The sequence below is a fragment of the Apium graveolens genome, chromosome 7 (assembly GCF_009905375.1).
Source record: "Apium graveolens cultivar Ventura chromosome 7, ASM990537v1, whole genome shotgun sequence".
NCBI classification, from domain to species: Eukaryota; Viridiplantae; Streptophyta; class Magnoliopsida; order Apiales; family Apiaceae; genus Apium; species Apium graveolens.
In genome coordinates, this window is record NC_133653.1 from 246,664,303 (window position 1) to 246,736,391 (window position 72,089).

At 36.9% G+C, this 72,089-nt stretch overlaps 7 protein-coding genes across 7 annotated transcripts; 4 read left to right on the forward strand and 3 right to left on the reverse strand.

Annotated features, from left to right (window-relative positions):
* Nucleotides 1-18,070: 18,070 nt before the first annotated feature.
* LOC141670580 (molybdopterin synthase sulfur carrier subunit) lies at nucleotides 18,071-19,588 on the forward strand. Its single transcript, XM_074476510.1, has 2 exons — nucleotides 18,071-18,205; nucleotides 18,944-19,588. The coding sequence occupies exon 2, from the start codon at nucleotides 18,961-18,963 to the stop codon at nucleotides 19,273-19,275; it is 315 nt and encodes a 104-aa protein (XP_074332611.1). The 5' UTR covers nucleotides 18,071-18,205; nucleotides 18,944-18,960; the 3' UTR covers nucleotides 19,276-19,588.
* A 15,297-nt stretch (nucleotides 19,589-34,885) lies between these two features.
* On the forward strand, nucleotides 34,886-36,286 carry LOC141673876 (uncharacterized). Its single transcript, XM_074480607.1, has 2 exons — nucleotides 34,886-34,981; nucleotides 35,096-36,286. The coding sequence occupies exons 1-2, from the start codon at nucleotides 34,977-34,979 to the stop codon at nucleotides 36,204-36,206; spliced, it is 1,116 nt and encodes a 371-aa protein (XP_074336708.1). The 5' UTR covers nucleotides 34,886-34,976; the 3' UTR covers nucleotides 36,207-36,286.
* A 2,555-nt stretch (nucleotides 36,287-38,841) lies between these two features.
* Nucleotides 38,842-42,449, reverse strand: LOC141670869 (putative disease resistance protein At1g59620). Its single transcript, XM_074476911.1, has 2 exons — nucleotides 41,358-42,449; nucleotides 38,842-40,990 (listed from the first exon to the last, which is right to left on the reverse strand). The coding sequence occupies exons 1-2, from the start codon at nucleotides 42,364-42,366 to the stop codon at nucleotides 39,123-39,125; spliced, it is 2,877 nt and encodes a 958-aa protein (XP_074333012.1). The 5' UTR covers nucleotides 42,367-42,449; the 3' UTR covers nucleotides 38,842-39,122.
* A 1,395-nt stretch (nucleotides 42,450-43,844) lies between these two features.
* On the forward strand, nucleotides 43,845-44,372 carry LOC141674597 (uncharacterized). Its single transcript, XM_074481308.1, has one exon. The coding sequence runs from the start codon at nucleotides 43,845-43,847 to the stop codon at nucleotides 44,370-44,372; it is 528 nt and encodes a 175-aa protein (XP_074337409.1).
* A 6,171-nt stretch (nucleotides 44,373-50,543) lies between these two features.
* On the reverse strand, nucleotides 50,544-51,212 carry LOC141674598 (uncharacterized). Its single transcript, XM_074481309.1, has one exon. It carries the CDS (start codon nucleotides 51,210-51,212, stop codon nucleotides 50,544-50,546), a length of 669 nt encoding a protein of 222 aa, XP_074337410.1.
* Nucleotides 51,213-51,304: 92 nt separating this feature from the next.
* Nucleotides 51,305-51,967, reverse strand: LOC141674600 (uncharacterized). The gene has a single exon (XM_074481310.1). The coding sequence runs from the start codon at nucleotides 51,965-51,967 to the stop codon at nucleotides 51,305-51,307; it is 663 nt and encodes a 220-aa protein (XP_074337411.1).
* A 10,585-nt stretch (nucleotides 51,968-62,552) lies between these two features.
* Nucleotides 62,553-65,860, forward strand: LOC141674601 (uncharacterized). Its single transcript, XM_074481312.1, has 3 exons — nucleotides 62,553-63,703; nucleotides 64,517-64,733; nucleotides 64,838-65,860. The coding sequence occupies exons 1-3, from the start codon at nucleotides 62,553-62,555 to the stop codon at nucleotides 65,858-65,860; spliced, it is 2,391 nt and encodes a 796-aa protein (XP_074337413.1).
* Nucleotides 65,861-72,089: the final 6,229 nt, after the last annotated feature.

Below are 72,089 nucleotides of genomic sequence, written 5' to 3' on the forward strand. Positions count from 1 at the left end.
TTGGGCCACATTTTGGCTCTAATCAAACATGTAAGTGACTTCTCACAATATTAGAGTCACTTTGCACCTTATAAGAGTCACTTGCCATCATATATTGGTACAATTAACATGTTAACATCATGTACATGCATTAGAAATCATTTTACCACCTCTTAGTGCCACATTCATACAAGTCAATTTTGGTCCTTATTTTAGTTATAATTAACCATGTAAGTCACTTTTCACCATATTAGAGTCATTTTGCACCCTATATGAGTCACTTTCCACCAAATATTTGTACAATTAACATGTTAAAATCATATACATCCGATTTGACATCCTTTTACCACCTTCTACTTTCATACAGGTCAATTTTGTTCCACATTTTGGTTCTAATCAACCATGTAAGTCTCTTTTCTCCATATTAGAGTCATTTTGCACCCTATAAGAGTCGCGTGCCACCATATATTGATACAATTAACATGTTAACATCATGTACGTGCAATTAGACATCCTTTAACCACCTCTTGGTACCCCTTTCCTACAAGTCAATTTTGGGCCACATTTTGGCTCTAATCAATCATGTAAGTTACTTCTCACCATATTAGAGTCACTTTGCACCCTATATGAGTCACTTTCCACAACCTATTTGTATAATTAACATGTTAACATCATATACATCCAATTTGACACCGTTATACCACTTCTTAATTCCACTTTCATATAGGTCAATTTTGTACCACATTTTGGTTCTAATCAACCATGGAAGTCACTTTTCAGAATATTAGAGTCACTTTGCAACCTATAAGAGTCACTTTCCACCATATATACAACAATTGATAGGTTAGCATCATATACATCTAATTTCACATCCTTTTACCAGCTATTAATGCCACTTTCATACAAGTTAATTTTGTTCCACATTTTGGCTCTAATCAACCATGTAAGTCACTTTTCACCATATTAGAGTCACTTTGCACCTTATAAGAGTCACTTGCCACCATATATTGATATAATTAACATGTTAACATCATGTACATACAATTAGACATCCTTTAACCACCTCTTGGTACCCCTTTCCTACAAGTCAATTTTGGGCCACATTTTGGCTCTAATCAATCATGTAAGTGACTTCTCACAATATTAGAGTCACTTTGCACCTTATAAGAGTCACTTGCCATCATATGTTGGTATACATAACATGTTAACATCATGTACATGCATTTAGAAATCCTTTTACCACCTCTTAGTGCCACATTCATACAAGTCAATTTTGGTCCACATTTTAGTTCTAATTAACCATGCAAGTCACTTCTCACCATATTAGTGTCATTTTGCACCCTATATGAGTCACTTTCCACCAAATATTTGTACAATTAACATGTTAACGTCATATACATCCGATTTGACATCCTTTTACCACCTCTTAATTCCACTTTCATACAGGTCAATTTTGTTCCACATTTTGGTTCTAAACAACCATGTAAGTCAGTTTTTACCATATTAAACTCATTTTGCACCTAATAAAAGGCACTTTCCACCATATATACAACAATTAACATGTTAAAATCATATACATCCAATTTGACATACTTTTACCACTTATTAATGGCACTTTCATACAAGTTAATTTTGTTCCTCATTTTGGCTCTAATCAACCAAGTCACTTTTCACCATATTAGAGTCACTTTGTACCCTATAAGAGTCACTTGCCACCATATATTGATATAATTAACATGTTAACATCATGTACATGTAATTAGACAACCTTTAACCACCTCTTGGTACCCCTTTCCTACAAGTCAATTTTGGGCCACATTTTGGCTCTAATCAATCATGTAAGTTACTTCTCACCATATTAGAGTCACTTTGCACCCTATATGAGTCACTTTCCACAACCTATTTGTATAATTAACATGTTAACATCATATACATCCAATTTGACACCGTTTTACCACATCTTAGTTCCACTTTCATACAGGTCAATTTTGTTCCACATTTTGGTTCTAATCAACCATGTAAGTCACTTTTCACCATATTAGAGTCACTTTGCACCCTATAAGAGTCACTTTCCACCATATATACAATAATTGATATGTTAACATCATATACATCTAATTTGACATCCTTTTACCACATATTAATGCCACATTCATACAAGTTAATTTAGTTCCATTTTTTGGATCTAATCAACCATGTAAGTCATTTTTCACCATATAAGAGTCACTTTGCACCCTATAAGAGTCACTTGCTACCATACATTGATACAATTAACATGTTAACCTCATGTACATGTAATTAGACATTCTTTAACCACCTCTTGGTACCCCTTTCTTACAGGTCAATTTTGGGCCACATTTTGGCTCTAATCAAACATGTAAGTGACTTCTCACAATATTAGAGTCACTTTGCACCTTATAAGAGTCACTTGCCATCATATATTGGTACAATAAACATGTTAACATCATGTACATGCAATTAGAAATCCTTTTACCACCTTTTAGTGCCACATTCATACAAGTAAATTTTGGTCCACATTTTGGTTCTAATTACCCATGTAAGTCACTTTTCACCATATTAGAGTCATTTTGCACCCTATATGAGTCACTTTCCACCAAATATTTGTACAACTAACATGTTAACATCATATACATCCGATTTGACATCCTTTTACCACCTCTTAATTCCACTTTCATACAGGTCAATGTTGTTCCACATTTTGGTTCTAATTAACCATGTAAGTCACTTTTGACCATATTAGAGTCACTTTGCACCCTATAAGAGTCACTTGCCACCATATATTGATACAATTAACATGTTAACATCATGTATATGCAATTAGACATCCTTTAACCACATCTTGGTACCCCTTTCCTACAAGTCAATTTTGGGCCACATTTTGGCTCTAATGAATCATGTAAGTTACTGCTCAGCATATTAGGGTCACTTTGCACCCTATATGAGTCACTTTCCACAACCTATTTGTATAATTAACATGTTAACATCATATACATCCAATTTGACACCGTTTTACCACATCTTAATTCCACTTTCATACAGGTCAATTTTGTTCCACATTTTGGTTCTAATCAACCATGTAAGTCACTTTTCACCATATTAGAGTCACTTTGCACCCTACAAGAGTCACTTTCCACCATATAAACAACAATTGATATGTTAACATCATATACATCTAATTTTACATCCTTTTACCACCTATTATTGCCACTTTCATACAAGTTAATTTTGGTCCACATTTTGCCTCTAATCAACCATGTAAGTCACTTTTCACCAAATTAGAGTCACTTTGCACCTTATAAGAGTCACTTGCCACCATATATTAATAAAATTAACATGTTAACATCATGTACATGCAATTAGGCATCCTCTAACCACCTCTTGGTACCCCTTTCTTACAAGTCAAATTTGGACCACATTTTGGCTCTAATCAAACATGTAAGGGACTTCTCACAATATTAGAGTCACTTTGCACCTTATAAGAGTCACTTGCCATCATATATTGGTACAATTACCATGTTAACATCATGTACATGAAATTAGAAATCATTTTACCACCTCTTAGTGCCACATTCATACAAGTCAATTTTGGTCCTTATTTTAGTTATAATTAACCATGTAAGTCACTTTTCACCATATTAGAGTCATTTTGCACCCTATATGAGTCATTTTCCACCAAATATTTGTACAATTAACATGTTAAAATCATATACATCCGATTTGACATCCTTTTACCACCTTCTACTTTCATACAGGTTAATTTTGTTCCACATTTTGGTTCTAATCAACAATGTAAGTCTCTTTTCACCATATTAGAGTCATTTTGCACCCTATAAGAGTCACTTGCCACCACATATTGATACAATTAACATGTTAACATCATGTACGTGCAATTAGACATCCTTTAACCACCTCTTGGTACCCCTTTCCTACAAGTGAATTTTGGGCCATATTTTAGCTCTAATCAATCATGTAAGTTACTTCTCACCATATTAGAGTCACTTTGCACCCTATATGAGTCACTTTCCACAACCTATTTGTATAATTAACATGTTAACATCATATACATCCAATTTGACACCGTTTTACCACATCTTAATTCCACTTTCATATAGGTCAATTTTGGTTCTAATCAACCATGGAAGTCACTTTTCACAATATTAGAGTCACTTTGCACCCTATAAGAGTCACTTTCCACCATATATACAATAATTGATAGGTTAACATCATATACATCTAATTTGACATCCTTTTACCAGCTATTAATGCCACTTTGCCACTTTCATACAAGTTAATTTTGTTCCACATTTTGGCTCTAATCAACCATGTAAGTCACTTTTCGCCATATTAGAGTCACTTTGCACCCTATAAGAGTCACTTGCCACCATATATTGTTACAATTAACATGTTAACATCATGTACATGCAATTAGACATCCTTTAACCACTGATTGGTACCCTTTTCTTACAAGTCAATTTTGGGCCACATTTTGGTTCTAATCAAACATTTAAGTGACTTCTCACAATATTAGAGTCACTTTGCACCTTATAAGAGTCGCTTGCCATCATATATTGGTACAATTAACATGTTAACATCATGTACATGCAATTAGAAATCATTTTACCACCTCTTAGTGCCACATTCATACAAGTCAATTTTGGTCCTCATTTTAGTTATAATTAACCATGTAAGTCACTTTTCACCATATTAGAGTCATTTTGCATCCTATATGAGTCAATTTCCACCAAATATTTGTACAATTAACATGTTAACATCATATACATCCGATTTGACATCCTTTTACCACCACTTAATTCCACTTTAATACAGGTTAATTTTGTTCCAAATTTTGGTTCTAATCAACCATGTAAGTCACTTTTCACCATATTAGAGTAATTTTGCACCTTATAAGAGTCACTTTCCACCATATATACAACAATTAACATGTTAAAATCATAGACATCCAATTTGACATACTTTTACCACCTATTATTGGCACCTTCATACAAGTTAATTTTGTTCCACATTTTGGCTCTAATCAACCATGTAAGTCACTTTTCACCATATTAGAGTAACTTTGCACCCAATAAGAGTCACTTGCCACCATATATTGATACAATTAACATGTTAACATCATGTACGTGCAATTAGACATCCTTTAACCACCTCTTCGTACCCCTTTCCTATAAGTCAATTTTGGGCCAAATTTTAGCTCTAATCAATCATGTAAGTTACTTCTCACCATATTAGAGTCACTTTGCACCCTATATGAGTCACTTTCAACAACCTATTTGTATAATTAACATGTTAACATCATACACATCCAATTTGACACCGTTTTACCACATCTTAATTCCACTTTCATATAGGTCAATTTTGTTCCACATTTTGGTTCTAATCAACCATGGAAGTCACTTTTCACAATATTAGAGTCACTTTGCACCCTATAAGAGTCACTTTCCACCATATATACAATAATTGATAGGTTAACATCATATACATCTAATTTGACATCCTTTTACCAACTATTAATGCCACTTTCATACAAGTTAATTTTGTTCCACATTTTGGCTCTAATCAACCATGTAAGTCACTTTTCGCCATATTAGAGTCACTTTGCACCCTATAAGAGTCACTTGCCACCATATATTGTTACAATTAACATGTTAACATCATGTACATGCAATTAGACATCCTTTAACCACCTCTTGGTACCCTTTTCTTACAAGTCAATTTTGGGCTACATTTTGGTTCTAATCAAACATGTAAGTGACTTCTCACAATATTAGAGTCACTTTGCACCATATAAGAGTCACTTGCCATCATATATTGGTACAATTAACATGTTAACATCATGTACATGCAATTAGAAATCATTTTACCACCTCTTAGTGCCACATTCATCAAGTCAATTTTGGTCCTCATTTTAGTTATAATTAACCATGTAAGTCACTTTTCACCATATTAGAGTCATTTTGCATCCTATATGAGTCAATTTCCACAAAATATTTTTACAATTAACATGTTAACATAATATACATCCGATTTGACATCCTTTTACCACCTCTTAATTCCACTTTCATACAGGTCAATTTTGTAACACATTTTGGTTCTAATCAACCATGTAAGTCACTTTTCACCATATTAGAGTCATTTTGCACCTTATAAGAGTCACTTTCCACCATATATACAACAATTAACATGTTAAAATCAAATACATCCAATTTGACATACTTTTACCACCTATTATTGGCACCTTCATACAAGTTAATTTTGTTCCACATTTTGGCTCTAATCAACCATGTAAGTCACTTTTCACCATATTAGAGTCACTTTGCACCCTATAAGAGTCACTTGCCACCATATATTGATACAATTAACATGTTAACATCATGTACATGTAATTAGACATCCTTTAACCACCTCTTGGTACCCCTTTCTTACAAGTCAATTTTGGGCCATATTTTGGCTCTAATCAAACATGTAATTGACTTCTCACAATATTAGAGTCACTTTCCACCTTATAAGAGTCACTTGACATCATATATTGGTCCAATTAACATGTTAACATCATGTACATGCAATTAGAAATCCTTTTACCACCTTTTAGTGCCACATTCATAAAAGTAAATTTTGGTCCACATTTTGGTTCTAATCAACCAAGTCACTTTTCACCATATTAGAGTCATTTTGCACTCTATATGAGTCACTTTCCACCAAATATTTGTAAAATTAACATGTTAATCCGATTTGACATCCTTTTACCACATCTTAATTCCACTTTCATACAGGTCAATTTTGTTCCACATTTTGGTTCTAATCAACCATGTAAGTCACTTTTCACCATATTAGAGTCACTTTGCACCCTATAAGAGTCACTTTCCACCATATATACAACAATTGATATGTTAACATCATATACATCTAATTTGACATCCTTTTACCAGCTATTAATGCCACTTTCATACAAGTTAATGTTGTTCTACATTTTGGCTCTAATCATCCATGTAAGTCACTTTTCACCATATTAGAGTCACTTTGCACCTTATAAGAGTCACTTTCCGCCATATATTGATACAATTAACATGTTAACATCATGTACATGCAATTAAACATCCTTTAACTACCTCTTGGTACCCCTTTATTACAAGTCAATTTTTGGCTACATTTTGGCTCTAATCAAATATGTAAGTGACTTCTCACAATATTAGAGTCACTTTGCACCTTATAAGAGTCACTTGCCATCATATATTAGTACAATTAACATGTTAATATCATGTACATGCAATTAGAAATCCTTTTACGACCTCTTAGTGCCACATTCATACAAGTCAATTTTGGTCCACATTTTGGTTATAATTAACCATGTAAGTCACTTTTCACCATATTAGAGTCATTTTGCACCCTATATGAGTCAATTTCCACCAAATATTTCTACAATTAACATGTTAACATCATATACATCCAATTTGACATCCTTTTATCACCTCTTAGTTCCACTTTAATACAGGTTAATTTTGTTCCAAATTTTTGTTCTAATCAACCATGTAAGTCTCTTTTCACCATACTAGAGTCATGTTGAACCTTATAAGAGTCACATTCCACCATGTATACAACAATTAACATGGTAACATCATATACATCCAATTTGACATGCTTTTACCACCTATTAATGCCACTTTCATACAAGTTAATTTTTTCCCATATTTTGGCTCTAATCAACCATGTAAGTCACTTTTCACCATATTAGAGTCACTTTGCACCCTATAAGAGTCACTTGCCACCATATATTGATACAATTAACATGTTAACATCATGTACATGTAATTAGACATCCTTTAACCACCTCTTGGTACCCCTTTCTTACAAGTCAATTTTGGGCCACATTTTGGTTGGTTCTAATTAACCATGTAAGTCACTTTTCACCATATTAGAGTCATTTTGCACCTTATATGAGTCACTTTCCACCAAATATTTGTACAATTAACATGTTAACATCATATACATCCGATTTGACATCCTTTTACCACCTCTTAATTCCACTTTCATACAGGTCAATTTTGTTCCACATTTTGGTTCTAATCAACCATGTAAGTCTCTTTTCACCATATTAGAGTCATTTTGCACCCTATAGGAGTCACTTCCCACCATATATTGATATAATTAACATGTTAACATCATGTACATGCAGTTAGACATCCTTTAACCACCTCTTGGTACCCCTTTCCTACAAGTCAATTTTGGTCCACATTTTGGCTCTAATCAATCATGTAAGTTACTTCTCACCATATTAGAGTCACTTTGCACCTTATATGAGTCACTTTTCACAACCTATTTGTATAATTAACATGTTAACATCATATACATCCTATTTGACACCGTTTTACCACATCTTAGTTCCACTTTCATACCGGTAATTTTGTTCCACATTTTGGTTCTAATTAACCATGTAAGTCACTTTTCACCATATTAGAGTCACTTTGCACCCTATAAGAGTCACTTTCCACCATATATACAACAATTGATATGTTAACATCATATACATCTAATTTGACATCCTTTTACCACATATTAATGCCACATTCATACAAGTTAATTTAGTTCCACATTTTGAATCTAATCAACCATGTAAGTCACTTTTCACCATATTACAGTCACTTTGCACCCTATAAGAGTCACTTGCCACCATATATTGATACAATTAACATGTTAACCTCATGTACATGTAATTAGACATTCTTTAACCACCTCTTGGTACCCCTTTCTTACAAGTCAATTTTGGGCCACATTTTGGCTCTAATCAAACATGTAAGTGACTTCTCACAATATTAGAGTCACTTTGCACCTTATAAGAGTCATTTGCCATCATATATTGGTACAATAAACATGTTAACATCATGTACATGCAATTAGAAATCCTTTTACCACCTTTTAGTGCCACATTCATACAAGTAAATTTTGGTCCACATTTTGGTTCTAATTACCCATGTAAGTCACTTTTCACCATATTAGAGTCATTTTGCACCCTATATGAGTCACTTTCCACCAAATATTTGTACAATTAATATGTTAACATCATATACATCCGATTTGACATCCTTTTACCACCTCTTAATTCCACTTCCATACAGGTCAATGTTGTTCCACATTTTGGTTCTAATTAACCATGTAAGTCACTTTTCACCATATTAGAGTCACTTTGCACCCTATAAGAGTCACTTGCCCCCATATATTGATACAATTAACATGTTAACATCATGTATATGCAATTAGACATCCTTTAACCACATCTTGGTACCCCTTTCCTACAAGTCAATTTTGGGCCACATTTTGGCTCTAATCAATCATGTAAGTTACTTCTCACCATATTAGAGTCACTTTGTACCCTATATGAGTCACTTTCCACAATCTATTTGTATAATTAACATGTTAACATCATATACATCCAATTTGACACCGTTTTACCACATCTTAATTCCACTTTCATACAGGTCAATTTTGTTCCACATTTTGGTTCTAATCAACCATGTAAGTCACTTTTCACCATATTAGAGTCACTTTGCACCGTACAAGAGTCACTTTCTACCATATAAACAACAATTGATATGTTAACATCATATACATCTAATTTTACATCCTTTACCGACTATTATTGCCACTTTCATACAAGTTAATTTTGGTCCACATTTTGCCTCTAATCAACCATGTAAGTCACTTTTCACCATATTAGAGTCACTTTGCACCTTATAAGAGTCACTTGCCACCATATATTAATAAAATTAACATGTTAACATCATGTACATGCAATTAGACATCCTCTAACCACCTCTTGGTACCCCTTTCCTACAAGTCAAATTTGGACCACATTTTGGCTCTAATCAAACATGTAAGGGACTTCTCACAATATTAGAGTCACTTTGCACCTTATAAGAGTCACTTGCCATCATATATTGGTATAATTACCATGTTAACATCATGTACATGAAATTAGAAATCATATTACCACCTCTTAGTGCCACATTCATACAAGTCAATTTTGGTCCTTATTTTAGTTATAATTAACCATGTAAGTCACTTTTCACCATATTAGAGTCATTTTGCACCCTATATGAGTCATTTTCCACCAAATATTTGTACAATTAACATGTTAAAATCATATACATCCGATTTGACATCCTTTTACCACCTTCTACTTTCATACAGGTTAATTTTGTTCCACATTTTGGTTCTAATCAACAATGTAAGTCTCTTTTCACCATATTAGAGTCATTTTGCACCCTATAAGAGTCACTTGCCACCACATATTGATACAATTAACATGTTAACATCATGTACGTGCAATTAGACATCCTTTAACCACCTCTTGGTACCCCTTTCCTACAAGTCAATTTTGGGCCACATTTTAGCTCTAATCAATCATGTAAGTTACTTCTCACCATATTAGAGTCACTTTGCACCCTATATGAGTCACTTTCCACAACCTATTTGTATAATTAACATGTTAACATCATATACATCCAATTTGACACCGTTTTACCACATCTTAATTCCACTTTCATATAGGTCAATTTTGGTTCTAATCAACCATGGAAGTCACTTTTCACAATATTAGAGTCACTTTGCACCCTATAAGAGTCACTTTCCACCATATATACAATAATTGATAGGTTAACATCATATACATCTAATTTGACATCCTTTTACCATCTATTAATGCCACTTTCATACAAGTTAATTTTGTTCCACATTTTGGCTCTAATCAACCATGTAAGTCACTTTTCGCCATATTAGAGTCACTTTGCACCCTATAAGAGTCACTTGCACCATATATTGTTACAATTAACATGTTAACATCATGTACATGCAATTAGACATCCTTTAACCACTGATTGGTACCCTTTTCTTACAAGTCAATTTTGGGCCACATTTTGGTTCTAATCAAACATTTAAGTGACTTCTCACAATATTAGAGTCACTTTGCACCTTATAAGAGTCACTTGCCATCATATATTGGTACAATTAACATGTTAACATCATGTACATGCAATTAGAAATCATTTTACCACCTCTTAGTGCCACATTCATACAAGTCAATTTTGGTCCTCATTTTAGTTATAATTAACCATGTAAGTCACTTTTCACCATATTAGAGTCATTTTGCATCCTATATGAGTCAATTTCCACCAAATATTTGTACAATTAACATGTTAACATCATATACATCCGATTTGACATCCTTTTACCACCACTTAATTCCACTTTAATACAGGTTAATTTTGTTCCACATTTTGATTCTAATCAACCATGTAAGTCACTTTTCACCATATTAGAGTCATTTTGCACCTTATAAGAGTCACTTTCCACCATATATACAACAATTAACTTTTTAAAATCATAGACATCCAATTTGACATACTTTTACCACCTATTATTGGCACCTTCATACAAGTTAATTTTGTTCCACATTTTGGCTCTAATCAACCATGTAAGTCACTTTTCACCATATTAGAGTAACTTTGCACACAATAAGAGTCACTTGCCACCATATATTGATACAATTAACATGTTAACATCATGTACATGTAATTAGACATCCTTTAACCACCTTTTGGTACCCCTTTCTTACAAGTCAATTTTGGGCCATATTTTGGCTCTAATCAAACATGGAATTGACTTCTCACAATATTAGAGTCAGTTTCCACCTTATAAGAGTCACTTGCCATCATATATTGGTACAATTACCATGTTAACATCATGTACATGCAATTTGAAATCCTTTTACCACCTTTTAGTGCCACATTCATACAAGTAAATTTTGGTCCACATTTTGGTTCTAATCAGCCATGTAAGTCACTTTTCACCATATTAGAGTCATTTTGCACTCTATATGAGTCACTTTCCACCAAATATTTGTAAAAATTAACATGTTAATATCATATACATCCGATTTGACATCCTTTTACCACATCTTAATTCCACTTTCATACAGGTCAATTTTGTTCCACATTTTGGTTCTAATCAACCATGTAAGTCACTTTTCACCATTTTAGAGTCACTTTGCACCCTATAAGAGTCACTTTCCACCATATATACAACAATTGATACGTTAACATCATATACATCTAATTTGACATCCTTATACCAGCTATTAATGCCACTTTCATACAAGTTAATGTTGTTCCACATTTTGGCTCTAATCAACCATGTAAGTTACTTTTCACCATATTAGAGTCACTTTGCACCTTATAAGAGTCACTTGCCACCATATATTGATACAATTAATATGTTAACATCATGTACATGCAATTAAACATCCTTTAACTACCTCTTGGTACCCCTTTTATACAAGTCAATTGTTGGCTACATTTTGGCTCTAATCAAATATGTAAGTGACTTCTCACAATATTAGAGTCACTTTGCACCTTATAAGAGTCACTTGCCATCATATATTAGTACAATTAACATGTTAATATCATGTACATGCAATTAGAAATCCTTTTACGACCTCTTAGTGCCACATTCATACAAGTCAATTTTGGTCCACATTTTGGTTATAATTAACCATGTAAGTCACTTTTCACCATATTAGAGTCATTTTGCACCCTATATGAGTCACTTTCCACCAAATATTTGTACAATTAACATGTTAACATCATATACATCCGATTTGACATCCTTTTACCACCTCTTAGTTCCACTTTAATACAGGTTAATTTTGTTCCAAATTTTTGTTCTAATCAACCATGTAAGTCTCTTTTCACCATACTAGAGTCATTTTGAACCTTATAAGAGTCACATTCCACCATGTATACAATAATTAACATGTTAACATCATATACATCCAATTTGACATACTTTTACCACCTATTAATGCCACTTTCATACAAGATTATTTTTTCCCACATTTTGGCTCTAATCAACCATGTAAGTCACTTTTCACCATATTAGAGTCACTTTGCACCCTATAAGAATCACTTGCCACCATATATTGATACAATTAACATGTTAACATCATGTACATGCAATTAGACATCCTTTAACCACACCTCTTGGTACCCCTTTCCTACAAGTCAATTTTGGGCCATATTTTGGCTCTAATCAATCATGTAAGTTACTTCTCACCATATTAGAGTCACTTTGCACCCTATATGAGTCACATTCCACAACCTATTTGTATAATTAACATGTTAACATCATATACATCCAATTTGACATCCTTTTACCACATCTTAATTCCACTTTCATACAAGTCAATTTTGTTCCACATTTTGGTTCTAATCAACCATGTAAGTCACTTTTCACCATAATAGAGTCACTTTGCACTCTATAAGAGTCACTTTCCACCATTTATACAACAATTGATATGTTAACATCATATACATCTAATTTGATATCCTTTTACCACATATTAATGCCACTTTCATAAAGTTAATTTAGTTCCACAGTTTGAATCAAATCTACCATGTAAGTCACTTTTCACCATATTAGAGTCACTTTGCACCCTATAAGAGTCACTTGCCACCATATATTGATACAATTAACATGTTAACATCATGTACATGTAATTATACATCCTTTAACCACCTCTTGGTACCCCTTTCTTACAAGTCAATTTTGGGCCACATTTTGGCTCTAATCAAACATGTAAGTGACTTCTCACAATATTAGAGTCACTTTGCACCTTATAAGAGTAACTTGCCATCATATATTGGTACAATTAACATGTTAACATCATGTACATGCAATTAGAAATCCTTTTACCACCTTTTAGAGCCACATTCATACAAGTAAATTTTGGTCCACATTTTGGTTCTAATTAACCATGTAAGTCACTTTTCACCATATTAGAGTCATTTTGCACCCTATATGAGTCACTTTCCACCAAATATTTCTACAATTAACATGTTAACATCATATACATCCGATTTGACATCCTTTTACCACCTCTTAATTCAACTTTCATACAGGTCAATTTTGTTCTACATTTTGGTTATAATCAACCATGTAAGTCTCTTTTCACCATATTAGAGTCATTTTGCACCCTATAAGAATCACTTCCCACCATATATTGATATAATTAACATGTTAACATCATGTACGTGCAGTTAGACATCCTTTAAGCACCTCTTGGTACCCCTTTTCTACAAGTCAATTTTGGGCCACATTTTGGCTCTAATCAATCATGTAAGTTACTTCTCACCATATTAGAGTCACTTTGCACCTTATATGAGTCACTTTTCACAACCTATTTGTATAATTAACATGTTAACATCATATACATCCAATTTGACACCGTTTTACCACTTCTTAATTCCACTTTCATACAGGTCAATTTTGTTCCACATTTTGGTTCTAATCAACCATGTAAGTCACTTTTCACCATATTATAGTCATTTTTTACCCTATAAGAGTCACTTTCCACCATATATACAACAATTGATATGTTAACATCATATACATCTAATTTTACATCCTTTTACCAGCTATTAATGCCACTTTCATACAAGTTAATTTTGTTCCACATATTGGCTCTAATCAATCATGTAAGTCACTTTTCACCATATTAGAGTCACTTTGCACTTTATAAGTCACTTGCCACCATATATTGCTAAAATTAACATGTTAACATCATGTACATGCAATTAGATATTCATTAACCACCTCTTGGTACCCCTTTCTTACAAGTCAATTTTGGGCCATATTTTGGCTCTAATCAAACATGGAATTGACTTCTCACAATATTAGAGTCAGTTTCCACCTTATAAGAGTCACTTGCCATCATATATTGGTACAATTACCATGTTAACATCATGTACATGCAATTAGAAATCCTTTTACCACCTTTTAGTGCCACATTCATACAAGTAAATTTTGGTCCACATTTTGGTTCTAATCAACCATGTAAGTCACTTTTCACCATGTTAGAGTCATTTTGCACTCTATATGACACATAATGATATTGATATAAAAATGTTCGTACACATTATCGTAACTTCATGAATATATATCTTTAAAATTTAAAAAAAGATCGTATGTATTTAAACTCCGTGCGGGCAACATAACTACTTATTAATAGAGGTTATGTACTTTAGTCCCTAAATTATGAATTTTGTACCCTTTAATCATTTTTTATATTCTTGTTTTGATGGATTCAAGAAATTATTTAAAATTACTTTATCAACTTACAATCAAATTTTCTTTAAAAAAGAAAATCCTTCTCATAATCTTCAAAATTACATAATTTTTTTTATTCTAACAAAATGTTGGAATTATGACATGTAAATACATACACATTATATTTACTTTGCATAATAAAGTCAACTAATGATTTTTTTCGATTACTAGCAAAATTCAAGGTTCGTTTTTTTAAGAAAATAATGGAACGCTTACCTTATATAATTTTGTTGCCATTTTCTACAATTATTAACATATTAAACTTCTGACGAATGCATTTTTCTATTGATAAAAAAAATATTTTATATCAAAAAGTAACTCATCCAAAAAAAAAGTAAAAAATCATGTAAAAATAATAAAGTTCCTGTTTGAGAAATTTTAAATAACTAACTTATAATTTAAAATAAATAAATGTCTTCAAAATGATAAGTAAATTAATTCTAATACGTTATTCAAGTGTTTATATAAGTTTACTTATAAATTAGATTTTTTAATAAACTAAAATAAATAATTTTTAATATAGTTATCTTAATTTATGAATTTTAAATTTAAATAAGACTTAATTACACTTTGCGTACGCCAAAACTAATTAAATTGCAGCATCATGGCTAAATTATAATTTTAACCACTTACTTTACTAAATTTTTATTTTCTTATAATATGGGCTCCCGCCTAAGAGCATATGCACCCCTCAACTCCATCAATTCATCAATTCATCAATTCAATCAATGGAGTTGATTACTATTCATGTTAGAATCACTTTTTTTCTTAATTTTTATACACCCACGTAACTCCATCAATCCATCAATCCATCAATTACTATTCATCAAATAAATAATTATATTATATATCATAAATTTAATTTCATCTCTATTATTTAATGGTCCCACAAATCATATCCAATAATACATTGCTGGATAATTTTAGATTTTTGATAAGATAGTGGATAAATTTAAATTTTTGATAAGATTTTCGTTCATTCACATTATGACACGTGTCATGATCCAGATTTATAGATAGAAAATTTTGTATAAATAATAGATGCTCTTCATATTATAGTCATATCAAAATCAATACAATCTTTTCAATAATGAATTCATTAAAAAGATTATTGAGTCAGAGACAAAAACACAGTCAAGAAGAGTCTGAAATTATGAATACCATGGTGACCGAAGCGGCAATGATGAAGGAGTTCATCGATAGCCAATTAGTACCCATTATATATTTAAATATGTAATAATATGAATGTGTAAAATTTTTGCAAGGAAATATGAGTGTGTAAAAGTTTGAGTTACAAATAAAATTTTGGGATCAGTTTTTATAAGCAAAAAAAAATTGACCGTTAATTTGACCGTTACTAAAAATAATATGGCTGTTATACAGTGAAAACAACTAAAAAAACAATGACAGCATGCTTTGAAACGGGGGCCCCACGTATTGATGCCCGTTGGAGACTCCATCAAATACTGATGATGACCTGCTTCCTGAATTGATGGGCCGTTGAAAATCAAAGGAGTAATAAACACTGCGCTGCATTATCACATGGCAGGAAAAAATCAAATATGCTCCCGAATTGATGTTTTAACGTGAGCGGTGCATATGCAGAGTTAAAACTCCGTCAATTTGAACATTTATATTATGTATATAACTCCATCCACGCATCAAATTCATTCCTAAACAAAATGAGAAAAAAAAATCTAGTTCGAGTCGAACTTCGTTGTTGCAAGACACATCATCTGCTGCATTTTTATCCAATCTTGAGTTTGATGATGCGGATATAGATGATGGATTGGATCCTGCATTGAAGGAAGAAATTTACAGGTTTTTTAGTAGTAGTCTTAATCATTAGTTTATAATTTAAGAATCACAACCAACATATCTGAATGTAATTTTCAAGTTGCAAGATCTATTTATACAGTACACAGTTGGATAGAGAAGCATGAACATGAGGCTACTTTATTTGTATTGTTTCATCCACCCATCAAATTCATTCGTAACTCCATGCAAGTCTGGTTGCTGTTTGGTCTGGGAGGATTGGGACTCTTTGACAGGTGTTCGATGGATGTGAGAAGTTGAATTGGCTGGTCTTTATAGCTAGTATTTTTTGATTTTCTTGGATGTTTTTTCTAGAATTTCTTTTCTTGATTGATGGTTGGTCTGTGAGACGAAGTGCAAGAAGAGGTAAAATAATATATATAATATGTACATGTATATGTAGAGTAAAGTTCTATGGAGTCCACCTTTAATTGGAGTCCTCGGAGTCCATATATGTTCTGCAAGTAAAATATAGCTTAAAATATTACAAAACATATTATTTTTCGACAAACATCACTATTCTATCAAAAATCTTGTAGATTGCATACATTTTACAAGCAGAACATTGCAAAAATATATATTCTACAAAACATGTTTAGTTTGCAGAACATAAATGTTCATGTTGCAGAACATATTGCAGAATATACATATTGTACCGTAAATATATGAGATTTGCATGATTTTGTTGAAGTTATGCTATTTGTGTAACATGTTTTGCAAAATAACACGTTTTACAATATATTTTATTTGCAGAACGTAGATGGACTCCGAGGACTCCGATAAAAAGGTGGACTACATAGAACTCAGCCCTGTATATATAATCTGTTGAATTTATTATATTGCCCATCCTCTAAAAAATAATTATTAAACGGTATTAATTACAGACTAACAGAGTTGGGCGACCGCCTCCATATTATAAAATAATAAAAATTTAGACATGGCTAAAATTATAATTTAGCCATAATCGTGCAATTTAATAATTTTTCGGATACCCAAAGTACAATTTAGTCTTTAAATAAACATGTTAAAATAACTATCTTAAAATTTAAAAATGATGCTAATAAAAAAATAAAATATGAAAATAAGTTATTTAAAAAAATAGGGCAGTTGAGTTAAGTACATCAAACAAACAGGGAAGTTCTGATAGAATTTAGCTTTTATGCAGTTCAGCCTGTTAAAACAGAAGGGGTGGAGAAGAGGACTAGCATCTTAACAAAAGGTAATCCACCAACTTGCTTTCACAGTTTCTGTTTGCTATATACATACATACATATATATACACACACACGTGTATATGAATCTGTAAATTTCAAAATCTGCTTTGTTTCGATTGAATTTATCCAGCATACATCATTTACTTTATGTTACTGTTCTTGAGTTTCAATTTATTATAATTTGATTGATTGATTGTATCAGCTGATTTTAGATTCAGATAAGTTGTATTTACAAAGTGACTCTGATCATTTCGTGTTTTTTCCGAAGATGTGTTCGTTGACTTCATTGTAATTGAAACATAAAGAATTGACTTGATATTATAGAAATTCAGTTTACTGTGTAGAATGTGAAAATCGAGCTCTGTGCGCAACCGTTAATTACCTGCTTTGTTTGTTCTCAATAACGTAATGTAATTGATATTTGTGCTCATCCTTCAATTAATTTGTAATTGACCTGCACACTCTTTCTGAATTGCTATGTAGATTTTCTGACAGTGTTAATCATAGACAAAACCTAGTACAGTATATCGTTGGATTTGGAATAGAAAGTAATCTAATAGCTGTCTTTACGCAAATATGAAATTAAACCTTGTTCTGCTGTTCAAGGAGCTAAACTTTGTTGTTCAAGGTGTGCAACCTCAAATGCTAGCAAACGATTTGTTTTACTTTTGACTTTCCAAAACTATACTTCTACGGAGTGTATGCTTTTCTATTCTTCACAAGTTTAATTTCTCTCATATCAGGTGTAATTAGGTTCTGTATGGATATTATTCAGACATATAGTGCAACTAAAGATGTTGACAGTTTGCACGAGAAGGAGAATGTACCTGTTCAGATAAAAGTGTTGTTTTTTGCACGAGCAAGAGATTTAACTGGCTTGGCGGAAATGTCACTGGACGTGTCATCAGGTAGTACTGCACATGATTGCTTGAACAAACTAATTGCCAAGTTTCCGCAATTGGATGAGATCCGTGGCTGCATGGTACTGGCTCTGAATGAAGAATACACGACTGAGTCTGCAACTGTTAAAGACAAAGATGAATTGGCTATTATACCTCCAATAAGTGGAGGCTAAGTTTGTTGATGTATAAACTCTTGAAACTTGAGGATGTACGACAAGTCTGTGCCAATAATATACCCATACAGGTTTAAGTTCTGCTTCGGGATTTGATAGCGTATATTATTTTATTTTTGGTTATAACACTGTCCTATTTATGTTGTATCAAAGATGCTACATATTCATAGCATGTATCCCTAAGATGTCGATTATTTTCTATACCCATCACCTATGTTAACCACTTTTGTAATTGATTCCGCCAATATTAGTTTGTACTACGTAGACCAAATAATCCATATTCATTTATAACACCTTCAGAAAGAAATTCATATGTGATGGTGTATTAGACATGGTGTTACAAAAATTTAACACCAGCTATTTATTCTGTTATTGTCTCTGTTGTGTTTCTTGGTTGATGCAAGTCCTTGATGGGGAAAATACTTGCTTCTGTTGCCGTATTCTGTTTTTTTACTTTTGCTTTGCGACTGTTTTTGTTCAATTATATGTTTTTGCCTGTAGAGTGTGTGCTTCAGTATCTCAACTGTAGATTTGTAAGAATGGACAAGTCTCAAGCAATCTGCAATCAACATTGTTACTCTAAATGTATCAAGCTTTAAGGCATTTCTCTTTTGCTTTAAGTTTTCCAGAGCTATATTAAGGGGCTCATATGATGCTACCTCCTACCTGGATGCATCTTATGCGATATTATGAAGTTCTCCTTAAGGTAATAAACGCTATAGTCTAGATATGTTCCATGTAATTTGAGAATATGATACCCTTTATAAATGTACGATATTAGTACATCCAGGTCTGTAATTAGAGTCCAAGTTAAGCCGTTATATGTGAGCTGAGCTCGTATCATGTTATTACATGAAAAACCCAGAGTTGGTAAGAAAATGTATGGTGATTTGAGTTTAAGTAAAACTTGTTCTGGAAGGAAAGCCATTGCACTACCTAAAATCGAATTAGTAACTCTACCAAAGACTTTGTTTTTGCTCACTTTTATTAGCTTTTCTACTATTCTGACATTCAAGAAAACACAAACCATATAAAGCTACTTGATGAAGACAGACGATACTTGCCTTTTTAGCCGATCGGTTTCCTTTAAGTTGCCAACTGAGTGGTCTTGTTATTATGCTATAACTTTTTAAAAGATTATATTATTTTTAAATATTAATTTTCTCTTATGAATTTTTTGCCCATACTACTAGCCAGAGATGAGCACTTTATAGTTCATATATACTTCTCAGCTCATCAGTAACTGAACAATCCCATTTCCAGATGTCTGCCTCAACACCCGAAATGAGTTCAAGTCTGGTGCATCTTAGCCATCCCGAACACACACTAACACTAAGTAATGTAATAGAAGAGTGTGATGTTACAGAAGAGTATGCTACATGCTATCACTGCTACGAACAAGTTAAAGGGCTTCCTACTTTTAGTTGCACAAGTGACGCTAAAACTGTGTACGTGCACAAGAGTTGTTGTGGGGAGGATGGTCCTAAATGTTGTGGTTGCAACAAATCAATTCTAAGCACCCAGATATATACTTGCAGCAAAGTTTTTGAATGTGAAGATTTTTTCTTGCACAACAGCTGCGCGGAGCTACCCATACTAATACAGCACCATAAGCACAGCCAACATCACCTTACTCTCCTACCTAACCGGCAGTGCATTTGCAATGTTTGTGGTCGTGAGTGGAAGTTCTTTACTTATACATGTGATGATTGTAACTTTCATGTTTGTATGTTTTGTGCTTTTTTACAGAGAGTGCTTAGTCACGAAGGTCACCACGACCACACACTAACATTAATGCAGAGGGAAGCCTTGTTCAGGTGTGATGCTTGTGCAGAGGAAGCTAAAGACTCTTCATATGCATGCACCACTTGTGATTTTTGGATCCACAAAAAATGTGCATTTTCGCCCTTCATCATTCCATCTCCTACTTATCACCATCATCGGCTTAATCTCATGTACTCCATTCCTGACAACCATTGCTATTTTCAGCGATTCTGCGGCATCTGCAACAAAGCAGTTCAAGTAAGCCAGTGGTTGTATTACCGCATCTCCAACCCTCGTCACCTGTTAGGTATAATATTTACCTGGCAGTCTATATACCTGATATCTAAAATTTTGATCACTCCAGGAGCTCCTGTTAGGTATAATTTTAGATCAGAGAAAAAGGGCAGGCTACATTTGTTGAATGTAGTTTCATCATCTAAATCAATACACGTCAGCTCGCTTAAAATATGATCTAACCTAATGCTATCATATATTCTCTGTTATAAATATTTTTTATAATAAATAGCATAGCTTTAAATAATTTTTAAATATTATTTAATTATTAACCAAAATACAAATTCTAATATTATATTATAATAAACTATGCTTAATTTAAAAATTATATATATGTGTAAATAATGTTTATTAATTTTATGTTTTCCATTTATAAATGTTATTATATTTATAAATGTAATAATTTTTTATTTTATAATATTTAATTTAAAATATTTTCATAAATATGAAAAAATAAAAATATTGTCATTAAATATTTTTGATTTAAATACATGTTTTATTTTCAATTGTATTAAATATAAATAGCTTAAATTAATTTAAACTGTATATTTAAAATTAAAAATAAAATTATATTTTGAATTAGTAAACATTATTAATAAGCGAAATATCTTTTAATTGGTACTTGATTTCACTTTTTTGGTACCACCACCTTTTGGTTTCACTTTTCATGATTCATGTTATAACTTTAACTCTAATTGTATTATTATCCTTTTTTATTCCTATATAACTTATAATTTTATATATATATATATATATATATATTATTTTTACCCGTTTTTCTATATTAATAAATTTTTTAAGTGATACTTTGTTTCACTTATTTTTTGGTTCTATCACCTTTTGTTTTTTTTGTTTTTACGATTCATGGTGTAACTCTAGGTGTAATATTTTTATCCTTTTTGATTCTTATATGACTTATAATTCTATATGTATTATTTTTACCCGTTTTTCTTTATTAATAAACGAAACATATTCACTTATTTTTTAGTTCCACCGCCTTTTGATTTCACCTTTTATAACTCCAAGTGTATTATTTTTATCCCTTTTTATTCCTATATGACTTATAATTGTATATATATTATTTTTACTCATTTTTGAATATTTTATAAGCCATAATTTTTTATTTTTTTATAGGTTTAAATCATATTTTTAATTATATTTTAAAATAAATAAGTTCATAAATTGGTTCAACTAAATAGGTTCCGAGAAATATAAACTACGACCAAGTAAATAGGCCATGTGTTTAAATTGAATTTTTTTAATTTGTTGGTAGAATTCCATTTTAATAAAATGGTATGAATATTATAAAAAAATGTATTTTGGTTTCACCACTAGAAAATAATAAAATTGTTCAAACCGTAATATGATTACATTTTTATTTTCGTAGAACTCCAAATTAATTCTTGATAGTGTACTTGGTTTCATCTTAGTACGGTTACGCTTTGGTTTCACCTCTGTAGTTCTCTTATGTTGTTTTTTAAAAATATATAGATTGGAATCATATTATAATTACGATATTTCTATTTTTCGTAGAATTCTTTCTTATTTTTTATTAAAATAATAAAATGAAATCCTTTAAATAGTATTATTATTAATTAATAAGGAAATCATTTTTTAAGGGATACTTTGGTTTCACCTCTTTTCGGTTTTACGAACTTTTGGTTTCACCCTTTTTTAAATCTTGCTATAGCTCTAATGTTAGATATATTTGATAATGTCATGACTAATATGTTTTATGTTTAGATTTCAGATCTTATTTGAACAGAACAAATCAGTACTTAACTGATCAGTACTTATACTGGACGTCAGAACTTAAGGGATATCAGTACTTATGTTATCAGGAGATAAGCATCAGGAGATAGATATCAGAACTTAAGTGCTGAAGAACGATCAGATAAGGACAGTAGCTGATTGAAGTTAAGAAGATCAAGATAAACATAAGAAGAGATATGCATGAAGAAGGAATTCCGTGAAGAATGGAATACTTGGAATAGAAGATATCTGATTGATATATTTTAGGAAGCAGAATTATATTCCATATCAATTAGCGATTATCTTGTAACTGTGTAGTATATAAACACAGACATAGGGTTTACACTATAAGTGTTATCATTATCGAGAATATTATTTACTGTAACTCTAGCAGCTCTCGTGATATTTTGTTCATCACTGAGAGATAACAGTTCCAGATTGTAACAGAGTTTATTGTTTCAATAAAGTTTGTTTTCTGTTACATAAGTTCTTGAAGTTTGATTTGATTGTAATAAACACTGTATTCACCCCCTCTACAGTGAAAGTGTGACCTAACAAGTGGTATCAGAGCCTTCTGTTAACACACATACAGTTAAAGATCCAAACACAATCATGTCTGACACAGAAACTCCAACTAAGCCTACCAAAACTGAGGAATCATCATAGACATCAACTCAGAGTCGATATGAGACTATCAGAGTTCCCATATTGAGACCATCTGAATATCCCATATGGAAGGTAAGGATGACCATGTTTCTGGAAGCAACAGATCCAGAATACCTTGATAGAATCAAGGAAGGGCCTCACAAACCTACCAAGCTCGCTGTTGTAGTTGCAGGTGAAGCAGCAATGACCGTACCAAAGGAAAAGAGTGATTACACTGCTGAAGATATAGCATCTATTGCTAAGGATGCCAAGGTACGACACTTATTGCATAGTGACATTGATAATGTAATGTCAAACAGGGTAATCAACTGCAAGACTGCTAAGGAGATATGGGATGCACTGGAGACAAGGTGTCAAGGAACTGAAACAGTTAAGAAGAACAGGAAGACAATACTCACTCAAGAGTATGAACACTTTGACTCTAGGACTAATGAGTCATTGACTGATGTATATGATAGATTTGTCAAACTCTTGAATGACTTGTCATTAGTAAATAAGGAGTATGATCTTGAAGATACAAACCTTAAATTCCTGTTAGCTCTTCCTGAATGTTGGGATTTGAAGGCAACAACAATAAGAGACAACTACAATCTTGATGAAACAACTCTTGATGAAATCTATGGAATGCTCAAGACTCATGAACTTGAGATGGAACAAAGAAGCAAGAGGAAAGGAGGAAAGTCAAGGACAGTTGCTCTCAAGGCTGAAGAGGAATCCCCCAAACCACCTTCCTCAAAGAAAGACAAGGGTAAAGCTCTTATCATAAAGTCTGATACTGAGTCATCAAGTTCTGAGAGTGATGATGACTCAGATTCTGAAAGCTTGCCTGAAACTGATGCTGATGAGGAGATGATGAAGCTGTGTGCTCTTATGGTGAAAGGAATCACAAAGATTGCATACAGGAAGTTCAGGAAGGGAAAGAAGTTTTCCAGAAAAGGCATAAGTTCTGATAAGAAGAATTTCAGAAGATCTGAAGGAAGAGGAGGAAAGTCTGACAGAGGAGATTACGCTAATGTTAAATGTTATAATTGTGGTGAGAAAGGCCACATATCTCCTGATTGCAAGAAGACCAAGAGTGACAAAGGCAAAGCTCTTGTCACAAAGCAGAAAAGCTGGACAGACACCTCAGACTCTGAAAGTGAGGAGAACTATGCATTGATGGCAAATGCTGATAAATCAAGTTCTGAGAGCAGTTCTGAAGCTGCTGAAACAAAGGTACCTCAGACTACTTATGCTTTTCATACTGATGATATTAATGAGTTGAGAAGATATTTAAAACCATGTTTGTTAGTTATAGAGATCAAACTTTAACATGTGAAAGATTAACTTCTGAAAATCTTGCTTTTAGGAAAAGAAATGATTTCTTAGAAAAAGAGTTAGTCATGTTCCATCAAACTCAGCAGGATAGAGATGATGCTTTTTATGTTAGGGATGAAGTGCTAAAAATGAATGAATCTCTAAAAACTGAGTTAGAAAAGGAGAGAGAGATTATCAGAACTTGGACTAACTCTGGCAAAACAACTCAAAATTTGCTAAGCAGTGGAAACTGGAAAGAGGGCTTAGGTTATGGAGAAAATAAAAATGAAAAAGGAACTGTAGAAATTAAGCCTGTTGATAAGCAAAAGCCGAAGTTAAAACCTGTTAAGTTTGTAACTGAAAAATCTGAAAATGAGAAATCAGAAGTTAAAAAGGAATTAGCTTCTGACAAACTAAAACAGGAAAAGACAGCTGAAGTTAACATAGGCTTAATGACAAAGAAGCAGCTTAAGCATAAGCTGAAAGATGTTAAGAATGCAAACAAGGTAAAATCACCTAGGAAAAACAGGAATGGAAAGGAAGGTGTGAATAAAAGCAATAACTATAAATCTGTTCCTGATGCTCCTAGGAAAGCGTGTCATAACTGTGGAAGTTCTAACCATCTGGCTTCTTTTTGCAGGAAGAATAAGAATATTAACTCCTTATCTACAAAATCAGGAGTTAAGAGTCAGTTTGTTAGATACAAACCACAAGATCCTTGTTTTCATTGTGGTAGTTTATGGCATTCCATTTATACTTGTAAGGAATATCATAGTTTGTACTATGATTATTATCAAATAAAACCTTCTTTAAAGAAAGTTTCTGTTGTTCCTTCTAGTGTAAGTTCTGATTCAAAGTCTGGTAGTATAAGTTCTGATAAGAAAACTGTTAACATAAAATTTGATGCTAAATCCGCTGCAAATGTTAACAAACCTAAAAAGGCCAAAGGATCCAAGCAAGTCTGGGTCCTTAAAACTAATAATTAGTGGTCTTTTTGATTGCAGGGCAACAGGAAAAATATTTTAGTTCTGGACAGTGGATGTTCAGGACATATGACTGGAAATAAGGCCCTGCTATCAGACTTTGTGGAGAAAGCTGGCCCAAGTGTTTCTTATGGAGATGGCAACATTGGAAAAACTTTGGGATATGGCAATATCAATCTTGGGAATGTCATCATTAACGATGTAGCTCTGGTCTCAGGACTTAAACACAACTTACTGAGTATAAGTCAAATCTGTGACAGAGGTTATCATGTTGATTTCTTTGCAGAACATTGTGAAATAGTTAGTAAATCTAAAGAAAAAATTGTTCTGAAGGGATTCAGGCGTGGTAACATTTATGAAGCTAAGCTTTCAACAAGTTCTGATGGTTCTGCAATCTGTTTAGTAAGTAGAGCCTCAACTGAAGAAAGCTGGAATTGGCACAAGAAACTCTCTCATTTAAACTTCAACAAGATAAATGAACTGATCAAGAAAGATCTTGTGAGAGGACTACCAAAATCAGTGTTTGTTCCTGATGGTCTTTGTGACTCATGTCAGAAGGCTAAACAAAGAAAATCTTCGTTCAAGAGCAAGACTGAATCATCAATTCTTGAGCCTTATTATCTGCTTCATGTTGATCTATTTGGTCCAGTGAATGTCATGTCTATTGCAAAGAAGAAATATGCGTTGGTCATAGTAGATGAGTTCACCAGATACACATGGGTGTATTTCTTGCACACAAAAAGTGAAACTGCATCTATCCTGATTGATCATGTCAAACATCTGGATAAATTGATCAAAGATTCTGTGAAAATTTTGAGGAGTGATAATGGCACTGAATTCAAGAATCTGATAATGGAAGAGTTCTGCAAAAATCATGGAATAAAGCAGGAATTTTCTGCTCCTGGAACTCCACAGCAAAATGGAGTTGTTGAAAGGAAGAATAGAACTCTCATTGAAGCTGCACGAACAATGCTTGAAGAAGCAAAGCTTCCAACCTATTTCTGGGCTGAAGCTGTGCAGACTGCTTATTTTACTCAAAATGCAACACTCATTAACAAGCATGGAAAAACACCATATGAGATGGTGAAGAACAAGAAGCCAAATCTCAAATACTTTCATGTATTTGGATGTAAGTGTTTTGTTCTCAAGACTCATCCTGAACAGCTATCCAAGTTTGATCTAAAAGCTGATGAGGGAATCTTTGTTGGATATCCACTTTCTACAAAAGCCTTCAGAGTCTATAATTTGAGAACAAAAGTGGTCATGGAATCTATCAATGTCTCTTTTGATGACAAGAAGATCACTGGACTTGAAGATTGCATTGATCATGATCAGCTGAGATTTGAAAATGAAGATTCATATTCTGATACCTCAAGTCCTGACAGTCTAAGTCCTGATACTGTAAATTCTGATGGATTAAACTCTGATGTTATTGAAACTGTGGTGACTACGTCAAAGGAAGATGCACCAATGCAGGGGGAGCATACTCAAGATATTATCACATCTCAAGAAGCATCAGAACATACATCTGGCTCTTCAAATTCTGATTCGTCAAGTTCTGATAAGCCAAGTACTGACAGTACTGAAAATCTAAATACTGAAGGATCCAACTCAGAGAGCATAGTTTCAGGGGGAGCATCAGAAAATGAAACCGAAGACAGCATGAATCATGGGGGAGCATCCAGTTCTAGAGAAAATCTTCCATCTGCAAGGAAGTGGACAAAATCACATACACCTGATTTGATAATTGGAAATCCTGAGGCAGGTGTCAGAACTAGAACAGGTACTTCGAATGAATGTCTTTACAATTCTTTTCTCTCTCAGTCTGAGCCAAAGAAAGTGGAAGAAGCTCTTCAAGATGCTGATTGGGTGAAAGCAATGCAGGAAGAGTTGAATGAATTTGAAAGAAACAAAGTCTGGACCTTATTGCCAAGACCTAAGAATAGATCGGTTGTTGGTACAAAGTGGGTATTCAGAAACAAAACTGACAGTGATGGCATAATTGTAAGGAACAAGGCAAGGCTGGTTGCAAAAGGATATTCTCAACAGGAGGGAATTGACTATGATGAAACATTTGCGCCAGTTGCTAGGTTAGAAGCCATAAGGATATTCATGGCTTATGCTGCTCACAAAAAGTTTACTGTCTTTCAAATGGATGTGAAAAGTGCTTTTCTCAATGGAGAATTGGAAGAGGAAGTATATGTTGAACAACCTCTAGGCTTTGTAGATTCCAAACATCCAGATTATGTCTACAGGCTTGATAAAGCACTTTATGGACTTAAGCAAGCTCCTAGAGCATGGTATGAGACTTTAGCTCAGTTTCTTCTGGAAAGTGGATTCAACAGAGGAACTATTGACAAAACACTGTTCTATCTCAACCATGGCAAGGACTTACTTTTGATTCAGATTTATGTTGATGATATTATTTTTGGGTCTCCAAATGACAAACTTTGCAAAAAGTTTGCCAACCTAATGCAGTCAAGATATCAGATGAGTATGATGGGAGAACTTAGTTATTTTCTGGGCCTTCAAGTCAAGCAGAGTGAAGAAGGAACTTTTATTTGTCAATCTAAGTACACCAGAAACTTGCTGAAGAAATTTGGAATGCAAGACTGTTCAAGTGCATCCACTCCCATGGCCACTGCAACAAAACTGGATAAGGATACTGGTAATTCAGTAGATATTACTGATTACAGAGGTATGATTGGCTCACTTCTCTATCTAACTGCTAGTAGACCAGATATCATGTTTGCTACCTGTCTTTGTGCAAGATTTCAAGCAGATCCAAGAGAACCTCACTTAACAGCTGTAAAAAGAATCTTTAAGTATCTTAAAGGAACAGCTGATCTAGGATTATGGTATCCTAGAGAATCAGATTTTAAATTAATAGGTTACTCAGATGCAGATTTTGCAGGTTGCAAAATTGACAGGAAAAGCACAAGTGGTAGCTGCCAATTTCTTGGAGGCAGGTTGGTTTCTTGGTATAGCAAGAAACAAAAGTCAATTTCCACATCAACTGCAGAAGCAGAGTATATTGCTGCAGGAAGCTGCTGTGCACAGATTCTTTGGATGAAGAATCAGTTTCTGGATTATGGGTTAACATATTTCAAAATCCCTATTTACTGTGATAATCAAAGTGCTATTGCTATGACAGGTAATCCAGTTCAACACTCTATGACAAAGCACATCAGCATCAGGTACCATTTCATCAGGGAACATGTGGATGAAGGTACAGTGGAATTGCATTTTGTTCCCACAGATCAACAAGTAGCAGATATCTTCACAAAACCACTGTGTGAAGCTACCTTTTCAAAATTGGTAAATGAACTTGGAATGATTTCAGGTTCTTTCTCTAAATCTGCTTAAACTTGTTCTATGTTATCAGACTTTATGATCAGTATTTACAGAATTAATCTCTTTGTATATTCTGTGCATTAATTGATAAATGTCTTTAAGTACTGACTGTTGTCTGATATATGTTTCTAAACTCTGATAAGTGATATGTCTGTTTCAGTAACTATTCAATCCTATGAGGATAACTGTGCTAGATACTGACCTACTAGTCTTCAATAAACAAATGATCCCATGAAAGAAGTAATTATTTCTGTGGAAATCTTATGACACAAGCAAATTCTGATACTTGAGCTTAGTTTAGTTTACTTTATTCATCTTATTACTAAGTCCCAAATTAGAATAATGCTACTCATCTGTTTAAGTTCTGATTCTAGTAAAACTGCTGAATGTACTAAGTGCTGATAAACCTCACTTATCAAAAGAAGAAGAACAAGAATCAAAGAATAATATCAGGTACTCCTTTGAGATCTAGAGTAAAAATGTGAATGGGACGACCCAAGTGCATAGCTGGTATTAAGTAAATATGCATTAGAAAAGCAAAATATTTTTCTTGGTGACTTTTCACACTCTATGATTACTGGAGAAATACTCTGATAATAGCATAAATTCTGATAAGCAGTCGTGACTCACTTACACTGAGAAGCCACTGTAAAAGAGAATTTTAAAGATGCATAAAATTAGCACAAAAACAGTTGAGGTGGACTCATGCATGAACTCATTTATCAGTAGGTTTCAGGATAATGACAGCTCTTTAGCAAAATTTTAATTATGACTTATTTCTAAGATGTACTGAAGTAGATCAGACTTTACTCTTTGTCTGTTATTTAGCTTAATGCACACACTAATCACTCCATCTGAATGATGAAAATTTCTGTGGTGGTCTATGTTATTTTAGATAAACAGTCATTGTGTCATTTTTGCACAAATTCTGAGGACAAGTTCTAGTTACACTTTCTGATGATTAAGTTCTGACGTTCATAACTAAGAACTTGTATGAGTATTTACTAAGATGAGCATTCCTTTTTCGAGTTAAGAAATTATGTTCTGATGACTGTTAAGTTCTGGTATAGGTCTAAGTTCTGATTTCTCAGTCTAATCCTTTACTTGGCTTATCTTTGAATGAAATTTAATAACAGTCTCAGTTTGTACTCGCATATGTTGAAGTGGAAGATTAACCTCAGTACCTACCTCTCATTCTACTCAACCTACCCTCAGAACTTATCTCAAATCCTATCTCTCCACTTCACAGACTGCTCAACCTTCTTCTTCAGCACCTACTGTGAATCCTACATCCTCTAAGCCAAAGAGAACAAAGACTGTTCCTCAAACACCTCAAAAGAGGAGAAGCATTACTTTGAGAGATGAATCAGATTCTGAGGATCAGATTCCCTCTTCAGAACCTGTGGTAAATGAAGCTGAGAAGGCAACTTCTCAGACGGATTCTGCAATTGGGGGTTCTAGGCTTCTCAAGAGGCTTAGACGTATGACGGTTCCTGAAACTCCCAAGGAATCCAAATCAACAAGGAAGTACAAGAAACAGAGGGCACAAAGGCCAGTTTCAGATGATGAGGAGGAAGCAGCTAAGGAAGGGGATCAGGAATCTCTGATCTCACAAGACAAGGAATTTGCTCCAGTCACTTCTTCTCCATCAACTCCATCTCAGGAACCTGTATCTGACAAGGCTAATTCACCTTCTATGTCTCTTGTTGATCAAGGCACAAGTGCTGAAATTGATATTCAGAACCTGGTTGTGCCTGAAATACTTTTCTTAGAAGCTCCAACAGCAAATAATCCTTCCACAACACCTGTTACTGATGCTGTTCAAACTCCTGAGTTATCACTAACACCTTCTCTGCATCAAGATGCTGATGATCAGATTTTAGGTAAGCATCAGGTTATGGCTGTTGATCAGAACTTAGTATCAGATCAGCAATTAGAGGATGTTGAAGCCTCCATTGCTACTCACACAGTTGTCTTATCAGAAGATACTGATTCTCTAAGTTCTGATGCTGCAAATGTTGGAGATACTGGTGAGGCTGCTACAACTGTAGATGCTAATGAAGCAGGTCCTTCAGGACATACTCCTCCACTGACTCTTCCTAAGTCTGAACTGGTAAAGGAGTTTGTTATCAGGGATGCACCAGTACCTTGGAGTGAAACTCCTGCAGGTCAGGAGTGGACTAAGGAATGGAACTCAGTTTCATGTGTTCCAAATGCTTTACATCTTGCTGAGCACTTGACTAAAGCTGATGAAATGTTACATTCTGATGATTTTAAAACCCAGCTTAGAGTCACTGCATTGAGTACTAAACATCTACAAGGTCTTCATTCCAACACTCATGCAGAGCTACACAAGATTCAGGAGAACTTTATCAAACAGGAACAAGTTTGGAAAATTGATAAGAAAAAGTTCTTCCAACCTACCATTGACAGGGTTGCTTATATTGAGAAAACTCAAGAGAAGCAACAAGCTCAGATTGATCAAATTCTGACAAATCAAGCTTCTCAGCAATCGCAACTTACGGAAATCCAGACCTCAGTGGAACTACTTATCTCTCTTTTATTACCTGCTGATGCCAAAAAGGGGGAGAAGGTAATTAAGTCCAAATGCAAAACCAACAAATCACTGCAAGGAAAGGATGATGGAAAAGATGACCAAGGAAACTCTGGAATGGGTAGTGGTCATAGTCAAGGTAGAAGGTTTACATCAAGACAAGCTAGTCACAGAACAAGTTCTGATACTGGGAAAAGAATAAGTTCTGCTGCTGGTAAAAGGATAAGTTCTGATGAACTTCTAGATCTTGATGAGGAAATGTCAAGACAGTTATTTCTTCAAGAAAATCCAGGGATGGACTTGGAAAGTTTAAAGGAAGAAGAAGCCAGACTTAAATCAGAGAAAGTCACATCTAAATCTGAAGCTTCTGGTAAAAAGTTACTTCCAAAACCTAAAGGCATTGTGATCAAAGAAAGGATACATACTGAAGAAACTTTGGCTAGATCACAACCACAGATAGATCCAAGATCCAAGGGTAAAGAAAAGGTTGGTGAACCTATCAAGCCTTATGTACCTCCTGAGGAAGAAGAAATTACTGATGGAAAAGATGATCTTGCTCTGACTTCAAGAAAAGTTCTTAAAACAACCTCTGACATGGCTCAAGTTGTTCAGAGTCAAGAAATTGTAAGTTCTGATATTCAGAAGAAGCAAGTAACCTCTGACAGTGCTCAAGTTAACTTGATATCAGAAAATAAATCTAAAACACTCCTACCAGGATTCACTAAAGCAAAACAGACTCAATCTTTGAAGACTACTCCAAGTGGTTTTGAAGCAAGAGTAGTTACTGGAAAGGAAGCTAGAGATAAAACTGGATTGGGAAGTGCTGATGAAAGAAGAGTACACAACACTATCGATGATCCAACTTCCTTGAGTGAACCGGGTATTGGAGCAACTCCTGAGAGATTGAATCAACTAGAATCTGTACAGATGGTTTACCATACCTACTTGAAAGAATACATCATGTTGTATTTCATGACAGATGGTAGGGTTTATCATATAAGGCAAAATGCCATTCCTTTGAAGTATTTTGAAGAATTGGAGCATGTACTTTTCTTACTTCAAGTGGATGACAGAATAACAGAGACTGCTGCAAACTACTTAAAAGAACAGATTCAGAGACAGAAAAGGCTTTATTCTGTTAAGTCTGACAGCAGATATGTTCCAAAGTACAGAAATCACAATGGTGATATTGTTGATATGAAGCCTAATACTGCACAGATCAGAACATATCTTGGTATTAAGGGGCTTGAATTCAATCTAGAGTCTAACAAAGCTTATGTCATAAGACTAGATCGGGAGTTGAGAAAAGCAAAGATTAATGATCTCAGAGCTGCAATATTTCAAACTGGTGAAGATACTGCAGAGCTTAAAGATGTCAAACGGAGAATGATTGATGAACTCAGATATGCTGAGAAATGTTTGTTGAAGAATTATCTCAGAACAACTCCTGACATCAGAGAGATCATAAAATGATGAAGCCAAGTCAAAGATCTACAACTACTTAAATTCTGATGTGTATACAGACCAAAGTTGTTATCAGAAGTTGAATTGGTAAAAGCTTTAAGGACTGTAAGTTGTAGTTATCTTGTCTATTTCTCATGCATTTGTACTTAATGTTTTTGACATCATCAAATATCTGTTAAACTTGTATATTTTGCTAATTTACAAGTTGGGGGAGATTGTTAGATATATTTGATAATGTCATGGCTAATATGTTTTATGTTTAGATTTCAGATCTTATTTGAACAGAACAAATCAGTACTTAACTGATCAGTACTTATACTGGACGTCAGAACTTAAGGGATATCAGTACTTATGTTATCAGGAGATAAGCATCAGGAGATAGATATCAGAACTTAAGTGCTGAAGAACGATCAGATAAGGACAGTAGCTGATTGAAGTTAAGAAGATCAAGATAAACATAAGAAGAGATATGCATGAAGAAGGAATTTCGTGAAGAATGGAATACTTGGAATAGAAGATATCTGATTGATATATTTTAGGAAGCAGAATTATATTCCATATCAATTAGCGATTATCTTGTAACTGTGTAGTATATAAACACAGACATAGGGTTTACACTATAAGTGTTATCATTATCGAGAATATTATTTACTGTAACTCTAGCAGCTCTCGTGATATTTTGTTCATCACTGAGAGATAACAGTTCCAGATTGTAACAGAGTTTATTGTTTCAATAAAGTTTGTTTTCTGTTACATAAGTTCTTGAAGTTTGATTTGATTGTAATAAACACTGTATTCACCCCCTCTACAGTGAAAGTGTGACCTAACATCTAAATATACCATTTTTATTCTTTTTTATTCATATATGACTTATAATTCTATATGTAATATTTTACCCATTTTTTGATTCTTATATACCAGATATTTATATTGCTTTTTATATAAACAAAATCGTATATACATTGTAATTTCTAGATTAATAAATGCTAATTTAGCACCAATTGCAAAATTATACACACATAATGATTATTTTATCAAAAAAAATTATGCAATCATAAACTATATAAAAACACAAATTCAGCTAACAATAAGAAATTTAATATGCAATTACTTAGTGTTGTTGATTTAATTTTTTGTTAAATTATCCATCAATCGTGTCGCGACTAAAATTTTGATTTAAAATATTAGTTATATTTTTTGAACAATAGATAGATAAATAATAACTTTGAGTTTGTTGTTATAATAACATTTAAATTAATGAAAACTACATATAATTTAAAAATGAAAATTGCAATAATCGTACAATTTTATTTAATAATTATTCAATGCTAATATGTATTCAAAAATAAAAAATTAAAATAAATTTTTATAACCATTATTAAATATTAATATTTTAATCTCGGTCGTGCTTGACACGGGTTATCTACTAGTATAACTAATGAATATAGCTAATAGCACGGAGCATAAATCCTTATAGGTTCAACAAAATTTTAGCTAATGGTATTTTAGCTAACAAGTTTACCTAATATCCTTGGAGATGGTCATATGGTCACAAATACACATCCACAGTATCTATGGTGTGAGTACCCTTAACTATATGTTGTTTCTTAAATTGCTATTAGATCTATGTTATGTCATGAACTAATAGATTGACTACTATTATATCCTAACTATACCACTTAATCATTTTCAGAAATGAGATCGAAGAAGATGGCACTGATAATGAGCTTGATTTGGTACAATTTCCTCTGCATAGTGAAGAATCACTACTTGATCTCATAATTGTCGAATGTGGCAAGCTCCAAGTTAACTTTGAGGGTGAAGGCAAAAACAGTATCACTACATCAATAATGCCTACTGGTTCGCGTATAATTGAAGAGCACTGGAGTCACAAGAGTCATCCACTAGAGCAGATCCAGTATACTTCTAGTGAGAGTGGTGAAAACGATAATAATGATTATGGACATGGAGGAGTGTTGACTTGCGATGGGTGCATTCAACAAATAACTGTATCCCATCCGTCTTACTACGCTTGTGTGAAATGCGATTTCTTTCTCCACTCCTTCTGTGCCACTAAATTGCCACAAAAGCTGCATCTAGGGGCATCCCCATTTCATCCCCAGCATACACTCTTGCTCCGGAGGACAGACAATCTTTTTGTAAATGTGCGCTGTAAAGTTTGTGGCTACCAGACGAACGGATTTTACTACCACTGTGAGACTTGTGATATTGTAATTGACATCCGTTGTGTATTCGTGCCCACGAGGATAAAACATAGATCTCACAAGCACTCCCTTGTGCAGGGTCCATCTTCCAATTCTATGTGTAGTGTGAGTAACACTCGGATCGCTCGTGGTATGGAATATGGCTGTGAAACTTGCAGCAGCTTCAAGATCAGTATGCTGTGTGCGTTTTATCCAAGTAGGATGAAACACAGATATGATGATCACCCGCTAACCTTGAGACAACCTCCATTCTTCTACGAGGGAGTATTCTACTGTGAAATATGTGAAGAACACGTTAACAATCAGGTGTGGCTCTACCATTGTGGTGAATCATGTGATCACTCTTTTCATTATGATTGCCTACGTTGGCACGAAAGCATCAAGTTAGAAAGGAACTTTAAAATCCGTAGGAATGATATATTACACAAATACAGAGTTTTGAAGAGATCTTTCAGAAAGAATTATTCCCTGATGAGTAGTAAGTATCAGGAGCAAATGAATGAATGGGGTTACCTTATAGGATGCGATGGCTGTGGACAAATTATCTGCCGCACGTGGTGCAAGGAAGAGTCATTTTAATCCTCTCTACAACAGCTATCCGGTTCAATGATAATCATCTTATTATTTGTACCTTGAATTAGCATCTTGTGGCAACTACTAAAGTTTATTTTAAATGTAGGATATTTTAATTTTTCATGTACTTCTCTAATCAAACCATTTTCATATCCCCCCCCCAACCCCCCAGATCACCTCACTTGCATTCAATTTCAGTTGCACTGTATATCATGGTACTGATACGAAAGTTAAAATTATATTGAGAGCCCAAGAACTAATCTTAGGCGGTCAATGAAATCTGAAGCACGCATCTTTTTAAGAACTTGGAAATATCATAGTACATTAGCAAAGAGCTGTGGGAGATAGGAGAATACAAGTATATATTGCGCGATAGGTTTCATGAACAGGAGAATGTGTCTGTTAGGAAGATAAAGGTGTTCTTGTTTCAGCGGGCAAGAGGACATGGTAATTTTCAATATTACATCTTTTTTCTTAAATGTTGCGAGAGATGTATTAAACTGTAAGGCAATTCTGTTTTACTTTCAGGTTTCTACAGCTATCTTACGGAACTCAAATGATGATGCTACCTGCATGCATCTTATTTATGCGAATTTTACATTTCATGACAACCTTTTGAAGGTAATAAACACTCAACGCCCCCCTGGATATGTTCCCTGGGATTTCAAAATATGGCACCTCTTTAAAAAGTACAAAATAACCCTCCGTCCTCTAGTTTCTTAGCATTTGAAACAAAAAGTTTCTTATGCATTTTAAGGTTCTTATTTAGTAGGGTGCACTAACTTATTTTTAATTTTTTTTTGAATAAAAGTCTAAACATTAAACTTTTATTTAAAAAAAAATATTAAAAATAAATTCTGGAACTATATTAGATAAAAGTCGGGGGTGTATTCATTTCAAATTTTAAAGGATTGTTAATAATCTATGGATTTTAAAAGATTTTCGTTGATTTTAATTCTTCGTGAATTTTGATGGAGTTGATCCAAAATCTTGTAGATTCTTGCAGATTTTGTGGAATTTTTTACAAATCCATCAAAATCTCATGTATTTTGAAGAGATTTCAAGATATTAAAAATGTAATAGCAAATCCATCAAAATCCATAACTTTTTTAAATAAAAGAAAATTCATGGAATTTTGAATATCATGAGATTTTGATCCAAATTGAATACCACCAAATTTTGATTGATTTTTTTAAATCTAAATTGAATACACTCAGATTTTAAAAGACTTTTTACAATCCTGTTGAATACCTTCAGATTTTAAAGGATTATTTCAAATCCAAATTGAATACCCCATGATTTCTAAAATCCATAAAAATCCTTCAAAATCCTAATTGAATACACCCTTAAAATGCGTGTCGAACTTGTTAAGACGGCCGGAGGGAGTATAACTTTGAGGGTGAAGGCAAAAACAGTTTTAGTACGTCAGCTATGCCTATTATAATGTCGCATATTTGGTTATAAAAGCGGCCTATATAATGATGGTGTATGAAGAATGCTATATATCAGAAACATGTTGCCTTATGACCCCTATTATTTTGTATCTCCATCACCAGTGTTTCTGCTACCATTATTACGTTCGATTCATTGAAGATAGTTAGATAAGTATTTACGGAATAGACTTGAGAAAACAATTCATCTGTGGTTGTACGAAATTTGAAATTTAGGTCTAAAATTACAGTCCAGGTTTGTGACTTGAGCATGCAATTGAAAGAGGTCGATCTATTGTTGTGGATTTGAACATAATTAGATATTGTTATATGGAGCATTAGTTCTATTTTAGCACCAAAAACCATTGGACTTGCTCTTATACTTCTCAAATCAGCAGTAACCGAAGAACCTCATTTCTTGATGTCTGCCTCTGCACCGGAAATGAGTTAACTCTGCTGCATTTTAGTATGTATGCACTACTTGTTCTGCGCCATCTGCAACAAGATTGTTCCGTAATCTGCTGGTTGTGGCTGTATTACTGTCACTGATGCACATACTTTGTGCATATTAGTTATGCTAAATCTACAATATCTATGGCCTCAGTACCTCAACTACGTACATGTTTCTCATAAATATGTTGACTATTTTATACCAACTACCGAACTAATAGAAGTAATTCAATTACAGAAATGAGATCGAAGATGGCTTTGATAATGAACCTGATTTGGTTCAAAGTGAAGAATCAGCTCATTGATCTCATGACTGTCCAATGTTGCAAGCTCCAATAACACTTCCAGGGTGAAGATAAAAACAGTATCACTTTTTAATGCTACGTTTAATGCTTAGGACGAGCATAATAGGGGAACTGTATCAGGAGAGACATTGATGTTCGCTTTTTGACAGGTCTAATTAATCAAAGCCCAATCCCTAAACTTCCTTCAGAATGATCGATGAATTTTCCTGGAACAGAAGTTACCGTGCAATACTATAGGAAACCGTAGAACTTCAAAAATAGTTAGTCAATATTCGAGATAGCATTTCTTAACAGCGCAAATTCAGAGTATCCAAGGGACACTAATGAAATGTGAGTCTTGAAATTGATAGTAGCTTGTGTCTCACTATCTACAAAGATTATTATCGGTTCTTGCCTCAATAGTAGGGAGAAAATTAGCCGGTGTCCCACTATTTGGCAGGATTATTTTATCAGCACGCTTAATAATAGCGATGAAAAATACTAGAGGCTGAGTTCGATAGAGACATAATCGTCCAAATTATAACAACTATACACTATTACTTATACATTGAGATAACTAACAGAAGCGTCAAGATTATACACGAAGAGACATGTTGAGATCACTAACTGAACCGTAAAGACTATACATGAAGAGCGATCCCCTGCCTTGTACGGGTTAAGGAGCTAGTAATAATCAAATAAAAACCCAAAAAGAAAGAAGTAATAACGTGGCATAACAAAAATTTAAGCTGGTTGGACTATTGAACAATGAGATCACGGACATGAGCTACCTTGTAAAATTCGGGTCCTCGATCACCATTTTCAGTGCGAATCCTATCACAGAATTCTGAAGGCATCCCACTTAATATTAGTGTCTGAAGGGAATCAAGAAATATGATTCCTTCTGGAAGCTCCTCCACCTCTATACATTTTTGAAATTTCAAATATTCAAGAATGGGCATGCTTCCTTCGTCCACCCTCCATTTTTCCAAATTGTTAAGAAAGTAGAGTTCAAGACGGATGAGTTTTGGAAAACCCATGGCTGAGCACACCATTTCCTTCCCCTCATATGCGTTAAATCCTAAATCAAATTCCCTCAAAGTTGGTATCTTCTCCAGTACTGGCATCGGGTCTTCCTCTAGGCACGTACATATCAATTTTAGTTTGGTGATACCCGTGAGATATGCATCAATACGAGTGTGATTAAGTTGTTGCTGCTCCTCAAATAGTTCACCCAACTCTGGGAGCTGTCCATTTACTGATAATTCCCGGAGGTTGAACTTATGATTCCACAACAACTGTCTTATCATATCTGGATCATCTTTGAACCCTTCATCAATTATCAAAATACTAAGGCTCAAGTACCGGATAAGGGAACTTGATGAAAAGACTACATCAGATAAGTACTTCAGCATCTCTTTCACTTTAACATAACGACTCCCTGCTTTTAGCTTTAGTGTCCGAAGACTGGATAATTTTGGTAGATCCTTAATCTCGCACCACTCATTGTCGAAATTCTCGAGTGTCTCTAATTTGCTCAACCCGTTGAACTGTAATTTGAAATTCTTCCTGGCACGGAAGCAACTTGGTAAATACAAATGACGCAAATGTGCTAACTTACCAAAAATATTACTTGGCACCGGTGATCTGATCAGAATAAAACCTTGTAAATTTAGGTTGAGAGTCTGTAGCAGTACCAACTTTTGTACCCCTGGAAAGGTTTTCAAATTTGAACCACTTAAACGGAGATATCGCAAGTAAACAAGGCTGCCTAATACTCTACTGATATTTGTACCAAAAAGTTTACCTAAACAAGATTGCCTACTATGCCACACATTTTCAAGAGCCAAAACTCTTAGTAACTTAAAATTGGCAAAATACAATCCCAATCGTAGTGGCTGACTTTCATGTCCATCCACATTTCGAAGTAAGATTGATCGGTATTGTTGGTGATTGGGTTTCTTGGTAAAGTAAAAATTAGCTTCTATGCCTTTTTTCTGATAAAATACGAGCTGTCTAGTCTTAGCAACCCGGGGAACAACAGAACGATTGAGATTCAAATCATTTCCTTCTTCAAGATCAACTGTTCTGAAAAAATCTCCTTCTTTTGCCTTTGATAAGGATAGATCTCTCATAAGGTCATGAAGAAAACAACTTCTGAACTTCATACGCGATGATTCCAAATCTTTAAATCTCACTTGAACCATACTCCTATGGACTAGCTCTCCCATGTAAGATTCAGCGACTTGCATCAGTGTTTCTCCTTCCCTTCTGTCGCTGGATAGTACCATTCCCTCAGCAATCCATAACTGATATAAATTTTCTGCATCTATTAATTCATCTTCCAAAAATTTACCTAGATATAAAAAGCATGGTTTCAGTTGAGTGGGCAAAACGTTGTAACTCCGAACTAATATGTCAAGTAGTTGTTCTTGTTGAGTTTCTCCGAACCCCTTCCCTTTCTTGAGGGATGATAGACTATCATCATATACCTTCTCCCACTCGATCACGGAAGGTTTTGTTACCAGAATTCCCCCCAAAATCACTATAGCTAGTGGAAGACCGCCGCAATTTCTAACCATTTCTCTTCCCAACTTTTCCATTCTTACAAAATCTCTGGCAATATCTGTAACAGACAGAGCAACAAGAAAGAGGCGAGGCCTATTAATCAAGGGCAAAAGAATTATAATACAAAGAAATAGGTAAGAATCTAATTGGACCGAGATTGACAGTAGCATATAATTCTGCTTCCTTTCTACGTAAAAAGTCACTTTGAGTCTGTAGGCATTCTAGCGAGTGGTGTTTGGTACATTTTATAATATGGTTCAACTACATTTGTTTTTCTTTCTCTAAGAGTTTCAGAGTACTTTATTGGGATTTCCATGTCTAGTTTTACTCCACATATACATAAATCGGATGAAGTTCGTCAGCTGGAGGTTCGTTACCTTGAAAATATGAGATTAAACATAATGAAATCTGTGTAAATTATGTACCTAGATAATCTCCTCTTGTGGGAAGTGCTTTTAACCGTAGTAACTCCCAACTTTGATCTGCGCTTAAAAGTCCTGGTTGGTGAATGAGTCCTTTTGGATTTACATGCTCAGCAACATCAACATTACGACTTGTAAGCATTAATTTGCTTATTGATTTTTCAGCTGTGAACGCCAGTTTAATAGAATCCCAAGCATCCTTTGACCATATGTCATCCAGGACTATCAAGCATTTTTTCTTTTGCTGGACTTGTAGCAGATTTTCCAGTAACTTGTCATCGTCCCAAGTAAAGATTTCCTCTTTCTTCTCATGGACAAGACATATCAGTATTCGCTGCAACACTTGTTTTGTTTGCCACTTTTGCGATATGGAAACCCAAGCCAAACCAGCAAAGTAAGTCTTAATGGTGGAATGATTATATATTTTTTCCGCCAGAGTGGTCTTACCTAGTCCCCCCATCCCACAAATAGAGATGAGCGGATAACAGTCATCCCTTTCATCCACCAGATGTCCCACCAAGCGATCAACATCTCCCTGAAATCCAACAAATATCTCTGGTTCAACCGTAGTGAAAGAGTGAAATCGCTTTAGCTTTCCCATTGTTCCATAAGATGAATCTGATGATTCCGGGGTTTCCAGTGTTGATTTAATATTACAATCCTGAAACCGATTGAAGAGAAGAGACATCTTTCTTTGAATATCCTTGATCATTCTCGAAAACTTCCTTGTGTTCATCCACTGGACAGTTTTTCCAGGGGATGAAGATGCCTTGACGAGGAAACTTTCAACAACATGTTCAGCATCATAAGCAAGCTCTCGTACCTCCGCAAGCAAAACACGGATACTTTCTTGATAAATCCTTGAATCAGCATCTGGTAAGAATGTCTTGATCCGTGTGAGCTCTGTCACCACCAGTTGAATTTCGTCTCTCACTTCGTGAAGACGTTGAGGTTCCTCGATCAATAAATCAGTGAGCCTTCCCACAATCATTGACACAATTGCTTCAGCCATTTCTCGAATTCTTTGTTCTTTTCCTTGACAGAAGACACAAATGTAGATGGAATGTATAAAGCCCTGTGATTACTATGAATCTGACAAAATGTAGTTGGAATAGTCTCAGCTGATAATCTAATGACTAATTTACAGTTGACTTTCATATAATTATGACATCCACATGGGTGCAATGTGATAGAGTTCATCCCTGTACAATAATATAGTAATAAATAGATAAAACAGCTCACTATGATTCTCCTTGTTTTATTTTACAGTAATAGTCACTTGACTCTATAATACACACTTAAAGAGGCTTTGATATATATAAAAGTTTGACACATTCCTGCAAAATAAAGTCAAGCGCCACTATTCTCTTCTGCGATTCTCCTAATGAAACCAGTACCTGGCTACACTTGATCAATGTTACTGTATGTTTCTCCAAGAAGTAAGTAACAAACGAATGAAGAACTTGTAAGAATGTACTTCTAAATGATAAACTACTTTGTGGATAGTTTTTCTAGTACTTACTCATCATCAACCACACTGTAATGTAGTTAATAGTATTGGTGGGTTGCGCTAATAACACATGATTTCTCCATCAAAATCATCCAACCTCCTCTTGTTTAGTAACATGATTCATTTTCTCTTATATCATTTTAACTAAGCTTAAATGGATATCCTTGATCTAAACTTTTCATGTCTGGGCATATCGATTAATAAAATTTTCATTCTGCTCGGTTTTTTTTCTCCCTTCGGCTCTCTAAGTCTAGATGTAAGATGGATATTCTAGACGCACTATCCATTTTGTTGGGCACAGTGACCTTAGCGCTTTCAAAAGTTACATGCATGCATGTTCTCAATATATATAATGTTTAATAAGAAGAAACACCTTTTAATTTTTACATTAGTGTCTTACCCAATCAAGGTTAGTTCAGTCTTGTTATCTTTTGTCTTGTCTAAGGTTGTTATGCTTCCTGACAGTTTATGTTTAAGTCCTTGTGCTGCTAGTGCTCTTGTGTGTGCTAGTGTACTAGTGTCTGCTGTTAGTGTTCTTGTCTAGTGATAAATGTGGGTAAGACTTTGTATTTTGGAACAAATCATTATTGAATCAATTTGAGATTCATTGTTATTCTTTGCTTATTCACTATGCATCTGTAAAAGTATCACGATATCAGAGTTACAAGTGTTGATAGCATAAAAGAGGAACACCTTTTCTAAATCTGTTCATTCTCACCAAGGCTGTTCATAGATTGAATCATGCAACCGGTAGTAAATTTTCGTTTGCAGACCTTCAAAATACTTTGTTTATTCACCCTTTTAATGGTCTTACATCCATCAGTGTAACTAAAGTTCAAGGAGCTGCAGATTATCGCACATGGAGAAGATCCATGGAGATTCAGCTAGCTTCGAAGAGAAAATTGGGGTTTGTTGAAGGATCAGAGCTTAGAAGCACTACATACGCCACATATGCAGTCTAGTAAGATACTTCCAATAATATGGTTCTTTCATTGATACATAACAATATCAGTGATACAATAAAAATATCGATATTGTTTATAAACTCTGCTGCAGAGATTTGGAAGCAGCTTGAGAAAAGATTCCAACTTAATAATGATTCAAGAAATTACAAGCTTTGCAAAGATCTGTATAGCCTCAGGAAAAATGGCAAGCCTCTAGTTGAGTACTATACTACTCTCAGCGCTTTATGGGAGGAACTGGAAGCCATGAGTGATCTTCCCACAATTACGGCATCAACAAATGATATCAAAGCCCTGATGAAAGCCATTCAGGTACAAAAAAATGAATCTCGTTTGTTCCAGTTCTTGAATGGATTGGATGAAACTTTTGGACTTCAAAGGAGTCAACTTTTGATGTTACCAACATTGCCTAGTGTTGAGGTAGCATATGCAGCCATACAACAAGAAGAAACACAAAGAGATGCTCTACACACACATGGAGAAGACGAAATCGTAGCTATGTTCAGTCGAGGAGTGAGTATAAATTCAGACAAACAGTGGGGGTGACAGGGAAGACAACTCGAACATGGTCATCTCACATCAACAATTTGAACAACTTCTAAAACTTGTACCTGGAAACATGAATGCCCAAAATGTTCAAGAAGAGCTTGACACTCCATTTTCAGGTATGATTTCAAGTAATCATGTACAATCTTTGACACAAGAGTGGATAGTTGATTCCGGTGCATCAGATCACATGAAATGTTCATTGAGTCTTTTGCATAATATTAAGCCTGCACCTTCAAGCTTCACAATTAAATTGCCAACCGGTGCTATGGCTCATATAACACATATTGGTGACACTATCTTAAGTTGTGGTCTTATTTTGCTGAATGTTTATTTGTGCCTCAATTTTCACATAACCTCTTGTCTGTCACTAAACTCAGCAAAGACAACAAATGTGATGTCTTTTTTGGTGAAAGATAATGTTTAGTAGTGAATTATGATTCTAAGATGACTGTGTGTGTTGGAAAACTGAGAAACAACTTGTATTATTTGAGTAACAAGAATTCAACCTCCGCTGAAAGCAAAGTGTGCAATGTCACTTCTCAGTGCAACTCCTCTGCAGATGTCAACAATATGTACACCACTTGGCACAACAGATTCAGACATGCCTCGGATTCAGTGCTCAAATATGTTGATTTTGTTAAACCATTTATTCCACACCAGCCTAAAATCTGTATGATATGCCCTATGTCAAAATTTACAAAACTGCCCTACACTTTGAGTTCCTCACATGTCTCAAAATCTTTTGACCTAGTTCATGTCGACACTTAGGGGCCGTACAAAGTGTGTACCAAGCAAAAATATAGATACTTTCTAACCTTGGCAGATGACCTGGATCTACTAGATGATACACAAGTCAGATTATAGTGAGACCATTCAAAACTTCCATAACTATGTTGTCAACCAATTTCAGAGTTCTATCAAAACTATTCGAAGTGACAATGCACCTGAATTCAGTGACCATGTTTGTAAGAAGTTTATGAATAATCATGGAATTGTCCACCAAATTTCGTGTGCTCGCATGCCACAACAGAATGCTCGAGTTGAGAGAAAACACAGACATGTGTTGGAGGTTGCACGAGCTTTGAAATTTCAGTCAAACTTGCCTTTATCTCACTAGGGAGATTGTGTGTTAGCTGCTGCATACATCATAAACCGAACACCTTCTTCTGTACTGAACCACAAGAGTCCTTACCGAATGTTGTTTAAATAATCCTTTGACTACGAAGAGCTGAAGGCATTTGGTTTTTTGGCTGTTGCTTCACCTCCTGGACAGGTTACTGACAAATTCAAAACTCAAGCAGTTCCATGTATATTTGTAGGATATCCAGCATGCAAGAAAGGATTTAAACTTCTCACTTTGAGTACAATGGTGCCTTTTGTTTCCATAGATGTGAAATTCTATGAGCAGATCTTTCCTCTCAATGGAATCAATCCTACTTCTTATATGAAGCCTGATAATCCCAAATCACCCCGGAGCCTTCTCCTTGCTGAGCCCGGACTCAAACTCTGTTTGGACAGAAATGGCGGCGGCGAGCGGTGTAGCTGTAGGGTGGGAACCTACAAAACAGAACCGGAGGGGGGTGGCGTCCCCGCGGCACCTCCGGCATGAGGATGAGAAAGGGTTTTAAGGAGAAAAGGGGCAAAACGGGAATTATGCAAGTATTATTATGGTGTGTACGTGTGTGTATGTAAGTATATGTGAGAGAAAGAGTATGTAACCTGTAACCTTCCTTCTGTCCTGCCTTTTATAGGCCTCCTACTAGGGTTTAGGGGTCTATACCTTTTAATCTGGACCGTAGGTGTGCCTTTTGGACTGTAGGGCATCTAGACGCCTGGGATGCGTCAGAGTACTATCGGATCCGGACCATAGGAACGTTCTGGATCCAAGGTACCCGGACGGTTGTGATGTTGCCACGTGTACTGGGCCATTCAAGGTTATAGCTGAGTACTTCCTGGGCTCTTGTTATTGGGCCCTTGGCCTCTGTTATTGGGCCTGTATTATTATAGGCTATCATTTGCCCCCACTCCCTTATGCGGGTTTACCCGGATGGGGGAGTAGAGTAGTTATTGCACCGCCTTGGAAAAATTTTGGGGGTTTACTTGATTTGTTGCCCCTGACCCCGGGGTTGACTTGGTTAGTCGGTTTGAATTTTGAATTTCGGGCGAGGTTCGTGGATAAAGACGATCCTGACACTTGATTTGACCGGACCCTGAAAAGCTGATACTGCACGTCCGGAGTGTCAGGCGACTGTTGGGATTCCAGCCGGGGTCAAAGATACATACGTTTTATCCGTATCTTTTGAATGTACCAGTTTTAATTTTCCCCATTTTTTCTCCTAAAAAGGCGCGTCCACGTAATGATTACGTGACAAGTCGTGTAATCACTGCTGTGTAGTTATTTTTTAGGACCAATTGGAGGCTGCCACGTGGGTGGGGGGTTAATTTTATTCCAAAAGACTTTTCACCTTTCACTGCCTTTCGTCCTTCTATAAATACCCTCCTTTGCTTTTCTTTTTTCTTTTACGTAAACACTTCCACAGAGAGAGAGAAAGAGACCAGAGAAATTTTACAAAGATTTTTCGGAGCGTTCCTTGTTGAAGCCGCATTTCTTTCTCCTTCCACTTTGTAAGTATCTCGATCTTTTGCCTTCTTCTTTCATTTCTTTTTCTTTCATTTTCTCGATGCATGTAGTCATTTTGTGCGAGTTTTTGCTTCGTTACTTTGTATTTCTTGTTCGAGTTTCACAACTGCCTTGTTGCTTTGACCTTGAATCTGTGTAGTTGTGTAGGTTTTGCATAGCTTTTCCAATGGTTTTGTGTTTGATTTGTGTAAATAACATGGATTTTGGTAGTTTAGTATGCGAAAAAGTGGGTTTTTAGTAGTGTAAAAAGATGGAGGGCCCGGGGTGTGTTCTTGATATGTGTTTTTGGTTATAATTGTGTGTATGTGTTGTAGATCTTGTTTTTGGGTAGAGATTTGTACACGATTTGTTTCTATTGTTTTGTTTTTGTTGTTGTTGGGTTCGGGTTTGGCATTGACTCCGGGGTGCGTTTATATAGATACACATAGTATATGTCGGGTAGCCATTTTAAGCGTATTGCTACTCTTAGGAACCGGTATCTCGAGCGTCCTGTCGGATTAGGCGAACTTAACTCATTCAACCCTTCTTCCTCTTCCTCCAGTAGTAGCTCTGTAGAGATGCCTCCCCGGATCGACCAACCCCAACAAGTTTTAGCCCAGACCTTAGTCTTAGGTCCTGGGGGTACCTTGTCTAACCCGGATGGGTCTTGGGAAGATGTGGACGAATATTTTGTCCAATGCCGAGTGAATTCTAAGCCTTTGGGCTTTTATTACAGAGATTTATCTGAGGCGTACGGGGGCCCGGATGGGTTAGGCGGTAGGGAGCCTTATGACGAGGACGATATGAACCGAAAGTTTTTTACCGCCCCAGGGACCCGGTATGAGTGTGGGGCGGTTCACAAGGAGATTCAGGACAAGTATACAGATTCCGAGGTAGATAGTGCCCTTAGACTCGCATTTAACCTTGAGGATAAATACCAATGAAGATGGCCCGAGGAGCATGAGAGGGTGTATCACAGACCGGAGGGGGGGGGGGTTGGGTTGGTATTCCTTTAGAGCACCTCCGGGGCATGCGCCTCGGATTACATCAATTCACCAAATCTCTATGCCGGGATATGTATGGGATTCCTTTCACCCAACTGGCCCCAAATTCGGTGAAGTGGATAAGTTGGTTTCTGGCTTGTTGCTATGCCAAAAATTACCTCCATACCTTTAAACTATTCCACCATATTTTTAGGATCAAGAGATCCACCTCCCGACCCATATACGAGTTCTTGTTTAGGATCGAGGACTGCGGATATCCTTCCGATAAGATGGTCCTCCCGGTCAGCATGTTGACATCGCTTAAGGGATGGCACTATGAGTTCATTTTTGTCCGGGGTGGGGGTCTGGAGTTCATGCCACACCATAAACTCGAAATTAAAATAGATAGATTTCCGGTCCAGCGGCTCGGGCAAGCAGCTCTCGTGATGGTTTACGCCTTCTATGGGGCACTTGGGACGCAATTGACCCGGGACACTTTTAATAGCAATGAAAGTATGCATGCTGCCGGCTGTAAGTCTTTTGCCTTAGCTTTATTTTGTTGCTCTAACTTTTATTGGTTGCTTGTATCCGGGACTGATGTTTTGTTGTTCTCCTTTTCAGGTATTCCGAAGTTAATTCCCTATCCCCCGAACATGTCTGCTCAGCTTAAGGATTTGTCAGCCAAGCTGCGAAGGATTGGAGGAATGACGAGCCTGGACTCCGGGAAGAAGAAGGTCGGCGAAGGGGAAGATGCAGCCCGGAAGGCGGCGCCGTCTCGTCCGGGGAGGACAACGATCGTGAACAACGAGCCCCGGGCCGAAGATGTGCAACAAGGGGACGCGACGAGGGTTCCAGCGCCTAAAAGAGGAAAAGTGCTCCTGCGGGTTCCGGGGAGAAGGGAGAAGAGGGGTCCAAGGGTCATGTTCCGGGGAGAAGGGAGAAGAGGGGTCGATTTTGTACTTGCCTCATTTTATTTTCTTGTATTCGTATCATCTAAATATGGTGTATAATGATTCCAGGCCAACTCCCGGGTTGCTGGATTGGTTTGCATAACCCGGAGCCTACATGCGAAGGCTGATGCTACTGAGGTCTACAAGACTGAATCTGAGAGGCTGTCCCGTGAGATCCAGGATTTGAAGGAGGCGAGTTCCAAGGAGGCTGCTGCTCATAAGAAACTTCTTGACGAGATCCGGGAGAGGCAGGACCGGGCCGAGGCTGCCGTCCGGGAGATGAGGGCGGAAAATAAGAAGCTGAAGGATGATCTTGCCGCCCGGCCCACTCCCGAAGAGTTTCTGGCTGGGTTCCGGGGGACTCCCGCGTACTTCGAAGAGCTGAATGACAAAGCGCTGGAGAAGATCCAGATCTGCTTGAATGTTGCTTCGAAGTACCTCAACGAAGAGCCTCAGGGTACCATCGACGTCTTCCTGGAGAGGTATATTGAAGAGGAGACCCGGTTGGAGCAGGAGAAGGAAGCTATCAAGGCAATGGGGTCTGGTGCCGGAACGTCTAGTAACATCCCTCCTTCTCCCGGATTGCCACTTGCCCAGCAGCCTCCGATTCCGGAAGGTGATCCTGAGCAGCCTCCCTCTCCTCCTGCCGAGCCTGCAGCAGAAGCTTGAAGACTTTGCCATTTCTTGGCATGTAATTTCCGTTTCTTTGTTTTTAGTATTGTCTGAACTCAGCCTTTTGGCTAACTTATCTTGTCTGTAATCTGGATGACTTTGATTTGCCCCCCGGGGTGTGTTTCCCCGGGGTTGTTTAATATGATTTTGCTTTTCTTTCTTTCCTTTGTTACTGACTTGTATATGTTAGAAAATTTTCAAAGTACACATGGGCTGTGTTTTTGCAGACCCCGGGTTGGGTAACAATATTTAACTTGTAGAAATTTTATAAGTACTCATGGGTTGAGTTTTTATAGGACCCCGGGCAGGGGTAAATTTCCATTTGATAGAAATTTTCAAAGTACACATGGGCTGTGGTTTTGCAGACCCCGGGTTGGGGTAACAATTTTTAACTTGTAGAAATTGTATAAGTACTCATGGGTTGAGTTTTTATAGGATCCCGGGCAGGGGTAAATTTCCATTTGATAGAAATTTTCAAAGTACACATGGGCTGTGCTTTTGCAGACCCCGGGTTGGGGTAACAATTTTTAACTTGTAGAAATTTTATAAGTACTCATGGGTTGAGTTTTTATAGGACCCCGGGCAGGGGTAAATTTCCATTTGATAGAAATTTTCAAAGTACACACGGGCTGTGCTTTTGCAGACCCCGGGTTAGGGTAACAATTTTTAACTTGTAAAAATTTTATAAGTACTCGCGGGTTGAGTTTTTATAGGACCCCGGGCAGGGGGAAATTTCCTAAGTACACATGGGCTGTGTTTTTAAATGCGATGGTAAATAAATAAGAAACATAATGAAATTGATTCAAACTATGGAACACTTAAAGTAGAATCTGTCATTCATATCGAAAACAAAAAATTACATTCTGGGGTGAATGGGAATAGCGTTTACATCAAAATATTATAGTATAAATGTAGAGATATTCCCAGAATATGCACCTTTCTTTTACTGGTAGAACTTTCTTAGTCGGGTTCCGTGCCAGGTGTTGGGGACCTCGGTCCCGCTGAGGTAGTTCAGCTTGTAAGTTCCCGGACGAAGCACTTCCTTGACTGTGTAGGGGCCTTCCCAGTTCGGTTGCAGTTTTCCTTGGTTAGTTGGGTCCGAAGCTTCGGTGTCCCGGAGTACAAGATCTCCCACCACATATTCTCTTATCTTGGCCTTCTTTGCAAAGTAAAGCTTTGTTTTTTCCTTGTAGTTTTTCATTTTTTCTACAGCCCGGTCTCTTACTTCATCCAAGAGTTCAAGGTTGGTTCTGAAGCCTTCTATGTTGGAGACCTCGTCAAAGTTGACCAGTCTATGAGATGGGGATCTGGTTTCCACCGGTAGCCGGGCCTCGGTACCATAGGCAAGCTTAAATGGAGTCTCACCGGTTCCGGTCCGGGAGGTGGTTCGGTACGACCATAAAACCTTCGGGAGTTCATCCGGCCAGTTCTTTTTAGAATCTTTCAGTCTCTTTTCCAAACCTTGGAGTATGGTCCTGTTTGTGATCTCGACTTGTCCATTTCCTTGCAGATGGGCCACATATGCTTTCCTGTGCTTTATCTCGAGCTCCTTGAGATAGGCTCCAAAATCTGAACCCACGAACCGCGGCCCGTTATCCGAGATTAAAACCATCGGTATCCCGAACCTCATCACAATTGAATCTACGAATTTGATGCAGTCTTGCTGATTGATGGTTCTCATAACCTTGGCTTCTGCCCACTTAGTCATATAATCGATCGCCACCAGCACATAACGAAGATCTCCCTTTGCTCGAGGGAAAGGACCCATGATGTCAATTCCCCAGGCAGCGAATGGGATCGAGGAGAGAACTGGCCCGGGGAGGCTTGAAGCTTGCTTCGGCACATTGCTGAACTTTTGGCAGTTGCTGCATTTTTCACATAGGCAACGGAGTCAGCGTGGAGGGCGGGCCAATAGTAACCTTGTCTGATAACTTTGTAGGCTAGAGCTTTAGCGACTAAGTGATCTCCGCAGATCCCCTCGTGTACCTCCCGGAGACAATAATCTGCCTCATCCGGGTCAACACATTTTAGAGTCGGGACAGAAAAGGTTCGCCTGTATAGCTGATTATCTTCTAAAAAGAAGCGGGCGACCTTATATTTGAGATAGCGTGCCTTGTTCTGGTCTTCTGGCAGGGTCCCATCCTTAAGATAAGCTACGTAAGGAGTCATCCAGTTGTCCGGGCTGCTGACACATAGGACTTCTGGTCGGTCGGTGCTGGGTGCCCCGAGCTCCTCGAAGTAGACTGAACTGCTTAAATCCGAAGTATTCTGGACGAGCTTGGACAGCTCATCTGCCTTTGTGTTTTCTTCTCTGTTTATTTGCAGGATGGTTGGGTCCGGGATGGTTTCCAGGATTGATCTTACCATTTCATAATATCGGGCCAACTTGGGGTCTTTTGCGATATATTCACCGTTGGTCTGTCTTACCACAATCTGAGAATCACTATAGATGGTTAAACGCCTTACTCCAAGGGATTTGGCTAACCTGAGTCCGGAGAGCAGAGCTTCATATTCAGCCTGGTTGTTTGTTGCTTTGAAAGCGAAGGTTATGGCCTACTGGATCGTGAATTCGCCCGGGCTGGAGAGGATCAGGCCAGCTCCGGACCTCTCGGCTGTTGCTGAACCATCAACATGTAATGTCTAAGAATCTCGGTTGCTAGCCTCCTTTTCTTCTCCGGATTGGAGTTTAGTTGTCTCCGGGGCTTCAGGAAAGGATCATTCCATAACGAATTCGGCCAAAACCTGGGCCTTTATAGTTGTCCTTGGGATAAATTTGATATTGAACTGGCTCAATTCAATTTCCCAATTGACTAATCTCCCAGAGGCATCTGGCTTATGGATGATTTTGCGAAGTGGTTGATTAGTGATTACCCTGATTTCCCGACCTTGGAAATATTGCCTTAGCTTCCTGCTCGAGTGCACAAGAGCCAGTGCGAAGTTTTCCAAGTTTGGGTACCGGGTCTCAGCATCTTTCAGGACTTGACTTAGATAGTATACCGGGCTCTGTGAACCATTTTCCTCCCGGATGAGTGCAGAGGATACCGCTCTTTCTCCGGCTGCAATATAGAGATAAAGAGGCTCCCTGGGCTTTGCTTTTGACAGAATAGGCGGTTTCATCAGATGTCGCTTGACTTCCTCAAACGCTGTTTGGCAATCCGGGGTCCAGTCGATCATCTTTTTGTTCCGGGCTCCTTTTAACAGCTCAAAGAAAGGCAAGCACCTTTCTGCCAATTTTGGGATAAATCTTCGAAGGGCTGCTAAGCATCCTGCGAGCTTCTGAATATCCTTCTGAGTCTAGGGGACTGTCATTTCCATGATAGCTTTGATCTTTTTCGGGTTGGCTTCTATTCCCCATTCACTGACCAGAAAACCAAGAAACTTCCCGGAGGGGACCCCGAATGCGCACTTTTCTGGGTTCAGCTTCATGTTGTACTTCCTCAAATTGTCAAAACATTCCCTGAGATCCTTGACGTGGTCCGGGATTGTGACCGACTTAGAGATCATATCATCGACGTAAGATTCCATGTTCCTGCCCAGCTGAGTTTTGAAGATGGTGTTCATCATTTTCTGGTATGTTGCCCCGGCGTTGATTAACCCGAACGACATCATAACAAAAGCGTAGACAACCCGATGTGTAATGAATGCCGTCTTCGCGATATCTGTCGAATTTATTTTAACTTGGTTGTATCCCGAAAAAGCATCCATGAAACTTAGCATAACATGACCCGAGGTTGCATCTATCAGCTGGTCAATGTTGGGCAGGGGGTATGAGTCTTTAGGAAACGCCGAATTGAGGCTTGTGTAATCCACGCACATTCGCCACTTTCCATTGGGTTTCTTAACTAGCACAACATTTGCTAGCCAATCCGGATACTTAATTTCACAGATAATATCTGCCTTTAACAACTTTTCAACTTCTTGATCGATTGCCTGTTGTCTTTCCGGGGCAAAGTTTCTTTGTTTTTGCTTATTGGTCTTTGTTTTGGATCTACATCCAGGCTGTACATTGCCACGGATTCATCAATCCCGGGCATGTCTTCCGGGGACCAAGCGAACACATCAGCGTATTCCTTCAATAGATCGATAAGCTCCTTTTGGAAGGCGGTTTCCAAGCCTTTGCCGACTTTGATTTTCCGGGTGGGGTTCCAGGGTTCCAACTCTACTTCAATTTTCTGTTGGGCAGGCTCGACCTTTGTCTTCTCCTTGCTTTCTACAAATTTCTGAATCTGGGCATCGGCGTTGGTTACGTTGTACCCGGAGTCTTCAATCATATTTACATCCAAGCGGGCCCTTTTACTGAGGTGTTCCCGATGCTTTTTTCTGCTTTATCCTTTGGGTAAGGATATTATCTTTTTCTTATTATCCGGTTCCGTTTCTGCCATGACCAAGGCTTGACCATAGCATCTCCCTGCCATCTCCCTATCTCCTTTCAATTCTCCGACGCCTCCCGGGGTGGGGAATTTGAGTTTTAAGTGAACAGTTGAGGGGATTGCCCTAAGCTTGGTGATAGTGGGCCTTCCAAGGATCATATTGTATGAGGAGGCTGCGCTTATCACATAGAACTTCATCATATGAGAGACCTGCTGGGGTGCAGTTCCAAAGATAATGGGGAGATAAATGACGCCCCGGATTGGAATCATCGTGTTTCCAAATCCATACAAGGGGTCTTCAAGACAGGGGTCCATTCGGAGGTGGCCAAGCTCCATCCTGTTAAGTGTGTGCTCGAATACAATATTAGCAGAGGAACCGTTGTCAACTAGAATTCTTTTTACCTCATTGTTTGCGACATCTAGGGTTACCACCAATGCTAAGTTGTGGTCCGGATCGAGTCCCTCATAATCAGAATAAGAGAAACAGATCAGCTCATCTTCCAGGGGCTGGATCATCATCACGTCATTCTCCTGGTCCGGGCTCCGGGGCGGTGAAGCTGTGCCTCCAAAGGCCACGTTCACCGCATTTTTGCTGCTTCCCGGGGCCCTGTCTTTGTCATTCAACCTCCTTTGAAGATACCGGTTCATGTTTCCCTTCTTGATCTGGTCTTCTATGAACATCTTGAGGGAGAAACAGTTTTCAGTGGTATGGCCATGATCATCATGATAGCCACAATGCTTGTCCCGGGCTCTGTTCTCGGGAGGCGCCGGCAAGGGTTTTGGCGGATAATAAAACGGCTTACCCTTAACTTCGCGCAAAATGTCGGCCCGGGGCCTGTTGAGGGGTGTTCACTCCGGTTCCAGCTTGGGTTCTTTCTTGGTCTTGGGTTTCCTTTCATTCTTTCTTGATTCGGCGTATGTCTCCCGGGGTGGCGTATCATTATGAATCAAGTCTTTAACATAGCCTTCGCAGGATATTTAGTGTAAGTTCCTTCGAAAAATGTCCGCTACCTCTTTTTTTTCCAAGTTGGAGAGTTGATTAACTGCTTCCTGGAATCTTTTGATGAATTCCGGGAGGGACTCCTTGCTTCTTTGCTGGATTGTTTCCAAATGATACATTTGCAGCTCGTTCATCCGGTTGGCCCTGAATCTTTTCAAAAATATCTCGCAAAAGTCTTTCCAGGAGTCCACACTCCGGGATGGAATGCGGCTGAACCATTTCTGAGCTCCCCCTTTAATGTTGATGCGAAGAATCGGCATCTGGTTAGGTCACTATAATCATAAATATTAGAGATTTGCTCGAAATAGTTCAGATGCTCATCGGGGTCAGCCAGCCCATCGAAAGAGTCAAAATTGAAGTGCTTCAGGACCGATTCTCTGGGGGTAGATTCCAACTTCTTGGTGAACGGGGTGGCTGCTGCACCCACTTCCATATCGCCTTTTACTTTTCTTTTGAGATCCCGAAGGACCCGGGCCATTTGTTCTTGCTTAGATTCCTTTTCCGGCTCCGAATCGGAAGAAACATGAATCCGGTGTGCCTTTCTTTTTAGCTTTGCCTCTTCCTCCCAGACTCTCTTTTCGATAGCTTCTTGAGCTTTGGCTTCTTCTTCCTTCCGAATCTTCTCTCGGAGGGCAACTCTCTTTATCTCATCCCTGGAATCCTCTGGTGGTTTCTTTAAATTCTTTGCAATCCGATCAAAGACGGAACCCCGGGATTCTCCTGACCGTTCACGCTGATCCCCTGGGCAGGTCTCAGGTTCGGCATTATGTTTTTCCTTCCACAGGTCCATCACCGCCTGTATCTGATTCGGGGTCATGTTTCCCCAGGGGTTGGCGGAAGTCCCAGTGTGCTTATGGGCAGCTTTCTCGATGACTATTCTTTAGTCTCCTGGTTGGAGATTTTGAGATGGAGTCTGGGTTATGGGGGGCCCTTCATCCAGATCTTCCATATCTCCATCCCTAGGTTGGGGTGGAGGTGGAATGAAAGAAGTAGAAACGGCCGCTTTGCTCTTTCTTGTAGTCATGGTTATTCAACAGTACCACAAACTCACAGTAATATAATTCATAAAATACATATTTAAGAGATTGGGAGTGGCGTTCTTACTGAGGGATGGTATTCCAAGTTGCTGGGTAGGGTAGAAGTTGCGGATATGAACACCACCGGACGGAGGTTCGACCCCTCCTTCTAGCGCCAATGATAATCCCAAATCACCCCGGAGTCTTCTCCTTGCCGAGCTCGGACTCAAACTCCGTTTGGACAGAAATGGCGGTGGCGAGCGGTGTAGCTGTAGGGTGGGAACCTAAAAAACAGAACCGGAGGGGGGTGGCGTCCCCGCGGCACCTCCGACGTGAGGATGAGAAAGGGTTTTAAGGAGAAAAGGGGGCAAAACGGAAATTATGCAAGTATTATTATGGTATTTACGTGTGTGTATGTAAGTATATATGACAGAAAGAGTATGTAACCTGTAACCTTCCTTCTGTCCTGCCTTTTATAGGCCTCCTACTAGGGTTTAGGGGTCTATACCTTTTAATCTGGACCGTAGGTGTGCCTTTTTGACTGTAGGGCATCTGGACGCCTGGGATGCGTCAGAGTACTATCGGATCTGGACCGTAGGAACGTTCTGGATCCAAGGTACCTGGACGGTTGTGATGTTGCCACGTGTACTGGGCCATTTAAGGTTATAGCTGAGTACTTCCTGGGCTCTTGTTATTGGGCCTTGGGCCTCTGTTATTGGGCCTGTATTATTATAGGCTATCAAACCCGATGCCAGTGACTGTAGTGCCAACAAATACTCCAGCTTATGATTATGATGAGTTCAATTCACTGTTGAATGATTGGCAAGAAAGTAATCAGGAAAACTCTGAAGACACAATTCAAGATGACACTCCAGAAGAAATAAAGACTTCTCATTCAACTGAGGATACAGCATCACCTATGGATATAAGAAGATCATAGAGGCAAAAGAAACCTCCAGGTTGGATGGAAGTTTACGTGACTAAGCCATAATCTACGTGTACAACTATATGTGCTACTATGGTTGATCAACCAGTGCAATCTACTTTCCAGTGCTTTCTCACTTCAATAACATAAGTAGATGATCCGAAATCATTTTATCAAGCTGTTACACAGCAGCACTGGATCGATGCTGTGAACATGGAATTGGAAGCTCTTGAGGGAAATGACACTTGGGAAATAACGACTTTTCCTCCTAATAAAAAGGCCATCAGAAGTAAATGGTTGTTCAAAACAAAGTTTAAGGCAGATGGAAGTATTGAAAGGTACAAGGCCCGTTTGGTAATCTTGGGTTGCAAGAAAGTGTATGGAATTGACTATGAAAATACGTTTGCTCCATTAGCTAAAACGGCTACTATTCGAGCACTTCTGGTAGTGGCAACCCTCAATAAGTGGATAGTGGTCCAAATAGATGTGATGAACACAATCTTGCATGGTGATTTGGAAGAAACCGTATTTATGAAACAGCCTTTGGGTTATACATACTTGGGTTGCAGAATTTTTAAAGGCGATAGTCTGTCTATAGTGAACAAAACACCTGTAATTGTGTGCAAACTGAAAAAATCGTTGTACGGCTTGAAACAAACGCCCATAACTGGTTCTCCAAGCTGCCCACCACTCTAGTAAGTCTTGGTTTTGTTCAATATAAATCTGATTATATCCTGTTTACACTTACAGATGCTAGCTTAATTACTTTAGTCCTAGCATATGTTGATGATCTTTTGATTGCTGGGAACCCTGGAACTGAAATAGACAATCTCAAAAGTATGTTTTCAACCAAGTTTCACATGAAAGACTTAGGTAAAATCAGCTACTTTTGGGGTCTTGAAGTGGATAGAAGTTCTGTCGGTTTCTTCGCGTCTCAACACAAGTATTTGGTCGATATTCTCAAAGAGTTCAATATGCAAACTGCTACACCGATTAAGATTCCTATTGATATACATCCGAGGCTTACTAAATACGTGGGAAGTCCATTGAAAGACCTTCACCTTTATCAACATTTGTTGTTAGATATTTTAGTGTAATTAGATTAACTAGTTGACCAATGTGATTGTAATATTTCATCAAACAAGTCGGGAGAATGCGGAGTGCATGCTTGTTTGAGTTTATTATGATTTTCGGTATTGGCGGGGGTTCGTGTTTGTCACACCCCCAACTTAACAAACAAAATAAATATAACTATTACAATATTTAAAAGAAAGTAAACATAACTGAATCCAAGATCTTACAGTTTAGGATTTGGAACAGCCCAACACTACCATCTATTACAACTGATTTTAATATCGGTCCTCACACAAAACTATCTCTTATTCTAACTGAGCTCGGACATACACATCGGCGTCACAGGTCTTACGTGCTGTCTGCTTGAATCTAACCATAGCTGCTAGCTGTAATATCAGGGTAAAGCAAGGAGTGAGCCAAATGCTCAACACGTGCTAAACTATATGGTACAAAACATAAATCGAGATATATATAAAAGAATGACAATGCGAAGGCATAACCAATGTTAACAAGAGATAAAACTTTGAGTGATGGCATCATTTGCTTGAATAAAAACATTTTCCAAATCATAACTTAAACAAAATCATTTTATGACGCTACGGATTACAGCCGGTGATCAGCCACGAAGTAATCCCGAACCTCGCTGGGTTCTAAAACATTAATGGGATCCCTAGGCAACTTTTAAGCCTACAATATAAGTGTGGAAAGGACTCGCGTCTCAGTCCAGATCCACTATTCAAAGAAACATTTATCCCCCTTTGGGACTGAAAATCCATATTTTAATTATTTCAAAAACTGATGCCGATTTATGATAAAATCTCTCAAGTAGTAAACATTTTTATCAAGGGATTATAGATCAACTTAAAACACTGGAAATATGACACTAAATCTCAGGGCCATGATCCACTAGACTTTACTATATTAGGGTAATTGAGAGGTTTCCATAAACAAGAACTTTGACAAGGAGATTTAGCAAGGCTATTGGATAACATGAAAGAATAATGCCAAACTGGGCTTAAAGCAAATATTTTTGACAAGGTACAAGTACTAGAACATCAAGAAGATAAGCTTCATGAATACTAGGGGTGTTAAGGTATGAAGAAATGATCTTTAGCTCAAGGTAATTCAAGATTGTCGAACTTTAGGCCAAGAAAAAGGGTTATCAATCAATTAAGAACAACTTTAAAGAATATCTGGCTTTTAGGTATCAAAGTACAGTTTCTATTGGGGTTCAAACATCTGGGTGAGATGTCAATATTTTAGGAATCAATAGCATGTTAATCAAGAGGATCAATCAAATATTATATCAAATCATTATTTTATCATGGTATTCCAATTACTTTGATATACTAGCGTGATACGACTTTTGATCTACTTGCAATATGTACTTGAGGGTTCATGGCATTTATATATAATATAAAGATAGATTTAAGAATCGCTTGGTTCAAGTATATCAAGATAACTCAGGATAATCGCATCAATATATATGAACTAATTATTACACATTTGCAGTGAATACGAAAGACAGGTTGAATCACTTGCCTTGAGAAAGGCTAGTCTGGTCTGGCTGGTAGGAGCAACTGGAAGCTTTACTCGACCTTTATGACAAGTTTACCCTCGTCTCGAGATCCTACATAAATAGTAATAACCTCATTATAATATATTCTCACCAACTCAACCTATTTACAACCCGAAATTAAACACAAATGGCACTTAGGCCTATATGCACTCAATTTATAATCACCTTATAAATACCATAGTCCACATAGCCACATATACTCACATATCATATTTTAATATCAAATAATATCACAAACATCATAATGCAACACTAGGCTTGGATGATCTCGACCCACAACTTAAGTCACCTGGTCGCTAAACTAGACTAAGTCTCCAAATTTGGCTTCCTAACTCGATGTGCCTTTACTAAACTATCCAAAACCTATTGACCCTAACTTGGGCCTTTTACTCTAATGGATTTATACTATCTTGCAACCATAGTGGTGAACCTAGGTCTCACTCATAAGTGCTCTAAAACTATGTGGTAAGTGAAAGTGCTCACTGGAGTAAATTTCAGAATGACATCTATGGTTTCTTGAGTGCATTAGACACTCTTTAACTACAAGTTTACCTATAAAACTTCTACACTAGACTCTTCTGACCATAAGGCATCTCCCAAACTTGATGTGGCTCAAGGGCCTAGCTTGGGCCTCCTTGGGCCTAAGCTTAAAGTCCATGGTTCCCCTGTTTTTCTGGGCAGAAAACGGCCTGACTTGAACTAACTTGCGACACATGGTTCTAACTCAAATCCTATGAAATATGGTTGTAAAAACTCCTCTGACACTCCCTATAACTAAGGCCCAACAGGGCCTAATGAGGGCCTACCCATGACATGGTCAAAACTTCCTATTTCTAAGTTGCAACAAAACTGTCCCCTGCTGGACAGATTTTGTGATTCTACTCGTGCACCTATCCAAACGACTTGTAAACCTCCAACAAACACCTAAAACCTTTTATATACTCCTAATGCTAGCTTCTGGTGGCATGGGCCTCAAAGTGCACAATAATGACATGGTCAAAACTCACTCTAAACCTCAGGGTACCAAACTGATTTTCTGCAGAAACTAAGACTCTCCTTTCTTCCAAGGTTCTCACTTAACAACCCAACCACCAACAACCAAAATACCCAAACCATAACTTAACTATGGTGATCTACTGAAATAACTCCCTTACACTCAAAATTGACTTAGTGGAGATCATTCTTACCTAAGGTGCAGCATAGTAAAACAAAGGAAATCACATTATACAAATTACAAGTCATCAAGTTTTCAAGGACAACAACTTTAACCTTTAAGAAGCACAATTCTTAGTTAATATCTTAACTTAACTGCAATTAAGGTTTGCTATCAAGATATTAATCCGAATGATCAAGAACTTCCAAGAATTCAAGAGAAATTTGCATGCATGCATGACTTCGAGTCTTACTAATCAAAACAACATGCTTTCCAAATAAATTTTCATTTTAACTCAACATGCAAACCTATCATGGTTTATATCTAAATGACCACCTAGCATGCAAAGGTTTTTACCAAGATTTCACTAAGATTTTCATGTTATTATCACAAAAATACACAAAATGAAACAAAGCAACCAAAACATCATTAAGAACCATTCATTCGGCTCCCTCAAGGTCATGGCCGAATGAAATGGAAGGGAAAATAACCATTAAAATCAAGAGCCTCATTCTCATGACTTGGCATTTCACCATTCCTTGTAGTTCCCTCAATAATACAACCTTTCATCCATGAGAATTAAGATTATACTTTGAGTTCCAACTAAAACTATGCCATGCAAGATCAAAAATTAAACTTTTTACTCAAACTTCTTTGGATTATATATGATCAAGATATAGGAAGTAACATTTACTTGAATGGGAGATGGAAGCTTGAATGAAGAATGAAGAAAAGGGAGGGGGTAGGGCTTCGGCCAAAAAGCCGAGAGGAAGGAGCCGAGAGGAGAGGGGGAGAAAGGAGGGGGTGTGGAAATGGTGGAGTGAAAGTGGAGTGATAATCATATTTGTTTGGTTTTTATGCTTTTGATTTTACCACAAGTGAGTGGATATGAGAATTTACAAGAGTAGCCTTCCAACATAGTTAGGTAGATTTGCATGCAAGGACAAAGTGGTAATTTGGCTAGTGGAATGAAAGTGAGTGGGGTTGGAAATGCCTTCCTTGCCCCTTAGTTGAATAGAAGAGTATTTGCATGCAAGGGTAACCATGTAAGTTGATAATTACTAAGCAACTAATTTTCAAAGATTTTTTATAAAATAAAATAAAAGTTCAAAAATTACAAAATTTATACCATAAAATAACTTAGATTTTTAGAAATTTTATAAAATCACTCTCAAAATTTGTGAACAAAATAACTTTTAAAAGAAAATTTTCCCAAGGCTTAGAATATTCTTTATAAATCAAAAATAAAGAAAATAAATAAACTTTTACTTTGAAAAATCATATACTGCCTACAACAAATTTATAATGCAGAAATTTTCACTCATACAAACGTACAATCATTGAATATATTTTCATTCGGCTTTAATATTATACCAAATCCACAAATAATATTACACAAAAATACCGGTCGTAACAGTGTTAATGTGAAAAGACATGTCTTTTAGACACAGCCGCATACCTCAAATGATGTGTCTTAGGACATGTCTTTTGGACATGTATGGATATGTCTTCGGACATGTCTTTTGGACATGTATGGATGTGTCTTAGGACATGTTTTTTGGACATGTATGGACGTGTCTTAGGACATGTCTTTTGGACACCTATATAATACTTGCAACATATTTGGTCATGGAGATAGAAAAAATAAAAGGTTGGTTGTTGAATTCACATTAAATACATCATTCTCTATTCTTATATTCTGATTTTATCCGGTTGAAAAGTTTGGATAACCACTGAATTGTTTCAATCTGAAATTGTTTGTCAAGACTTCAGAATAATCCAAGTTATCCTCCATTTTTCTACAACAAAGATTGAAACAAATTTGTTTTCTGAAGATGGCGAACAACGAATCTGTAAAAGACATAACTAGCAAGTTTGCAAAATTAGACAAGTTTGAGGGACATGACTTTAGAAGATGGCAAAAGAAGATGCATTTCTTGTTAACCACATCAAAAGTTGTGTACGTTTTGAGTGCTCCAATGCCTAAAATGATTGAGGAGGAAACTGTAGAACAGACTAGAAGACGCTGTAAATGGGAGAATGATGACTACATCTGTCGGGGTCACATCTTGAACGGTATGTCTGATTCTCTTTTTGATATATACCAAAATGTTGAGTCTGCAAAAGAATTGTGGGATTCCCTTGAATCCAAGTACATGGCTGAAGATGCTTCTAGCAAAAAATTTCTGGTTAGTAATTTTATTAACTATAAAATGGTTGATACTAGACCGATCATGGAACAGTATAATGAACTGTTAAGGATTTTGGGACAGTTTGTTCAACACGACATGAAAATGGATGAATCCATTTCAGTTTCTAGTGTTATAAACAAACTGCCACCCTCGTGGAAAGATTTCAAACACACCCTAAAACATAATAAGGAAGAGATGACTTTGGTTGAACTTGGAAGTCACTTCAGAATTGAAGAGGCTTTAAGGGCTCAAGAAATTGAGAATAATCGTAAGGGAAATAATCAAGTCGGTAACTCTTCTGTAAATATGGTTGAAGATGGTGGATCTTCTAAGAATTCAAATAAAGACAATGGTAAGAAGAGGAAGTTTAAAGAAAATAACAATACATGTTCCAACAAGAAACCAAAATTGGCATGTTGGAAGTGTGGCAAATCTGGTTATTTCAAGAAGGATTTTCGGGTTGGTAAAGGCAAGTATAACGCTGGTCTAAGTGGATCTAAGGATCCAGAAAAGCAACAAGGTCAGATTTTAGTACAAAATTATAATTCTGGGCAAAATTATATGTCACTAATATCTAAGGCATTATATGTGCAGGATGATAATGTTGCATGGTGGATTGATTCTGGAGCAACAAGTCATGTGTGTAAAGATCTTCGTTGGTTTGAAGATTTTCAACCAATCGAAGATGGATCTATTTTAAAGATGGGAAATGTTGCAACTGAACCAATAAAAGGACTAAGAAATGTAAAGCTTTTTTTTACTTCTGGAAAATATGTATTGTTAAATAATGTGTTGTACGTTCCTAGAATTTGAAAGAATCTCTTGTCTAGTATTGTATTGAATAATTGTGGTTACAAACAAGTGTATGAAAGTGACAAGTATATCTTGTCAAAGCATGGTACTTTTGTTGGCTTTGGTTATTTATGTAATGGCATGTTTATGTTGAATGTTAATGTCTTATTTGATGATGAATCTGTTTGTATGGCTTCTAATAATGCTAGTAATAATTCGAATAAATCTAAATTATGGCATGCTAGATTGGGACATGTACATTATAAAAGAATAAAGGATATGTCTAAAATGAGTCTCATACCGGCTATTGATATAAACAATGAGAAATATAAAATATGTATGTTAACTAAGATAACCAGAAAGACTTTCAAGGACGTAAACAGAATATCTGAAGTGTTGGAACTGATACATAGCGATTTATGTGATTTTCATGCTACACCTTCGTTGGGAAATTAAAAATATGTCATTACATTTATTGACAATGCATCTAGATATTGCTATATTTATTTATTGAATACTAAGGATGAAGCTCTTGATAAATTTAAAATCTATAAAGAAGAAGTAGAGCTACATAAAAGTACTATGATTAAAAATCTGTGTATTGATAGAGGAGGTGAGTATTATGATCCAGTATACTTTCAATCTACTGGTATAATACATCAAATCACTGCTCCTTATACACCACAACAAAATGGTATGGCAGAAAGGAAGAATAGGACTTTGAAAGAGATGGTTAATTCCATGTTATCCTATTCGGGTTTGAATGAAGGTTTTTGGGGTGAGGTTATGTTAACAGCCTGTTATTTGTTAAATAGGATTCCTACTAAGAGGAATAAATTTACCCCTTATGAACTTTGGTATAAAGAGCCACAAAAATTGAGTTTTCTGAGAGTTTGGGGATGTAGAGCAGTTGTAAGGCTCACTGAACCCAAAAGGAGAAACTTGGGTGAAAGAGGTTTAGATTGTATTTTTGTGGCGTATGCTGAGCATTCCATTGCATATAGGTTGTATGTATTAGAACCTAATGATTATGTATCTGTGAATACGATTATCGAGTCAAGAGATGCTGACTTTGATGAAAATAGATTTACTTCTATACCTAGACCAAGAGACATGATTCATAATTCTTTCAGTAGGAACCCGGTTCAACTGAAGATGTTCATGGACCTTCTGAACCAAGGCGACGTTTTAGAGCTAGAAAAAACAAATCATTTGGACCTGATTTTCAACTTTATTTGGTTGAAGGTTCAAGAGATGAGGTTGAGATTAAGTCTGAGTACCAATATTGTTTTATTATTGAGGAGGATCCAAAAACATTTAATGAAGCAATGACATCAAGGGATGTTGCATTCTGGAAAGAAGCTATTCAGGATGAGATGGTATCTATTATGAATAATAACACATGGGAATTGAGTGATCTACCTTCTGGCTGTAAAGCATTAGGAAACAGATGGATCTTCAAAAGAAAAATGAAAGTGGACGGTACCATAGACAAATTTAAAGCCAGATTGGTTATACAAGGCTTTAGACAAAAAGAAGGGATTGATTACTTTGATACTTATGCTCCTGTTGCTAGGATTTCTACTATCAGGTTGTTGATAGCACTTGCATCTATACACAATCTTGTAATTCATCAGATGGATGTAAAAACCGCATTCTTGAATGGTGAATTAGATGAGGAGATTTATATAAAACAACCGGAAGGGTTTGTTATGTCTGGTAGTGAGCACAAGGTGTGTAAATTGAAGAAATCTTTGTATGGTCTTAAACAAGCACCAAAAGATTGGAATCAAAAATTTGATAGTGTGGTTTTGTCTAATGGTTTTCTTCTTAACCAAGCAGACAAATGTGTATATAGTAAGTTTGATGCTTCTGGTAAAGGAGTTATAATTTGCTTATACGTAGATGATATGTTGATTTTTGGTACTGACCAAAATCAAGTGGATAAAACCAAGAAATTTTTGTCATCTAATTTTGACATGAAAGACTTAGGAGAGGCTGAGGTGATTCTCGGTATAAAGATCAAGCGTACGAAAAATAGTATTTCAATTTCTCAATCTCATTATATTGAGAAGATTCTAAAAAGATTTAACTTTAATAATTGTTCTCCAGTTAGTACTCCTATTGATCCTAGTCTTAAGCTAGTATCTAGTAAATGAGTTGTAGTATCTCAACTTGAATTCTCAAGAGCGATTGGTAGCCTCATGTATGCCATGATAAGCACTAGACCAGATATAGCCTATGTTGTTGGTAAGCTTAGTAGGTTTACTAGCAAACCAAGTTCACATCATTGGAAAGCTTTAAGCCGAGTGTTCAAGTACTTAAAAGGAACCATGGATTATGGTTTGACTTATATTCCTTCGGTTCTTGAAGGTCATTCGTGAAAGAGATGTGTACTAAGTCCAATCATGTATGATGATTTAGGAATAACTTTTATGTAATATGTTTTGATTTCATTGATACTAATAAAAGACTTGTTTTGGTTTTATTGCGGGCTTTATCTATTTAAGTGCTTAAATAAGATATACTATATTTTAGAGTAAAGCTTTTTATGGATTATGATGAGATCATAATAATGAGACCTAAAAGATGATAACTCTAAACTTAAAGATTTCCTGGTCGTAGGATTACTAACTGGTAATTAGTAATCCGCAAAGATCGGTACATACTATGCTCGCTTCATTATGAAGGATGTCTGTTCTCATAGACATTTGTGTGGTGACACTATAGCTAGTATGTAGGTGCTTATTATAGAATAAGTTTACTGAACATGACTCACATGGCTGAACAACTGATGGAGTTCACTCACGTGTCAGCAGTTGTTCACAGAGTGATAGTTGTACAAGTATCCTTAGACTTGAGGTCATCATAGTCATCTTGTGTACACTGAACTATGCTTTGGTTTAGTTCTTAGTCTCCAGGGAAAATTATAAGGGCTCTACTGGGTATAGGAATTTGTACACGAAGATAGTGTATGATTAATAAAGGATCTACCCCTTCCAGTGAAGGAAGAGAATGTTCAATGCTGATCCACTTATGCTAGTTCAGGAATCTGTGGCTAGAGTGAATGAAATTAGAAAGGAGTTTCTAATTTACATTAAATAGAACTAAGCATAGTGAATGGGAAAGCAAATGATTAAATAAGATAGGCTTGACACAAGTTCCATGCCTTGTATTTAATCGTGACATTACAGGGTAGAAGGAATTGATTGTACGGTAACTACTCACTGAATAGGTTCTTGGTATTCTAAGCAGTGAATTCGTATTATCCGGATAGTCGCGATATGCTGAGAAGTATCCCTCACGATGTAGAATAAATATGATTAATTTATTAATTAATCATATTTAATGAATTAGAGAATTTATATAAATAATGATAAAATAGTTTTATTATTATTTATTTCTACTACCGGCTTAATATTGAACCTACAGGGTCACACCATAAAAGAGAATGATTTAATGACGGAGGAATTAATTAATAATGGTTGGTAATTATTTATTTGTGAAATAAATAATTAATTAGCAAATTTAATAATTGATTAAATGAGATTTAATTAATTCTTAATATTATTAATTAAGAATTTAATTTTGGAAATTAAATCAAGTGAGAGAATTATTTTTCTAAAAGTGTTTAGAAAAGAGATTAATGATTAAAAGGTGTTTTAATTATTAGTTAATTGGTTAATAAGAATAATCAATTAAAGGGTTAATAATAATAATATTTTATGGAAAATTTTCAGCTAAAATTTTTGCCTATAAATATACTATTATAAACCCTATTTGCCTCAACCCAAATAATTAACCCTAATTCTAAAGTAGAACAAGAGGGAGGCAACTAATTCTCTCAACCTCTTCCTCCTCCATCACATTGTACTCTTGGTGGATACCGGTGGAGTGCTTCACACTTGAGGAGCAGTTGCTAGGGATTTCCGTTCATCGTTCTTGGATCGCTATTAAAGACCTCCATCTTTCCATTAACGTAAAGCTTCTTAAGGTAAACATACTGAACTACGAATTAAATATTATTTTCCGCATGGATCCTACGGAGGGTTTCAGTTTTTTTTAAGATTTAAATTTACGTTTTCGTTGCGTTTATGTGCTAAAAACCCTTCAATGGCATCAGAGCTACTTGCGAAAAGTTTTTAATTCATTTATGTGTGTAACTGTTTTCGATATATGAGCATGTACGTGATTCGCCATGATTTGATGTTGATATAATATGCTTATATATGTATGGTTTGGAATATATGATATTCATGTGAGTCTTATAATCATAAGATGATTATGTAATCTGTATATATACTAATATATACATGATTTATGTTTGTTCTAATTATGAGAATTATATTAGATATGGATTCTGAATTGTCTGCTGCAGATTTGCTGAAATCTGGGTCTGGTGTCCCATTTACGCAAAAGAATACCCTATTCCATAGGTAAACGAGTGTCTGAACAAAACTGATAGCTAAAGCTATCAACGACTCGTCTATAAGGCATTTGACGTTGTTTACTACCCGTAAACAGTGATCCCCGGGCTTTGCTTTTGATAGAATAGGCGGTTTCATCAGATGTCGCTTGACTTCCTCAAACGCTGTTTGGCAATCCGGGGTCCAGTCGATCAGCTTTTTGTTCTGGGCTCCTTTTAACAACTCAAAGAAAGGCAAACACCTTTCTGCCAATTTTGGGATAAATCTTCGAAGGGCTGCTAAGCATCCTGCGAGCTTCTGAATATCCTTCTGAGTCTGGGGGACTGTCATTTCTATTATAGCTTTGATCTTTTCCGGGTTGGCTTCTATTCCCCATTCACTGACCTGAAAACCAAGAAACTTCCCGGAGGGGACCCCGAATGCGCACTTTTCTGGGTTCAGCTTCATGTTGTACTTCCTCAAATTGTCAAAACATTCCCTGAGATCCTTGACGTGGTCCGGGATTATGACCGACTTAGAGATCATATCATCGACGTAAGATTTCATGTTCCTGCCCAGCTGACTTTTGAAGATGGTGTTCATCATTTTCTGGTATGTTGCCCCGGCGTTGATTAACCCGAACGACATCATAACAAAAGTGTAGACAACCCGATGTGTAATGAATGCCGTCTTCGCGATATCTGTCGAATTTATTTTAACTTGGTTGTATCCCGAAGAAGCATCCATGAAACTTAGCATAACATGACCCGAGGTTGCATCTATCAGCTGGTCAATGTTGGGCAGGGGGTATGAGTCTTTAGGAAACGCCGAATTGAGGCTTGTGTAATCCACGCACATTCGCCACTTTCCATTGGGTTTCTTGACTAGCACAACATTTGCTAGCCAATCCGGATACTTAATTTCACAGATAATATCTGCCTTTAACAACTTTTCAACTTCTTGATCGATTGCCTGCTGTCTTTCCGGGGCAAAGTTTCTTCGTTTTTGCTTATTGGTCTTTGTTTTGGATCTACATCCAGGTTGTACATTGCCACGGATTCATCAATCCCGGGCATGTCTTCCGGGGACCAAGCGAACACATCAGTGTATTCCTTCAATAGATCGATAAGCTCCTTTTGGAAGGCGGTTTCCAAGCCTTTGCCGACTTTGATTTTCCGGGTGGGGTTCCCGGGTTCCAACTCTACTTCAATTGTCTGTTGGGCAGGCTCGACCTTTGTCTTCTCCTTGCTTTCTACAAATTTCTGAATCCGGGCATCTGCGTTGGTTACGTTGTACCCGGAGTCTTCAATCATATTTACATCCAAGCGGGCCCTTTTACTGAGGTGTTCCCGATGCTTTTTTCTGCTTTGTCCTTTGGGTAAGGATATTATCTTTTTCTTGTTCTCCGGTTCCGTTTCTGCCATGACCAAGGCTTGACCATAGCATCTCCCTGCCATCTCCCTATCTCCTTTCAATTCTCCGACGCCTCCCGGGGTGGGGAATTTGAGTTTTAAGTGAACAGTTGAGGGGATTGCCCTAAGCTTGGTGATAGTTGGCCTTCCAAGGATCATATTGTATGAGGAGGCTGCGCTTATCACATAGAACTTCATCATATGAGAGACCTGCTGGGGTGCAGTTCCAAAGATAATGGGGAGATAAATGACGCCCCGGATTGGAATCATCGTGTTTCCAAATCCATACAAGGGGTCTTCAAGACAGGGGTCCATTCGGAGGTGGCCAAGCTCCATCCTGTTAAGTGTGTGCTCGAATACAATATTAGCAGAGGAACCGTTGTCAACTAGAATTCTTTTTACCTCGTTGTTTGCGACATCTAGGGTTACCACCAATGCTAAGTTGTGGTCTGGATCGAGTCCCTCATAATCAGAATAAGAGAAACAGATCGGCTCATCTTCCAGGGGCTGGATCATCATCACGTCATTCTCCTGGTCCGGGCTCCGGGGCGGTGAAGCTGTGCCTCCAAAGGCCACGTTCACCGCATTTTTGCCGCTTCCCGGGGCCCTGTCTTTGTCATTCAACCTCCTTTGAAGATACCGGTTCATGTTTCCCTTCTTGATCTGGTCTTCTATGAACATCTTGAGGGAGAAACAGTTTTCAGTGGTATGGCCATGATCATCATGATAGCCACAATGCTTGTCCCGGGCTCTGTTCTCGGGAGGCGCCGGCAAGGGTTTTGGCGGATAATAAAATGCCTTACCCTTAACTTCGCGCAAAATGTCGGCCCGGGGCCTGTTGAGGGGTGTTCACTCCGGTTCCAGCTTGGGTTCTTTCTTGGTCTTGGGTTTCCTTTCATTCTTTCTTGATTCGGCGTATGTCTCCCGGGGTGGGGTTCCCCGAGATTGCTGAATGTAGTTGGCTTGCCTGTCAAGCTTGTATCTTTTATCTCTCCGGGACGACGAGCGTCGCTCCGGAGACTCATCATCATCATGTATTCTTCTATTCATTTTCATTGACTTGAGGAAATCATTCTCCTTTTTGAACTTTGACGCCAAGGCATATGCTGATGCTAGGCTCTCTATGAATCAAGTCTTTAACATAGCCTTCGCAGGATATTGGGTGTAAGTTCCTTCGAAAAATGTCCACTGCCTCTTTTTTTTCCAAGTTGGAGAGTTGATTAACTGCTTCCTGGAATCTTTTGATGAATTCCGGGAGGGACTCCTTGCTTCTTTGCTGGATTGTTTCCAAATGATACATTTGCAGCTCGTTCATCCGGTTGGCCCTGAATCTTTTCAAAAATATCTCGCGAAAGTCTTTCCAGGAGTCCACACTCCGGGATGGAATGCGGCTGAACCATTTCTGAGCTCCCCCCTTTAATGTTGATGCGAAGAATCGGCATCTGGTTAGGTCACTATAATCATAAATATTAGAGATTTGCTCGAAATAGTTCAGATGCTCATCGGGGTCAGCCAGCCCATCGAAAGAGTCAAAATTGAAGTGTTTCAGGCCCGATTCTCTGGGGGTAGATTCCAACTTCTTGGTGAACGGGGTGGCTGCCGCACCCACTTCCATATCGCCTTTTACTTTTCTTTTGAGATCCCGAAGGACCCGGGCCATTTGTTCTTGCTTAGATTCCTTTTCCAGCTCCAAATCGGAAGAAACATGAATCCGGTGTGCCTTTCTTTTTAGCTTTGCCTCTTCCTCCCAGACTCTCTTTTTGATAGCTTCTTGAGCTTTGGCTTCTTCTTCCTTCCGAATCCTCTCTCGGAGGGCAACTCTCTTTATCTCATCCCTGGCATCCTCTGGTGGTTTCTTTAAATTCTTTGCAATCCGATCAAAGACGGAACCCCGGGATTCTCCTGACCGTTCACGCTGATCCCCTGGGCGGGTCTCAGGTTCGACATTATGTTTTTCCTTCCACAGGTCCATCACCGCCTGTATCTGATCTGGGGTCATGTTTCCCCAGGGGTTGGCGGAAGTCCCAGTGTGCTTATGGGCAGCTTTCTCGATGACTATTCTTTAGTCTCCTGGTTTGAGATTTTGAGATGAAGTCTGGGTTATGGGGGGCCCTTCATCCAGATCTTTCATATCTCCATCCCTAGGTTGGGGTGGAGGTGGAATGAGAGAAGTAGAAACGGCCGCTTTGCTCTTTCTTGTAGTCATGGTTATTCAACAGTACCACAAACTCACAGTAATATAATTCATAAAAAACAGATTTAAGAGATTGGGAGTGGCGTTCTTACTGAGGGATGGTATTCCAAGTTGCTGGGTAGGGTAGAAGTTGTGGATATGAACACCACCGGACGGAGGTTCGACCCCTCCTTCTAGCGCCAATGATAATCCCTAATCACCCCGGAGTCTTCTCCTTGCCGAGCTCGGACTCAAACTCCGTTTGGACAGAAATGGCGGTGGCGAGCGGTGTAGCTGTAGGGTGGGAACCTAAAAAACAGAACCGGAGGGGGGTGGCGTCCCAGCGGCACCTCCGACGTGAGGATGAGAAAGGGTTTTAAGGAGAAAAGGGGGCAAA

Bases quoted from the DNA above. Each gene is read 5' to 3' on its own strand.
- LOC141674597 (XM_074481308.1), top strand. From the start codon at position 43,845: ATGGTTCTTTCATTGATACATAACAATATCAGTGATACAATAAAAATA.
- LOC141674601 (XM_074481312.1), top strand. From the start codon at position 62,553: ATGGCGAACAACGAATCTGTAAAAGACATAACTAGCAAGTTTGCAAAA. The intron at 63,704-64,516 runs GTACGTTCCTAG...TTTGTTAAATAG, and splicing joins GTATTGTTAAATAATGTGTT to GATTCCTACTAAGAGGAATA. The intron at 64,734-64,837 runs GTATCTGTGAAT...TTCTTTCAGTAG, and splicing joins TATTAGAACCTAATGATTAT to GAACCCGGTTCAACTGAAGA.
- LOC141674600 (XM_074481310.1), bottom strand. From the start codon at position 51,967: ATGGTAAGATCAATCCTGGAAACCATCCCGGACCCAACCATCCTGCAA.
- LOC141670580 (XM_074476510.1), top strand. From the start codon at position 18,961: ATGGATATTATTCAGACATATAGTGCAACTAAAGATGTTGACAGTTTG.
- LOC141670869 (XM_074476911.1), bottom strand. From the start codon at position 42,366: ATGGCTGAAGCAATTGTGTCAATGATTGTGGGAAGGCTCACTGATTTA. The intron at 40,991-41,357 runs GTACATAATTTA...TGTCTGTTACAG, and splicing joins CACAAGAGGAGATTATCTAG to ATATTGCCAGAGATTTTGTA.
- LOC141674598 (XM_074481309.1), bottom strand. From the start codon at position 51,212: ATGGTTTTAATCTCGGATAACGGGCCGCGGTTCGTGGGTTCAGATTTT.